The sequence below is a fragment of the Hevea brasiliensis genome, chromosome 17 (genome assembly GCF_030052815.1).
Source record: "Hevea brasiliensis isolate MT/VB/25A 57/8 chromosome 17, ASM3005281v1, whole genome shotgun sequence".
NCBI lineage: Eukaryota > Viridiplantae > Streptophyta > Magnoliopsida > Malpighiales > Euphorbiaceae > Hevea > Hevea brasiliensis.
The window spans coordinates 12,542,355-12,603,667 of record NC_079509.1 but is presented as its reverse complement, the minus strand read 5'-3'; the positions used below and the strand labels follow the sequence as shown (position 1 = coordinate 12,603,667).

Sequence of the window (61,313 nt, the reverse complement as noted above, 5' to 3'; positions counted from 1 at the left end):
AAGTTTTTTTTTGTTATGGCCCTTTCGGAAGTTTCATTATTGTGATGTGTACTATGCACGATGATTCAACCTCCCCGACCATAGGGAGTTAGAATCTGATTCGACCTCCCCGACCATAGGGAGTTAGAATTACCCCGAAGATGGCCCTTTCGGATTAGTCTTGCATAGTTAGTAAGATAAAGAATAGTTTTTAAATAGTAAAGAATTTCAATTTCAAATGGGATTTATGCATAATTGATTTTGTTGGAATTAATCTTTATTTTCATAATTGCTGGAATTATTTAAATGTCCAGTTGTGATTTGATAAATTGAATTTCTTGCTCAAAGTCATTTTAACTAATGATTTATATTATTGGCAACGAAGATTTTGACTTTTGAAATTTTATTGAATTTCGAGACTTTCAAATTAATTGTTATAATTTTGTCAATGTATATTGTACTATGTTTTAAATTATAGTTGTGCACCACTGAGTTCACCACTCAGCGATAGCTTTGTATGCTGTCGCAGGTGAAAAGAGCATAGAGCAGTTGAGTAAGCTTCTTTGAAGACACATTCAGATCAGCTCCAGGTATATCATAGGTATACCTATGTACATAGGTTTTGATGTATGCATGTAATAATATGTATATAAATTATTTGAGCAGTTGTATAAAAACTCTTGTAAAATATTTTGGTATGTAATTAAGTGTAAATTATTATAATGTAAATTTGAGATTTCATTTACCTGTATAGTTTTGTAATATTAATTTTTGAGTATTGTAATCAATGAAATGTTTCTTTTATGATGAGGTTGGTTTGAAAATGAATTAATTTGATTATTGAGAATTGAATTGTGAGATGAAATGGAGTTTATTGGGGTTGTATTTGAGAAATCATATTGGGAGTGTTTTCCTTTTCAGGTTTGAAGAACTGTTTTCTCAAAATACAGTCGGCACTCTGCCGAAATTTTGAAAAATTTTTATAACACCAGATTTTAATCGATGATTTAAATTTCATGAGAATTATTTTAAAATCCCTTATAGCATATTTAATGGGTTATCAGTAGGCGAAGTACTGTAATTCATTAGGTGTACTACGGGATCATGTTACATCTTACGGAGGGGTAGGGTGTGACAATTGGGGCCAGTGCCAAGACAGTGGATGACCGACTACGTACTACCTCATATTGAGGGTTTATCTTGGACTTAGTTTGTGGAACTGTTTATCAACAGGTTTGTGCCAGAAAGCTTTAGAGATCAAAAGCAATGGGCCTTTGAGGCCTTAAGGTAGAATGGCAGGTCTGTAGATGAATATGCTACAGAATTTCTAGAACTGAGCAGGTATGGCCCTGCAGTAGTGGCTACAGAAAGTATAAAGGTAAAAAGGTTCCTAAAGGGGTTGGACAAAAGGTATGCAAACCTGGCCATGATGTTTGATCAGTCTTTTGATATGGCAGTTGATCGAGCCCGACAGATTGAGATTAGCTACACAGGAGATAACAGTGGAAGGGCAAAGAGGAATAGAGCAGAAAGTTCTTCAGGTGTTCCCTACACGGGTACCACGGATAGTGGCAGCCAAGGTCACTACAGAGAATGAGATAGAAGCAACAAGAAGGGTGGTTTTAAACACAAATCTCGAGAATTCAAACCAGGGTACGGATCCAGCAGTGGTCACAGTTTGGGTTATAGCAGTTCTGGGTCTGGTTCAGGATCCTCCTTTGCACCTTGTGCACAGTATGGAAGAGGACATTTAGGACCTTGTATGATGGGTTCAGGAGTATATTTCCAATGTGGCTAGTCAGGTCACTTTGCTAGAAAATGTCCAATGTTCAGTGAGCCACAAATGGGATCATAGGGTTCTATTGTAAATGTTCCTCGTCAGTTGTATCATGGTGCTTCCAGCATAGCAGGTAGTCAATTCAGTGGCCAACAGGGCCAAGGACAAGGAGGACGTGGATTTAGAGGTAGATCAGGAGGTAAAAGTCAATATCAGGGTTCTGCAACGCAGGGTAGGGGTCAAGCTCTGGTTTTCACCTTGACCCACTAGGATGCTTAGGCTTCCAATGCAGTTGTGGCAGGTATTCTTCTAGTCTGTTCCTATGAGGCTCGTGTTTTGATAGATCCGGGTGCTACGCACTCATTGGTCTCCCCAGTGTTTGCCATGAGATTGGGTAGAAACCTTGCAACTTTAGAATGCCCTTTGTCTATAGCTACCCCGCTTAATGACAACATAGACGTAGACATGGTTTTTTCGAGTAGCCCAGTAGTAGTGGATGGAAGAATCCTCCCAGCAGACTTGGTTCCTCTACCAGTAATGGATTTTGACATAATTTTGGGAATGGATTGGTTGACAACTCATTATGCCACTTTAGACTGCAGGAATAAAAAGGTGTATTTCCACATACCTGTTGTGGAAGAGCTTAGCTTTGATGGTGACAGGAGCGTGGCTCCATATAATTTAGTGTCAGCAATTAGTGCTAGAAAAATGTTGAGGCATGGATGTCAAGGGTATTTGACATTGGTGAGAGATACATCTGTAGAAGGTGTCAACATGAAAAATGTTCCTGTTGTTAGAGAATTCATGGATGTCTTCCCTCTTCCAGGGTTGCCACCAGAAAAGGAAATAGAGTTCTGCATTGATGTTGTGTCGGGTACAAACCCCATATCAATGCCACCTTACAGGATGGCACCAGCAGAATTGAAAGAGCTAAAGGAGCAACTACAGGAGCTTTTGGACAAGGGTTTCATACGTCCGAGCACTTCACCCTGGGGCACTCCTGTTCTATTTGTAAGAAAGAAAGATGGGTCATTGAGGTTGTGTGTTGATTATAGACAGCTGAATAAGGTGACTGTGAAGAATAAGTATCCACTTCCTCGAAACGATGATCTATTTGATTAGCTCCAAGGGGCTAGATTCTTTTCCAAGATAGACCTACGATCAGGCTACCATCAGTTGAGGATCAGGAATGAGGATGTGTCCAAGACAGCATTCAGGACAAGATATGGTCATTATGAGTTCTTTATGATGTCTTTTGGACTCACTAATGCACCAGCGGCCTTCATGGACTTGATGAACAGGGTGTTCAGGCTATTCCTGGACCGTTTTGTCATCGTATTCATAGATGACATTTTGGTATACTCTCGGACCAAGGAAGAACACGTGTGGCATTTGAGGATGGTGTTGCAGACTTTGAGAGAGCACCAGCTATATGCCAAATTTTCAAAATATGAATTTTGGCTAGAAAGCATCTCATTCTTGGGACACATGATTTCTAGTGAAGGCATTCAAGTGGATCCCAAGAAAATTAAGGCTATAACTGATTGGCTTAGGCCTACAACAGTCACTGAGGTGCGAAGTTTTCTGAGCCTAGCTGGCTACTACAGGCATTTTGTGCAGGATTTTTCCAGGATAGCATCTCCCCTAACTAAGTTAACTCGGAAGAATGTTCCATTCATTTGGACAGATGATTGTGAGGAGAGTTTCCAGAAGCTTAAGGAGTGTCCAACCACCGCCCCTGTGTTGACATTACCGATGAGTGGTGAAGGATATACCATGTACTGTGATGCCTCCAGAGTTGGCTTAGGGTGTGTTTTGATGCAGAATAGAAAAGTAATGGCTTATGCTTCAAGGCACCTAAAGAGGAAATGGCGACTGTGGTCTTTGTACTACCCCACCCATGATTTGGAAATGGTGACTGTAGTCTTTGTACTAAAGATTTGGAGACACTACCTGCATGGTGAAGTGTGCAAGATCTACACCGATCACAAGAGTTTGAAGTACATCTTCCAACAGAGGTATTTAAATTTGAGACAGAGGAGATGGATGGAGCTTCTGAAGGACTATGATTGTACCATCCAGTACCACCCTGGGAAGGCCAATGTAGTAGCAGATGCTTTGAGCAGAAAATCTTCTGGCAGCTTGGCGCACATATCAGCGGAGAAGAGAACGTTGATTCAGGAAGTACATGAGTTGATGGATCAAGGTCTGATCTTAGATCTTTTAGATGAGGAGGTATTGTTGGCCCATTTTTCAGTGAGACCAGACCTGCGAGATAGAGTCAGAGTTTCCCAGCACAGAGACCAATAATTGATGAAGATCATAGAAAGAGTACAGCAGGGTGAAGGTGGTGAGTTTGGATTTGCCAATGATAGCGCCCTTATGCAAGGTTCCAGGATATGTGTACCCGACGTGGACAATCTCAGAAATGAAATTATGCGAGAGGCACACTGTACACTGTACAATGTCCACCCAGGCTCCACCAAGATGTACCATGATGTGAAAGATAGCTATTGGTGGAATGGCATGAAGAGAGACATAGCAGACTTTGTATCCAAGTGCTTGACTTGTCAGAAGGTGAAGTTTGAACACCAGAGGCCTTCAGGGAAGCTGCAAGAGCTCCCTATCCCAGAATGGAAGTGGGAAATGATTACTATGAATTTTGTGACTGGGTTGCCTCGTACCACGCGGGGATATGATTCGATATGAGTAATTGTAGACCGTTTAACTAAATCAGCTCATTTCTTGCCTGTGAAGACCACATATTCTATTGCATAGTACGCCCGGCTCTATATTTGAGAAATAGTTATATTGCATGGAATTCCTGCTTCCATAATATCTGACAGAGGGCCCTAGTTCACTTCTCGATTTTGGAGGAAGTTACAGGAGGCACTTGGTACTCAGTTGAACTTTAGTACCGCTTTTCACCCTCAGACAGATGGGTAGTCCGAAAGGACAATCCAAACACTGGAAGACATGCTTCGCATATGTGTTTTAGATTTTGGAGGTCAATAGGATGATCAGCTACCCTTGGTGGAGTTTGCCTACAACAACAGTTATCATTCTAGCATAGGGATGGTACCCCATGAGGCATTATATGTTAGAAAGTGTAGGTCTCCTCTGTGTTGGATGGAAATGGGAGAAGCGACGGTGCATGATATAGACCTAGTGCAGTACACTTCAGAGAAGGTTCCTTTAATCAGGGAATGATTGAAAACAGCTTTCAGTAGGCAGAAGAGTTATGCAGATCCCAGACGGAGGGATGTAGAGTTTGCAGTAGGCGATTACGTGTTCCTGAAGGTTTCTCCGATGAAGGGAGTCATGAGATTTAAAAGAAGAGCAAGTTGACACCTCGATATATTGAACCTTTTGAGGTTACTGATAGAGTTGGAGCAGTTGCCTATCGGTTGGAGTTCCCACCCAACCTTTCTCATATTCGTCCTGTATTTCACATCTCCATGCTCAGGAAATACATTTCCGATCCTTCTCATGTGCTACATCCGGATATAGTAAAGCTGAATGAAGACTTGACGTTTGAGGAGCAACCTGTAGCCATAGTGGACTTCCAAGTGAGGCAGCTAAGATCAAAACAAATCCCTATAGTTAAGGTTTTGTGGAGGAGCCGATCTGTGGAAGAGCGCACCTGGGAGTCAGAGCGGGACATGCGTAGCAAGTACCCTTATCTATTCAATGTGTAATTCTGTACTTTATTCTACCTTGTGTAAAATTCGAGGACGAATTTTCTGTAAGGGGGGAAGAATGTAACACCCCTAATTTTTAAATTTATTATTTTATGGATAAATATTAATATTTTATTTTATTTAAATTTTAGAAAATTATTTAAAATTTTTCAGATTTTAGAAATCGGGTTCGATTTTTGAAAAATATAAAACTTTGATGATTTTTAAAAATTAATTTAAAGACCACGTGAAAAAACTAAAAATATATTTGGACTCTTTGAATTTTTCTGAGTTTTCTAAAATTTTTTTTGGAATTTTTGGACCTCATTTTCGATCATAAGGAAGAGTAAAAATTCAAAATTTTGTATCCTAAATCGAACAGGCCGAATCGAACCGGACCAGATCTGACCGATCGATCTGACCGGTCTTTTCTTTTTCTTTTTCCTTCTCTCTTGCGTGCGCTCGACATCTCCTCTCTCTCTCTCTCTCCCGTTTTCTCTCTCCTCTCACCTCCCTTCACCGCGCTGCTGCCACCCCAGCCCTCCCCACTCACCGGCGCGCCACCCCAGTCCCTTCTCGCCGCCGGTCGACACTCTAGGCGGTCGAAAACGACACGCGAAGTTCCCCCTGTGCGCTCGCATCGCTTTGCCTTCGTGGCCAAAATTCGGCCGATCCGGCAGTCGATTGTACCGGGTCTTGTGTCAAACCTCATCTACACCTCGAGAGCTTTCCATAGACACTAAGAACACTAAAATCCATTGAGTGATTTGCCCAATTTTTGTCTGGAAAATTTTAGCCCATTTCGACTTTTGGGCTAGATTTCTCGTAAACCATGAACCCACAAGAAAACCGAGAGTACTAGAGCGCTCCACTCGTCGAGAGCTTCGTGGCAATATAAATTTCAAAATTTTTTGACACCATTTTTCGGTGGGTCCCATGAAACTTCGTAGTATTTTTCCGAGCACTAAATGAGCTTAGAAAATTTCGTAAAAATTACATACTAACCCCCGTATTGTGGGCTTCGTGTAGGTACCTTCAATTCTAGGAAATTCAACGGTTGCCCGGGTTTGTAAATATCGGGTCAGACAGACAGGCTACTGAAAAAGTCTTAGAATTGGGTCGAGATTTTGGCTACCCTACCATTGTCAAACGTCCCGAGCGCGTTCCCGGGGTCGAAATCGGCATAGGTAAACCCGAACCTTACTTTTTCTTAATTATTTAGTGCTTGAATTGGATTAAAAATCCATAAAATATTCGTGGTAGCTTAGAAAATTATAATTCCTTTTGTATTAGTTTAGTAATATTGCTAAGGACCGCGAGGCAAAGTTTTAGAATTTTTAGAGCTTATTTAGATAGTTTTGCAAAAGGATCAATTATAAGGACTAAATTGTAACTTTACCTATTGTGATTGATGACTGTTTGGATGGGCCCAGGAGGGGTTGTGTGGTGTGATTGAGTTGTGGGTGTGTGGTTTATGGATATAGAAGTGTGTTTTAAGCCCTTTTGCAGGTTGGGTAGGTCCCAGGTATAGGGGAGACTCTGCCAGATTTTCGGCACGTCTTAGGACATCTTTGGTCTTTTCTTAGTTTGTATTGAGTAAAATGTATGAAATAATTGTAATAAAATTGTCAGGTGATCCGGGACAGCCTTCCTCCTCCACCCAGCCGCCACAGTGACTTCGGTTAAGTTTGTGAGTAAAATATTAATTTTAATTGTAATTTCGACATTATTATATGTTTAAGCATGTACATGCATCACTTATAAATATGTATCTATGCAGTTAAATCCTAGGCATTATTTATATTGCATTTTTAAATTGATGAAGTATTATGGATGTTGTTTGTGATAATTTGGAGCAGTGTATGTGCATTGGCGTGCGTGATATGATATTGGATATGGACAGAACGGGTAAACACGGCTAGAGAGACACTCGCTGGGACCCGATCTTGCGGGGTAGACACGGCTTGAGAGACACTCGCTAGGACCCCGTATTTGATTTATTAAGCGAAAGTCTGGCTTAAGAGACACTCGCTTGCAGAGGTTGGATTAAGAGGGCTGTATAGGAGATCAGCTCCCATATATGTATTGTTTGACAGTGTTGGGTGTGTGAGTGCTCCAAATTGCCTTTTTAATGTGATTTGTATAAAATTTATGACGATGTTGCATTTCACTCCACAGGGTGCATTAGCTTTAGATAGCTATAGAGATTATGGTTAAAATTGATATTTTACTTTTTGAGTCGAACGCTCACTCCTGTTCACCTTATTTTTCCAGGATACAGGAGATTTCTTGTTGAGTTCTAACCTGTCTCTCTCTCCCTCGCAGGTCGTCTATTAATGTCTGTAATATTTGTATAATTCTGTTAACTCCTAGAATTCCGTATGTGTTAGAAATATTTATTTGATTTGGGTATGTAATATGTTAATATTTATTTGATTTGGGTCTGTAATATGTTTGTCATGTTGGACCTGTAAACTTATTAAATAAATGTATGTTAGACTGGATGAGGGAGCCGAGCTCCCATTTATTTTTATGGCATCATGATTATATGGAGGGTGAGCTGAGCTCCCCAGATGATTATATATTGTGTTTACAGGTCGGGTGAGTAAAAAACTCCCCGTTAAATGGTCCATTTTATGGTTGGACTCTGTCCGGTTGAATTCTTAAAATTGGGTCCAAATGGGCCTTAGAGTTGGGTTGAGGAATATTTAGGCTTACTACGGGCCTCATGGGCTTTAGGCTAGCCCAGGTCCTAGTGCCGGTCCGGCCCATAGGTTGGGTCGTGACAAAGAGAATTGGCCAAACATGAGAATAAAAATCTCATAAAATATTATATTCTAAACAAGGGAATAAGATTGCCAAAGTACAAAAAATAACTTATTATTTTAAAAGAAGAAAGTCATTTTTTCTTAAAAATGACTTAGTTTTCTTTTTAATCAAGAAAATATTTTATATTGACTCGTTTTTGGAGTGTCACAAAAGCTAAAACATAAGAAAAATAGAAAACATTTTTTGCAAAACAAATGGAGCCTAAATCGTAAAAGATAATAATACATATAATATAATTTAAAGTGTAACGAATTAAATGATAAAATGATAAATTGATAAATTACGCTACACTTAACTAGAAAAATGTAACTTATAAAGTAGTAAATTATTTTTTTTACACAAAGAAAGTAGAATGACCCACATCTCAGAAAGTTGATTTGATAATACAAACCAAAGAAGACTCTAATTTGCATTTTCAAAGTTCTATTTTCTTAATCTTTTACTCTTTACCAAACAACGCCTAAGATTTGCTGGCCATGAAATGAGAACAAAAGGGTATTGCATTTGCATCCAAACATCCATTTTTAATTTGTATTTGAAGCTAATGTCTCTTTCAAGACCTGAATTGCAATTGAAGTTAATGCATGTCTCAAATGCTAACCCTTATCTTGATTAACTTTATGTCTGATCATTAAATATAATAATAATAATAATAATAATAATAATAATCTGTACAGATGCTTTGCTTCCGGTTGATGATAATAAGATACTGACATTCAAGAAATTGGTCCAAATAATTTGTATGAGCTTTGAACATGAAGTCAACGGGGCACTGTGGGATCCATTGCACGTGCAGCCATGCACAATAAGGAAGGACTATAATTACTAATTAGTGTGTGCTTACTGCTTGCATTGTGTTACTGTATGTATGGGACCCTAACTTCCATTTTGATTTCCATACTAAAAACAAGCATACTTGTAAGTTTTCTTGCAAGACCATCGCATCTATTGTTTATCAGATGGCAGTAAATGAAGTCAGACACACATCAGGTTTCTGTAGGACAATGACCCACAAGGTAATTTGTAGACACACATGTATGTGATTATCTATAGAGAGAGAGAAAATTCAAAAATATTGTACGGAGAGAGAGAGAGAGAGGGGACTCAGGTCTTAGGGCAGCTTTTGCTTTTTAAAGTTGGCTGCTGTTGGATAGCTTATAGGGACATTTTGTTGACTGTGGAGACATTGTTTGTGTATTAGAATCAGTAAAGCAAAGCAACAAAACCCAACTGAGGTAATAGAGAAATCATAAAGAGAAATTAGGAAAAAAAAAATAAGAGAGAAAAAGCAAATTTGAAACAATTCACGGAACAAAGATCTCATAAGAAGCGATTGCATCACCTATCTCCAAGTTCAGTCCCTCGAGATTCTCACCTTTTCCTCATAGCAAAAATAGAGAAGAATGGAATTTTACTAGAATTTAGACCCAAAAAGAAAAAAACAATTTAAAGAAAATGGCCAACCTCAGGAATGTTGGATTCCCAGAGTCCACAGTAGAAGCTTGGCAACCCAAAGCAAATCCCAAACACTTGTCCTCTCTCTTTCTATGTGTAAATGACAGCAACAAGCTGCCTGACCCACATTGTGATTTTGATTATATATTCTTAATTATATTATATTACAATGGTTAACAGTTAATACTGCACTTGCTTTTCACATTTTATATGACCAGGGAATATAATAGGGGAATTCCCCAACAGTCCTTTTCTCTAAACAAATGCATGATTGAAGGAATTTTCCTTTTCTTGATCATCTTTCGTATTATCAAGATTTGATTAGAGTGGCCTCATATCTTTTATATATTCTTTCCTCATACTTTACTGAACCAGTGGCAGGCATGTTACTTCTCTTTACTCTTATGCTGCCAAACCTTCTGGTTTTCTTGGCTGATAGGTTCCGACACAAGGCGTGAGTAAGTGCAGTTGTTTGAAAGAATGAGGATAAGTGTTATGTGAGGCTTACTTACACATATGAAAACAACACAAAACCCAAACCAAGAAAACGATTTTTTTTTGGGTTTGAATCTTTCTGAACTTTCAGATCATTCCTAACTCCCATTTACCCTTTACTAACCCCTTTCAGATTATAATCAGTAGCTATTTTTGGCAACTGGGCATTTGATTTGTGCCTTGGACAGTTGGATTGGATGGAGGCAAGGGCAAGGATTGCTTTTTTTTGTTCTGTGGTATTGTCTTGCTTATGGACACCTGTTTGCGGATTACTATCTTCCAAAGGTGTCAACTATGAAGGTAAAAGAGTTTTGGCTTATATGATAGGAAAATGGATGTCTTCTATCTTCAAAGTTATTTTTAAGGGAACAAAAAAAAAAAAGAAGTGATTTTTACAATTTCTTCAAACTTTTTTTCAGTGCAAGCTTTGATGAGCATTAAGAATTCACTGAATGATCCTCATAATGTTCTCAACTGGGACGCAAATGCTGTGGATCCATGCAGCTGGACTATGATCACTTGTTCTCCTGATGGTCTGGTTACCGGCCTGTAAGAAGTTAAATAACATATGCAACTGAACAGAAAATATTCCATTTGATAAAATCTCATTTAACGAAGGATATCTTAATTAGTTAAAGTGGTTTTGTTGCAGAGGAGCTCCTAGCCAAAGTTTATCCGGCACTCTTTCACCAAGCATAGGAAACTTGACAAATCTCCAGCTTGTGTGAGTATAACGATTGTTCATGTAGGAAGCCAGGTTTTATGTTATAATCAGCTTATTTAATTAGAAAAAAAAAAAAGGAGTTTTGCAGGCTGCTGCAGAACAACAACATTACAGGGCATATACCCTCTGAGTTTGGGAGGCTTTCAAAGCTCAAAACACTTGATCTTTCTAATAACTTCTTCAGTTGTCAAATTCCCAATTCTCTATCCAATCTGAAAAACATCCAATACTTGTAAGTATTAATAGTATATAATACTATATTTGGCATGTGTTCTTCCCATTCCCTTTCATTCCTTATCCCCTATTTTCCCTACAAATTTTAAATTTATGATGTAGTTTATTTGAATCTTGTATTTTGGAATCAGGAGGCTAAACAATAACAGTCTGTATGGACCAATTCCTTCCTCTTTAGCTAACATGACACAACTTTCCTTTCTGTAATTCTCTTCAAACCTTACCCTTCATTATTATGCATACATTTCCCCTGATAAAAATTATTGAAGATCTAAGTGGGTTTCATTTAATTTTCTAGGGACTTGTCTTACAATAATCTGAGTCCTCCTGTACCTAGTTTTCATGCTAAAACCTCCAAGTAAGTCCTAAAAATTTTCTTCTCTTTTTTTCCTACCTCTCCTTCCAGATCAAAAGAGGAAGTTGAACTTACATATAGTCTTTTGTCCATTATTTGTTTACTTATTTGTGTGTGGATTACACAGCATTGTAGGAAACCCTCTGATATGTGGAACTGCAAAAGGCTGTCCTGGATCAATACCGACTCCACAATCTTTGTTCTTGAATGGCTCACAAAGTAATTAAAGTTCCCGCCTTGCAAGTTCTTTTACTTGGAAGTTTAATTTTTTTTTTTTCTGCTCTAAAAGCTGTTCTATGTCCCTTTCTTTAAGTTGTATTTTCTTTTCAGTTATAATTTTTATTGCTTTTAACTTTAGATTAAAGTTCATGATTTTTTATTCTGTTTATGCTTTTGAGATGGTAAAGCTTTCTTTGGCAATTTCAAATTTCAAAAGTTACTAGTCCATATTATTCTGCTTTAGATTTTTTGGCTTGTATCCTCACATGTTTTCCTTTGCTTCTTAAGACTCTCAACCTTCTGGAAGTGGGAAGGGCCACAAAATTGCCTTGGCCTTTGGTTCAAGCTTGGGTTGTGTCTGCCTGTTGATTCTTGGATTCGGTTTTCTTATATGGTGGAGACAAAGACACCACAAGCAAATATTCTTTGATGTTAATGGTTAGTAACGCATAACTTGACTTCAACAAATAAAACATTAGCAGCTCCAAGTAGTTGTTAGGACAAATAATATCCTCATGAATACATTCTATTTTCAAATATTTCAGAACAACGTCATGAAGAACTCAACCTTGGAAACCTGAAGAGATTTCAATTCAAAGAAATTCAGGCAGCTACAAACAACTTCAGCAGGAAGAACCTGATAGGAGAAGGTGGTTTTGGAAATGTTTACAAAGGGTGTCTCCAAGATGGAACAGTTGTAGCTGTTAAAAGACTCAAGGATGGAAATGCTATTGCTGGTGAGATCCAATTTCAAAGAGAAGTAGAGATGATCAGCCTAGCAGTGCATCGCAATCTCCTCCGCCTTTATGGATTTTGCATGACATCAACTGAAAGGCTGTTGATTTACCCTTACATGTCCAATGGGAGCGTCGCTACTCGTTTCAAGGGTAAGGCTTCCGTCAAAATATAGCTTCTGTGTTCTGCTATATCTCTTTTCCTCTTTGATGTAATAGTTGTATTATTTCTCTTGCAGCCAAACCAACCTTGGACTGGGGCACAAGGAAAAGAATTGCCTTGGGAGCTGCAAGAGGTTTATTGTACTTGCACGAGCAGTGTGACCCCAAGATAATTCACAGGGATGTTAAGGCTGCAAATATATTGCTTGATGACTACTGTGAAGCTGTTGTAGGAGATTTTGGATTGGCAAAGCTATTAGATCACCGAGACTCACATGTGACCACAGCTGTGAGAGGTACTATGGGACACATAGCCCCGGAGTATCTCTCAACAGGTCAATCCTCTGAGAAAACAGATGTTTTTGGGTTTGGAATTCTTTTACTTGAATTAATATCTGGCTTACGAGCTATGGATTTTGGGAAGTCAGCAAACAGGAAAGGAGCTATACTTGACTGGGTAAGCTAAATCTCTATGTTTCGCGTATTAGACATATTTTTCTGGTTCACAAAATCAGATTACCATAATCCAAGCCTGAATTTATGATGGCAATTGCAGGTAAAGAAGATTCATCAGGAAAACAAGCTTGAGTTTTTAGTTGACAAGGATCTGAAAAACAACTACGATCGAATTGAGCTGGAAGAAATGGTTCGGGTGGCTCTGCTATGTATCCAATACCTTCCGAGTCACAGACCTAAAATGTCAGAAGTGGTTCGGATGCTAGAAGGAGATGGACTTGCAGAGAAATGGGAAGCATCTCAGAGAGCCGAATCAACCAGATCAAGAGCCAATGAGTTCTCATCTTCAGAGCGATACTCTGATCTTACTGATGACTCTTCATTGCTCGTCCAAGCAATGGAGCTCTCTGGACCCAGGTGACATGATTCTCAAAAAGATGGAAAATCACTTTAATTAATTTGAAATGGGGAAAAAAAAAATCTATGATAGCATCCGTGTGAAAACAAACTTGTATATTAGCAAACATATTGGAGCTCTAAAGCTTTGTGTCAAATTTTCTGACTGTACAGAATCAGGATTTGAAAATGACAATGACATATAGTTGAGTGATACATGTCTTTCTTTTCCTGTTTGAGTGAAGATTTTTTCTTCTTTTGGGAGATTTTCGGCTGGGGTTTCTTGTAATAATTTTCCTTCAATAAAAATTTTGTTTCTTTTTAAAAATTTTGTTTCTTTCTTCTGAACTCCATTGCCTCTCACGCTTTGAAGAGAAATAATGGACATTACTATAAGCAATCTGATGTTTGTACTCCTGAAACATACTCATCAAGGCTGTGTATGGGCATATAATGCATAGAATAGATACTTTCATGGAGATGAGAATGGATTGTAATACCGTTTCCCAACAGGAACTCATTCATCAGACTAGGAATTAGAGGTTACCAAATTAGTGTCTTTCCCCTGTATACTTAACCTGAAATTTCATAGTAACAAAGAGACGAACTTTAACACGTGGTCTGCCGAAGCTGCATATCATCGATTGATCCCACAGATACACCAGGCTACAGAAAATTCAAATCAAGCTATTTGATTGCAAAGTTTAATCCAGCTATGAAGAATAATAATGCAGGCTACCATGTCAAGCAGATTTCTTGTTTACCATAATTTTAAGGCTGTAGACTAGAGGTAATGTTGCACTAACTTGATGATGTACTCAGGGTTTTGAATATTGTAGTATGCATTAAACATTTTATTAAGCATTTATTAAACATGAAAAGAGGAGAGAGAAAAAAAAGATGAAAAAAGAGGGGGAAATGAATGATCAGTACATTCTGTTGAACTAGATTATTAAAATTTCAAAGAACTAAATGCATTCAGGACAAAGTATGGCTGAAGTCAGAAGATCTGATTTATTTTTTTTGTCCGCAATCTTGTAAGCATTATTGACGTTCTTCTCATTTCACAATCATCTGATGAAAAAAATGCAACTGGAAGCATATATCCACACAAAGAATAAAGGAAAAACAGCAGGGCAGGAGTAACTTTACATGAAATACACAATTCTTAATCTTGGATGAATAGAATTTCTGCTTGAGCAGATGCCCGACGAAACCTCAACAATTCAATCAGCATATTCAGTTTTCCATCCATGACATATACACAAGGTGTAATACTCATCATCTCGAGCACGGGTGAATTCCCAAGCAAAAATTTGATAAATTCCATCTCATGTGGCACACCAGACATTTCTGTCATCTTTACAATTTTAAGTTTTTCAAAAGTACAATCTTTGGGGCACTCTTTGATCCAAAAATCCAAATCAGGTGCTTCTATAGCAGCCAAAGCGTTTGAGGAGCCCTACATGGCAATCAAGGATGAAAAAAGGGTTTGCATCAATCTCTAATAAAAAAACATATGATACAGTGTACAAGAAAGCTATTTGCTTCACCAAAAATCACAAAACAAGATATCACTAACTGACCGAAATTTGAAGTTCCTTCAAGTTAGGAGAGTTTGTGATCAAGCGAAGAACAACAAGTATCTCTTTCATATCTTCAAAGCTAACTTGATATAATTCGATTGTTTTCAGGTAGCTATAAGTAATTGGAAGTCTTCCTGGATAATCACCTATACTCAAATACTACAAACCACAAAGAATTAAATTATGCAAAAAGAAAAAGGTTTAAATGCGATATACATGAGCATGTAATTTGACTATATGCAACTGAGGTCCTTTGTAGTTCGTCAGTTAAAACCTTGGCACAAAGAAAAACTACAACAACTTCATGAGCCAACATGAAAACATGTTGTTACCTTTGTGAAGTAGATATGCCCAATAAGCCTCTCAAGACGAGGAACACCACCAAGAAACTTGATAAAATTGCAACTTGAACTTTGCTCAAAGTGTTCAGCAACGTCATCAGTGATATAAATAGCAACAGACATGGCAACTAAAAGTGGGGTATTTTCAAGGCAAATATCCTTGAATTCACCCTCCAAACACAAGTACTTTAGATTTGGAGCACGGATGTTTAGAACTAAACTGTCAAAATATGACAATGAAAGACTCTCAAGAAGAGGACAACCAGAAATGAGACTCTCAATAGCCTCAGGAGCAACCAAAACTTGATAAAGATTGAGACTCTTCAAACATAAGAATCCTTTAAAACCAGGAGGCGGATCAAATTCACAACGGGTTAACTCCAAACGGGTCAACTTCTTACAATTGAAAAGACATGAAGGCACCCTAAACCACTCTCCTTCTCCTAATTCAAGAACCAATTCTTTAATATCACTCCGCGAAAGGAAAAGTATCCACTGATCAATATCCGGGCAACACTGCAAATACGAAGTGGAAAGCTGGAACTTGTGAATGGGTCCTTGATGAAGAAAGAGTGCCCGAGTGATAAATTTGATGAGGTTGATCTCAAGAAGCCCTTTATCATTACACATTGAAACACATTTGTCATCGAAAACAAGGTGAGTAAGAGTAGCCCATCGGTACCTCCATTTGGTGGACAGGATACTCGTTCTCACAGCATCTCTTAAGGGTAATCGGGTAAGAATGCCTTCAATAATGCTTTGAGGCAGATCACTAATCAAATCCGGATCCTCAACGTCAAACATTACGACTCTCTACTTTTTCTTTCTCTTTCTCGGCTAAGGACAAACTGATGAAATTCTATTCTTCTTCTTTTATTTTTCCCCAATTTTCTACGTAACCAAGCAGAAACGCCCAAAGAGAGCAAAGTAAAGTTGTGAAATTTCACAATTAGACACAAGAAAATTGGGAAATTTGCGTTGAATATTGAAGTTATAAGTTGGAATTGATCCTCTGATAATGAAACAACAACGATTTCAGCGAAACTACAGAAAGAAATTTGAGTAAGTAGCGAAGAGGTAAAAAGCCAAGAAAAAAAAGGACTAGAACTAGAGGAACTATACCTAGATGAAGAGGTAGATTGGGGAAAGAGAAAGTGGAAATCGTAGGAGTTAGATGTGTCTTCGCCTGCTCGTTCGGTGGAGAGTATTTCTGACGTTTCCTCCGCAGATTGCAGTAATACTCGGCTGCCTAAAATGTCGTGCCGTTTGTCTTTCTTCTTATCAAGCAAATATATAGGTACGACTGCGACGTCATCTTGCTTCTGATCAAGGCCAGTGCAACAAGCAAGAATGTCGTTTTGGTATCTCTGGGCAATCAAACTGTTTAGAGGCAAGGACGCACCCAATATTGGACATATTCTTCAACACTCAATAATAATAATAATAATAATAATAATAATAATAATAATTATTATTATTATTATTATTATTATTATTGGTGTGATTCTCATGGATACAACAAAAATTAATTCATTTTTCATCTCCAACTCACTTTTAAAAAATAAAATAAAACCAATGAGTACCTGGAGCCATCTTAGATGCCAAAGTTTTAAATTCAAATATTAATCGAAGCCAATTATTAAAAAAAAAAAAAATCTTTAACTACAAGAATGTAAAACTGAGAATATTTCCCCTTCAAGCACAATACACTTTTATCCATCTTTGCAGTCAGCCAGGCATCAACTTGCATGTCAAAGCAAACCGACATATCATCAAACATTTTTACATGCCAACAAACATAAAAACGTCCAGTTTTCTTGAACTCTAATGTTTCTGTGATCATCCAAAGAGGAACATTCATAATAATCCTTGCATATGATTTCTGCCTTTGGTGATGCACGTTGAAATCGAAGCATCATCTTCAAAATTTTGAGTTGCACCTCTATATAAATGTCAACAGGAAGCTCAATAAGCATTTTCTTGAGTGCAGATGATTTGGCTAATAGAAACTTAGCAATCTCCACTTCAGGCCAAGTACCATTGAAGTTTTCTAGTGTTACTTCCTGCAGTTGATCCAAAGCAAAATCCGGGTGGATTTGAGCCTCCAAGAGTTGAAGGGAAATAAATGTCTCAGCAATTGTGCTTTCATTCAACCATAAAGAAGAATTTATGAAGTTAATCCAAGCCTATCAAGTACAAAGCACAAAAGATTTTTCCCCCAAGCAACTCCCATAAAATAATTGTAGTCCCCACAACTGACCCCAATGTGAAGTTTTTGCAAGTGAGGGGAGCTTCTAATCAAGCCAAGAACAGTTGAGACGTCCTCCAATTTCCAGAAGCATAATCTAATCATTTTAAGAACTCTTAGGCAGCTTAGAAAAGTTGGAAGCCCCTTTAATGCATCAGGAACAGCGAACATCTTGCACAAAGAACCAGAATACGAACGTAACAGACAGTGAGTGCTAAAGGAATACACAACATAGATGGCAAAATACTACATTACCTTTAGAAAGTAATAATCCACACTCAGGTGCTCTCAAGCAGGCAGACTGCTTAAGACCTTAATCAAATCAGAGATCTTCCTCGAGGACAATGGATATGCACCTACGGTCTCATAAATAGATACGCTAGCAAGACAAGGTGTATTTTTGAAACTGATAGATTTGTAAGTGCCATAATAATATAGGAATTTGAGAATAGGAGCATTGATATCTAGGCAAGAAATTTGTGTGCACTCACGCAACACCAGATGTTCAAGTAGTGGGCAATTGGATATGAAACTTTTGAAGTAATATGTAAATTGGACATCCTGTAACTCAAGACTAACAAGCCTACCAAATCCTTTAAATGTAGATGGAGGTTCGAATATACATGCATACAAATTCAGATGTCTAAGTTCCATACATGAAAAGAAGTGTGAAGGCAATTTGTTGTAGTCTCTGATGCGAAGGCCAAAATCTTGGATACCTTTCGTGGACTGGAAAAGAATTAATCTATCAATCTCAGGACAGCTTTTCAATCCACTTAAGGACAAAGTGAATTTATGTATTGGTCCAGTGTGAAGTAATAACACTTCATATATGTTCATCATCAGAAGTTTATAACTCTGCGAATTTTGGCTTTTCTGCGAAGAACAGAGAAAAGTATTGTCAAACACGAGTTGAGGAACATCTGCCCATCTGTGCCTCAATTTTTTTGACAAGATACTGGTCCTTCCTGCTTCTTTCAGTGGCAAATGCCTTAATATATTCTCCAGGACATTGCCCGGTAGATTACTGATTCTATCAAAATTTGAGCAACACAAATTGGTCTGCAAATTGAACCCAACAAGAGCAATAAAATCAAGAGGCAATTAGACTAAGTATCAAGATCATCATCTGATATAACAAACTCAATTAAGCATGAAATGATGAAAGTAATTTCCATACAGAGCAACTAAATTTCCATAAATATATACCTATCAAAGACTAGCAATAATTTAGGGAAAAATGAAAAGCCCAAAAACCCAATGTAAAAAGAAACAAATTGGAAAATGACAACCAAGCCACTGCATGTTTCGCGCAGCCACTTCTCTCAGTTGAATACAGCAGACAAGGGATCAACTTTAAAAACAACAGCAATGGATGCAAGACAAATCGAACCCTAAAGGTTTCAATTTTGGCAATCAAAAGCAGCAGTTTAACATTTAAGCTAGAAAGGGTATTGGACGGCAACACATTACATTGAACGAATAATGGCACAAAATCGAATCTTCCTTCAAGCAACATGATAAACCAAGAAAAAAAGGAAACCCATATGGGAAAATATAGAATTGTTGCTTATTATCGAAATCAGATATTCAAAGGGATCAAAGGGTTTAAAAGAAAAATATATAATTAATAAAATTTAAAAAAAGAAATACAATGAAGTAGAAAAGAGGAAGTCAGGAAGACACCTTCGCCATGCCCAGGCAAGAGAGTAACAGACAGCTAAGACGCGTTCAGTCTTTCTATCTTCTTCTACTATTTCGACGGTTCAGTCACAAATAAAGCACCTTTAAGCCCTTAAGAATTCACTTGAGCCATGATCAAACTACATAGCCCCTCAAGCTTTCAAACTTTTTTAATATAGCCATTAAGTTGTTAAACTTTTGAATTTAACTCCAAAAAAAAATTGAACTTTTATAAATTTTAATTTCTAAATAAAGAAATAAAAATTTTAATTTTTTATGTCTTGTTATTTTTTTTTTCTTTATCACAATAATCAAGAATTAAAAGAATCCAAAGGAAAAAAAGTAAAAAATTTCCATTTAAATGGACTGTTATTTCCTTGTAGGAGATTAATATAAATGAGAAATTTCAAAATTTCCACAAGGCAAATATCGAACAAACCATTTCAGCAACAAAAACATTAGAACGAATGCCAATATCACAACTTTTTTCCTCTTGATTAACTGTCTAAACCAATTATTAATAATGCAAAACTATTAATATAACAGTCCACATTTTATAATGATCAATTATCAATACAATTGAACTAATCTCATCAAACTTAACACCATGCTACATGGCTACATCTAGAGCTGAGCTCTAATGATGCTTGAAAGAAGGAGGGGATGATGCCTAAATTTGATACAAGCAGCAGCTGGAGGTAAAGTGAAATTATGGTATTACAGAGCTCTTTGAAAGCAACTTTCATAATTTTATATGTTAAAGGTGTGAACCCAAGTTCAGAAATGAAGCTCATTCTATGGGTCCTTTAGAAGTTCCACATCGGATGTACAAAGAATTGGCAAGTCAGCAAGTGCCCTATAAAGCTATAAACAAACAGCTCAGAACAGCCACGCAGCCGTGCGTTGAGCACATAGCGAATTATTCTTTCGCCTTTTACTAAAGAATACCGTGTGCTTGTCGCATATAGCGGCATACGTTAATTTTTGGAGGGTTCTCTCATTGTGTAGGAGGGCCCACAAATCTATTAAAGGATTAATTTTGAGCTGCTTCACTACTACCTTTGTCATGTCGTTCAGGCAACGCTTGGATCACTACTACCTTTGTCATGTCGTTCAGGCAACGCTTGGACGCATGCTATGGAGTGAAGCATAGGCTTACATCATGCTTATGTGGTTGGCCAACTTGGCATGTCAGTGTGTTTAGATGAGGTAGGGGCTAGGATAAGATCAATGCCTGTAAAAGCAGATGCTAGTGGACTTCAGAAGAATGCCTAAAGAAGTTCTTAGGATTCATAACCAGGATTCAGCCTCTTATATGCTTCTAGCTAACATAGTAACATTCATGCTACTGCCAAGAGTTGGCAGGTTGTTTAGGAGGTGAGGAAAACTATGAGAGATGGGAATGTGAATGAGGAACCAAGTATAAGCTGGTTGGAAATGAGGAATCAGTTTCATCATTCTTCATGGGTGATAAATCCCATCCAAAATTAGAGCAATTGATTTGTATTTGAAAGAGTTGATAGAAGAGATGAAACTGCTAGGTTATGTGCCTCATTCCGGCTCTGTTTTGCATGATATGGACATTGAGGAGGAAGAATACAGTTTGGTCCATCACAGTGGAAAATTGGCTATTGCTTTTGCTCAAACGAACACTCCCCCAGGTTTGCCAATAAGAATAATGAAGAACTTGCGAGGCTGCAGTGACTGTCATGTAGCCATTAAATATATATCTCAGATAAAAAAGCGAGAAATCATTGTCCGAGATACTAAAATAGTAGATTTCACCATTTCAAAAATGGGAAATGTTCTTGTGGAGATTAAGAGGAGGCTAAACTGCCATTGCAGTTGATGCTATTGCTTTGTATTTCTGACTAAAATGATATTGATTTTTCCGCCTCCAAATTATTCTTAGTTGGAATTACATCATTCATCTATGGAAAGGCCTTAAAATGTTATACACCAACATAGATGATCAAACGCTCACATTATGTTGCTTTAGCAAGTTGAATGCGAGAAATCATACAAGACTGTGGCAGGGTTCTTTTCCTTTTTAATAGAAATGCTTAACAAGCAGAACTTCATAAGTAAGTCAAAAAATAAGTAGAATAAATCAACATAGTAGAATAAAGTCGTTTCCTCTCAGCCTTCAAACCAATATATTAGAATTAATCAAGCTATTTCATCCTACCCCAGAAATAATTTCCGCTATTGTTGATGCAAAAGGAAAGTGAATAAGTCCTTCAACATATTTGATTCACTGTTGAAAGGATCTCTTACATTAGGTTCAACCATCATTGCCTGATGCTAGTGCCACTGTCTGGTAGATGATTTCTGCTGCTGATGAGGCTCGAGGAAAGCAAATCAAGTCCTTCATCACCCTTGATGAACTATAGAAAGGATCACCTTCATTAGGCTCAACCATCATCTTCTTAAGCAATGGTGATTTGGCAAGTATAAACTTCATGAACTCCATTGCAGGCATGGCCCGGTAATAAATCTCAATTTTATAGATATGAGCTTCCACAGACAAAATGAGAGATTTTCTTCTATCCAAAACTTGATTTCAGGTTCGCATCCGCAAATATGAAGTTGCGAACCTGCCAAAGATAAAAAAATAAGTTCAACAAATAGAAAATAAATCAGAGGTCCTCTTCAGTCTAATCCAGTTGATGAAGTATAAGCCTAAGAATTATTCTGTCAGAACTATATATTTAAGTGTTGTAAATTGGGGGAGCTTCTATCAACAAAACAGCACAGGAAACTTCATCCGAATCTTTGAAATGAAAATCACGTAATTCTAAGTAGGTTAGTCTTTCTCATGATTTTCGTATTTTGTTCCCTCATTTGCTTGTCCTTGGTACTCAAGCCCATGCTACGTGGCTTCATCTAGAGTTGAGCTCTAATGATGTCTCAAAGAAACAAGGGATGATGCCTAAATTTGATACATGCAGCAGCTGAAGCCTGAAGGTAAGTGAAATTATGGTATTATAGAGCTCTTTTAGAAAGTAACTTTCATAATTATTCCATTTTAGATGTTAAAGGTGTGAAGCTAAGTTCAGAAATGAAACTCAATTCTTACAGAAAAAACCGTGTTTCTATGGGTCTTTTGGAAGTCCCACATCGGATGTATAAATAATTGGCTGAGTTAGCAAGTGCCCTATAAAACCATAAGCAAAGAGCTGTAAAAAAGCACGCAACCGCGCGGTGAGCACATTGCGAACTATTCTTTCGCCTTTTACTAAAGAATACCGTGTGCTCGCCGCAGATAGCGGTGTACGCCTATTTTTGGAGGGTTCTCTTCCCACGGTGGAGAGCCCACACTAATTCTAGTGTTAAGGATTAATAAAGAGTTGTTACACTCTTAATTTCATGTCGTTCAGGAGTGAAGCTCGAAATGCTTTGGTATGTGAGGGTGTTTGGATGAGGCAGAGGCTAGGATAATAGATCAATCATTTGGAAAACTTTGTTATAAGCTTGCAAACTTAACAAGAATGCCGGACAGGGTTAAAAGGATTTGCTAAAGAAGCTCTTAGATTGCTCCCCAGGATTAATCTCTCATGTGCTTCTTCTAACATGAGCTCCTGCTACTGGAAGTGAAGAATCAGGTTCATCAGGTGGAGTGATAAATCCCATCCGAGATTAGAGGTCAATTGATTTGCATTCGAAAAAGTTGATGGAAGAGAGGTCAAGCCCTCCCCATGAACCAAATGATGATGAAGAAAGTCAAATCAAATTTGTATCGTATCCATATCTCAGATACTAAAAGCTTTGGCTCTTGCCCTCACCGTTTTATCATTGAAAAGTCCCTCAAAGTCGATGTGGGATTTTGTATCATGAACATTTATCATGGACAAATGACAGATTACAGTTGAATTTTATACAGCCAAATGATCAAATTCTCACATTAAGTTGGCTTACAAGTTGAATGTGAGAGATCATACGAGAATGTGGCAGGGTTCTTTCTTTTTATCAGGAATGCTTAACAAGCAGAACTTCATAAAATAGGCCAAAACAAAGGTGAAGTAGAAGATTAAATTGAAGCCAAATATCTTCAAAGCAAGGAGGATTCAAGTGAAAGCTCAAGTTACAAATATAAACGAATGCTTAAACCACGTATTCTTTTATTGATAAATAAATGAATTTAATACTGCAGATTTTCCATCAAGCAGGAAATGCAAAGCAAACTTAAAATGCAGGAATATAACTCGTAGAACTTGCTCTGATAAGGCACATTGTGATGGTAGACGGCATTCAGTCACTTATACGACATAATTCACATATGGTCAACTGCAGACTTTCCACTCACTGCGTTCAAAGTAACATGCTAGAATAAATCAAGTTGTTCCAACTAAAGTTCCAGGCATAAAATTTCTACTATTGTTGAAGCATAAGGAACATGAATCTAGTCCTTTAACATCCTTGATTCACTGAAGAAAGGATCTTCATTAGTTTCAAGTGTCTGTGTCCCAATCTGACTCCACTCCCATTGCCTCATATATGATTTCTGCTGTTGTTGAACAGCGAGGAAAGCGAATCAGGTTCTTCAACACGCTGGATTCATGGTAGAAATGATCTGCTCCATCAGCTTCAACAATAATCGTCTGAAGAAATGGTGATTTGGCAAGTATAAATTTCGTGAACTCCATGTTGGACCTCTGACCACGAATATATGTCAGCTTCACAGATTTGAGCTTTAAGAAACAAAATGAGCAGTTTTCTTCTAACTAAAAGTTGACTATACTTTCCATGTCACTGATGCCTGCAGACAAGTAGTTACTACCCTGTAGAAGATAATATCAAGTTCAGCAAATGGAAAATAAAAGGTCCATCTTCAATCTAACCTAGTTGATAAAGTATAAAACATAAGAATTATTATCTGTCTGAACTCACCGTTATATTTAGATGTTGTAAATTGGGGGAGCTTCTAATCGATAAAAGAGTACAGGATACTGCATCAAATTCATTGAAATCAAAATGAAATAATTCAAAATAGCTAACATTATTCAAAGCAATCGGAAGCTTCTCCGAAACAAAGCCTGCAGCCAAGAACTTGAGAAAGAAAGACATAATAAAAAACTTGGGTAATGAATAATATAAGAACAAGATATGTTAAAAAACAGAGCTAAGTTACCTTCAGGAATTCATATCCAACATATAAACTTTTAACACTTGACAAAAATCCAATATTTTGGTGCAAATTGATTGATTTTTTATGCTGCAAAAGTTTAGCGTTTCCATGCAGTTGAATCAATCTAATCTCCAATTCAGCTAAAAGTAGGGTGTTTTCAAAGCAAATGGATTTTAAATTGCCAAAGATGTATAATTTTTTCAGTTGAGTATTCCGAACGTAAAGACAATCAACAAAGCTACCTCCATACAATTTCAAATTTTGGAGTAGTGGGCAACTGGATATGAAACTCGTGAGCCCATCATTTGCAATCGTTATACCAAGCAACTCTAGGTTACAAAGGCCTTTGAATCCACTAAAATCAACAGGAGGGTTGATTATACAATTTTGCAGTTTCAGGTTGGTAAGATTCTGAAGAGAAAAAGAATCGAGAATGCAATTTATACGGTTCACCAATACAAACCTCAAGTGAGAATTCCATAACACTTCTCCTTGATAAGAGAACTAAACGTTGATCCATATCTGAACAACTTCTCAAGATATAGGTTGAGAAAACAAACTTGAGTAATGGACCATCATGACGAAGAAGAACCCTAGGAATGAATTCTACAAGCTGATTCTCCTTGCGCATGTGTGCTTGTTCAGGTTCCCTTAACACGTTCGTCAAATACAAGATAGGGCATTGTAACCCCCCCTATACCTCCACTTTTTGGACAGAGTAGTGGTTCTTATTGCATCTCGATTTGGCAATTCAGCAAGGATACAATCTATTACATTATCTGGCTAGTTGCTGATAATATCAAAAGTTGATTCATGATTGATCATCTTTATATGATGTTTACCCGTATCTGTTTATGTTGAAACCTACACAAATAAGAGTAGCCAAAAAGTGTGCAGAAATAAACAATCAAGTACTAATCCATTTACATTTCCAGAAGTAAGAACATAGACCAAAATGGGATTATGCCTTAGGACTAATCACAAGCACTTGTTTACATTCCCTATGCTTTAGAACAGCAAAAAAACAAGTACGAAATAGTGAAAGAAAATTAATCACGACTGAATCTGCTTAAACGCTAAACAATATGCAAAAACAGATGAAAATCCAATATGAAAGACACCCACCATGTTTGTTTAACATGCATAATAGGAAAGAAGAAACCCACTAAAGAAGAAGAAAACAAAAGGGGTCACATACCAGATTGAAAATGTGGAGAAAGAAGTTCCAGAATTGGGGGTTTTAAGCGCCCTTTCTTCCTTCTTCAGTCGGAGAGTTCTATCTGTATAAAAGCTTAGATTCCTGAAGCCTGAAACGTACATAGGTGTAGGAAAGAAAGCGTACTAAAGGAAAATGGAGGTGAATACTGCAGACAATAGGACTCCAGGGTGAAAATGCCACTGCTAGAGGACTTGCCGTTTATTTACAAATAATGGCCTCTCTTTTGAACAACAGACTGAACCAAGAGACGCGAATGCCCAAATAATAAATTTTCGCCCAAATTATAAATTAGAACTAGCTAATTAAAGTCAATAAAAAAAAAAGATCATAAATTTAAAAAAAAAAAGCAAATTAAGCATTGATTTTTCAATGAAAATTAATGTTAACTTGATTAAAAATATTAATAAGATATAAAATTTCACAAAAATATTACATGTCCATAATAAAATAATTTATATTTTAAATTTATACAATAAATAACATTTTCATGCTAAAATTTAAAATCTATTTAGTATTTTTTTAAAGAAAATACAATCTGTAATAGTAGAGCAAATTATCTTATAGTGTTTGTTTCATATATTATTATTATGGCAGCTCTAAATAGAGATAATAAATTTAAAACTACCATATAAAGTCTCCACTATATTTATACTTTTTAAATTATTAGTATTTTTTAGAATAATAATAATAGATTAAATAAAGATAATATTCAATATATTTTATATTAAGTGAATATAAAAAAATTTTAATATTTTAAAATGATAAAAATGTCATTAATTTAATTAATCTCAAAATATTTAATATATTTAATCTGTATTTTTATTTTATTGCTATACTTTTTGTTATTTTTATTAATAAGTTTTATAATATAATAAAATTTTATTAAAAAAACTATGAGATAAAGAGTTTAGTCCATATTAAAAGTAATAAATAAATACATAGTAATTAATGATAAATTTTAAATACCTTTTATATATATTAAAATTAAAAAATAAATATATAAACTAAAATTACATGTGCAAAAGCACAAATAATTCCTTAGAATTAAATTCATTGTTTTAATAATAGATATCATTATTATTAAATTTAGAATGACTAATTAGAATGATAAATCAAATTTTAAGATGGTCTAAATTTGTAAATTTATTGGATAAAAAAATAATCCAATATGACTAATTATTTTGATCGATAGGATCAATAAAATTTAAATTATTTTTTGAATAAATTAATTACTTTATATTTTAAATAAAATAATTATAGAAACTATTATTTATTGAAAAATATTATACCATTAATTTATGTATTAAAAATAAATAAGGTAATTTTAATTAATTAAACCAACAATTAATTTAAAATTATCATTAGAGCAGAACAAAATTATTTAAATTAAATAAATTAAGAGAAAATTCTCATTAAAAAATAATTATATATATACAGACTATGCTAAAGACTAAAAATATTAACCAAAAATTTACATATGAATAAATGACACTTGAAATAATTAAAAATAATTATTATATTTAAAAATATAAAATATTTAGAGTTTATAAATTTTAAAATATTTAAAATTTAATTTTTTTTATTTTATTAACGTATAAAATTTACAAATTTTAAAATATTTGTCAAAAATATGCTTTCTTTAATACATCTGATTATTAGCAATTTTTTTTTTTCCAAAACCCATCCATTAAATGAAAAATGGTACAAGCCGAAGTAAAACTACAGTACAAGAAATATAGCATATGAAGTAATTCCACGTACATTTGCTTAATAGTTATATATATATATATATATATTGACAAAGATATTTTTATTTATTTTAGCTATTATTTCGATCATAAAAAGTTTAGTGTTATGAAATAATTTAATAAATTAGTTTAGATATATATTTATTGAGTATATTTTGTATATTTAAAATTTTAAATATTAAACATTACAAAATAGAAAATTAGTAATATATAATAAATTTTTAATATTTAATAATATAACTACATATATACATATTTATATTTTTAATTTATTAAAAAAAACATTTTTCACGCTAAAATTTAAAATCTATATGGTATTTTTTAAAAGAAAACACAATCTCTAATAGTCAAGCAAATTATCTTATAGTGTTTGTTTCATATATTATTATTATGGCAGCTCTGAATAGAGATAATAAATTTAAAAATTCCATATAAAGTCTCCACTAATTATTTATTTTGTTGATTAATTAAAGTCAATTAAAAAAACATAAATTTAAAAAGGGCAAAATAGCACTAATTTAACAATAAAAATTAAAAATGAGAATGTTAACTAATTAGAAAAACAATAAGGTAATAAAATTTTAAGAAAAAATTACATGCCCAATTTAATAAGGTAATAAAATAATTTATATTTTAAATTTATAAAAAAAGTATTTTTCTATAACACCCCTAATTTTTAAATTTATTATTTTATGGGTAAATATTAATATTTTACTTTATTTAAATTTTAAAAAATTATTTGAAATTTTTCGGATTTTAGAAATCGGATTCGATTTTCCGAAAATATAAAATTTTGATGATTTTTAAAAATTAATTTAAAGACCACGTGACAAAACTAAAAAATATATTTGGACTCTACGAATTTTTCTGAGTTTTCTAGAATTTTTTCGAAATTTTTTGGCCTCATTTTTTGTCCCAAGACAGAGTAAAAATTCAAAATTTTATATCCTGAATCGGACTGGCCGAATCGAACCGGACAGATCAGACCGGCCCACTTCCCTTTTCTTCTTATCTTCCATGGGTTCCCGACAGCCCTCCTTCTCTCCTCGTTTTCTCTCTCTTCCCTCCACCCCTCACCGGCCAGCCACCGCCCCAGCCTCCACCACACGCCGGCTCACCTCCAGGCCACCGTCCCGCCACTGGCCGACGCTCCAGGCGGCTGGAAAAGTAGCGTGAAGTCCCCCCTGCGCGCGCGCATCGTTTCGTTTTCCCAGGCTGATTCTAGTCGATCCGGTCACCAATCGGATCGGGTCTTGTGTCAAAACCCATCTACACCTCGAGAGCTTTCCATAGACACCAAAAACACCAAAATCTATCTAGTGGTTTGCCCAGTTTTTATCCGAAAAGTTTTAGCCCATTTCGATTTTTGGGCTAAATTTCTCGCAAACAGTGAACCTCACGAGAAAACCGAAAGTATCAGAGTGCTCCACTCGTCGAGAGCTTCGCGGCAATGCCAATTTCAAAATTTTTTGACATCATTTTTTGGTGGATCCCGCGAAACTTCGTAGTGTTTTTTTAAGCACTAAATGAGTTTAAAAAATTTCATAAAAATTATATACTAACCCCCGTGTTGTGGGTTTCGTGTAGGTACCTTCAATTCACGGAAATTCAACTATTGCCCGGGTCTATAAATTTCGAACCAGACAGACAGACAATCGAAAAAGTCTTTGAATTGGGTTGAAATTTTAGCTACCTCGCCTTTGTCAGATGTCCCGAGCGCGTTCCCGGGGTCGGAATAGGCATAGGTAAACCTGAATCTTACTTTTTCTTAATTATCTAGTGCTTGAATTGGATTAAAAATCCATAGAATATTTGTGGTAGCCTAGAAATTAAAATTCCTTTTGCATTAGCTTAGTAATATTGCTAAGGACCGCGGGGCAAAGTTTTAAAATTTTTAGAGCTCATTTGGGTAGTTTTTGCAAAAGGGTTAATTATAAGGACTAAACTATAATTTTTCATATTCTGATTGTTGACTGTTTTGATGGGCCCAGGAGGGGCTATGTGATGTGATTGAGTTGTGGATGTGTGGTTTGTGGATATAGAAGTGCGTTTTAAGCTCTTTTGCAGGTTGGGTAGGTCATAGGAATATGGGAGACTCTGCTGGATTTTCGGCATGACTTAGGACATCTTTGGTCTTTTCTTAGTTTGAATTGAGTCAAATGTATTAAATAATTGTAGTAAAATTGTCAGGTGAGCTGAGACAGCCTTCCTCCTCCGCTCAGCCGCCACAGTGACTTCGATTAATTCTGTGAGTAAAATATTAATTTTAATTATAATTTCGATATTATTATATGTTCAAGCATGCTCATGCATCACTTATAAATATGTATCTATGTAGTTAAATACTAGGTACATTTTATATTGTATTCATAATTGTTGAAGTGCCATGGATGTTGTTTGTGGTAATTTGGAGCAATGTGTGTGCGTGGCGTGTGTGTGGTATGGTATTTGACATGAACAAGACGGGTAGACACAGCTTGAGAGACACTCGCTGGGACCCTGCATTTGGTTTATTAAGCGAAAGTCCAGCTTAAGAGATACTCGCTAGCATAGGTTGGATTAAGAGGGCTGTATAGAGGACCAGCTCCCATATATGTATTGTTTGACAATATTGGATGTGCGAGTGCTCCAAATTGCCTTTTTGCTGTTATGATATGAATTGTATGAAAATTATGAGAATATTGCATTTCACTCCACAGGGTGTATTAGTTTTAGATAGCTATAGAGATTATAATTAAAATTGGTATTTTACTCTCTGAGTCAAACGTTCACTCCTGTTCATCTATTTTTTCAAGCTACAGGAGGATTATTTATTGTGGCTAACCTGCTCTTTTTCTTCGCAGGTCTATTGATAGTATACAATGTATTTTATACAATTGAGTTAAATTTTAGACTCTGCATGTGTTAGAAGCATTTATTTTTATTTTAGACCTGTATTATAAAAGTTATGTTGGACTTGTTAAATTATTAACTGTATGCATGATGAGATTGGATGAGAAAGCTGAGCTCTCATTTGAGTTATGACATTTTGATTATGTGGAGGGTGAGTTGAGCTTCCTAATTTAATATATATTGTGTTTACAAGTAGGGCGAGTCAAAAACTACCTATTGAATGGTCCATTTTATAGCCGGACTCTGTCTGGTTGAATTCTTGAAATTAGGTCCAAATGGACCTTAGAGTTGGGTTAAGAAATAGTTAGGCTTACTGCGGGCCTCGGGGGCTTTAGGCTGACCCAGGTCCTAGTGCCGGTCCGGCCCATAGGTTGGGTCGTGACATTTTCATGCTAAAATCTATTTAAATTATGTTTGAATATATAATTTAAATTTAAAATTTATAAATTTATAAATTATTTGTTTAGTTAATAAAAAGAATTTTCATAATGTAATTATTTTAAACCTTTAATTTTTCAAAAAAAAAAAATTGAGATTTGGACTAAATTTAAATCCATTTTTATTTAGAATATCCAAATAAATAATGTATTTAGTCCAAATCCAAATCCATTTTCATAATTTCCAAATCTAAATATATGAGATTTGAATTAAATCTAATTCCATTTTCATTTAGAATATTCAAAAAAATTCAAATCCAAATCTATTTAAATTTCGTTTGAATTATAGGATTTGGATTTGAAATTTGAATTTCAAATATTTGATTTGAAATTTAGATTTTAAAATTTATAGATTTAAAAATTAATTGTTTAATTAATCAAAAGAATATTCATAATTTAATTATTTTATACCTTTAATTTTTCATAAATATATGAGATTTGAACCAAATCTAAATCCATTTTTATTTAGATTATGTATTTAGTCTAAAACCAAATCTATAAGATCAAATCTCTCAAGTCAATCAGGGGTAACTTGGTTAGTCTTCCTTTATCCTTAAAGGGCAGGAAGTGAAGAGGTCTCAAATTCAAGTTTTTTGACTATCTATTCTAAAATAATACACCTTTATTTTTTTTTTTAAAAAAAAAATAAGATCTCCAATAGTAAAGCAATTTATCTTATAGAGTTTGTTTCAAATATTATTATTAAAATTATCTTAAAGCACACAAAAAATATTTTTAAATATATTAATTAAAGTGATAAAAAGAAATTTTTAAATTTAATATTTAATATTTAAATTATAAATTTTAAAATAGTTTTAATATTATTAAATTAAAGTTATTAATTTCAAACCGTTACAGATATATATCAATCAAATTATTAATAATATTATTAATACATATTAACTTATATTTATTTCATGTAATCATAATTTTATATACTACAAACACACACATATATATTTGCACTATATTTATACTTTTTAAATTATTAGTATTTTTTAGAATAATAATAATAGATTAAATAAAGATAATATTCAATATATTTTATATTAAGTGAATATAAAAAAATTTTAATATTTTAAAATGATAAAAATGTCATTAATTTAATTAATCTCAAAATATTTAATATATTTAATCTGTATTTTTATTTTATTGCTATACTTTTTTTTATTTTTATTAATAAATTTTATAAAATAATAAAATTTTATTAAAAAAACTATATATGAGATAAAGAGTTTAGTCCATATAAAAAGTAATAAATAAATACATAGTAATTAATGATAAATTTTACATACCTTTTATATATATTAAAATTAAAAAATAAATATATAAACTAAAATTACATGTGCAAAAGCACAAATAATTCCTTAGAATTAAATTCATTGTTTTAATAATAGATATCATTATTATTAAATTTAGAATGACTAATTAGAATGATAAATCAAATTTTAAGATGGTCTAAATTTGTAAATTTGTTGGATAAAAAAATAATCCAATATGACTAATTATTTTGATCGATAGGATCAATAAAATTTAAATTATTTTTTGAATAAATTAATTACTTTATATTTTAAATAAAATAATTATAGAAACTATTATTTATTGAGAAATATATTATACCATTAATTTATGTATTAAAAATAAATAAGGTAATTTTAATTAATCAAACCAACAATTAATTTAAAATTATCATTAGAGCAGAACAAAATTATTTAAATTAAATAAATTAAGAGAAAATTCTCATTAAAAAATAATTATATATATACAGACTATGCTAAAGACTAAAAATATTAACAAAAAATTTACATATGAATAAATGACACTTGAAATAATTAAAAATAATTATTATATTTAAAAATATAAAATATTTAGAGTTTATAAATTTTAAAATATTTAAAATTTAATTTTTTTTATTTTATTAACGTATAAAATTTACAAATTTTAAAATATTTGTCAAAAATATGCTTTCTTTAATACATCTGATTATTAGCAATTTTTTTTTTTCCAAAACCCATCCATTAAATGAAAAATGGTACAAGCCGAAGTAAAACTACAGTACAAGAAATATAGCATATGAAGTAATTCCACGTACATTTGCTTAATAGTTATATATATATATATATATATTGACAAAGATATTTTTATTTATTTTAGCTATTATTTCGATCATAAAAAAGTTTAGTGTTATGAAATAATTTAATAAATTAGTTTAGATATATATATTTATTGAGTATATTTTATATATTTAAAATTTTAAATATTAAACATTAGAAAATAGAAAATTAGTAATATATAATAAATTTTTAATATTTAATAATATAACTATTATCATCAGATTTTCAAAGTCATAATTAATTATAAATAAATATTAATTTTTAAATTTGAAAGAAATATATTAATAGATCTGTTAGAACATAAAAAAAATAAAAAAAAAACTTAAAATTAGAAAAATATGTTTAAATTTATAGATTCATAAGCAGGAAAAACTTAGACCTCAATAAAAAATAACTTTTTCCAATAATTAAAGTGATAAACAATATTAAAATTCTGACATGAATAATAATGCAACATTGTTCACCACAGTAATTCTTATATGAATAATAATGCAACATTGTTCATCACAATTTTAATAACAAAACAAAAAGTTGTTGCATAGTATTTCTTTACCATTAAAGTGTTTAATTGATTTTAAATATATGAAAATAGTGATGAATTATTCCATTATGAATATTGAAAAATTTTATGCTGTAATTTATTAAGCTAAATCCTATGCTATAAACTTTCATTCACTATTAGACAAATTTAATTTTGTCTCCATTTAAAATATCCACTACTTAGATACAACCACTTCAAACTTCATTTTTCGTAAACTGGGACTCTAGAGTCTAGAATTGTTAGTCAAATATCAATTTTATATTTAGAATCACATTATTTATGAGAAATTCTAAATAACATTAGAAAATATAAGAAAAAAAAAATGAGATGTCATAATGTAAAAATTCAAATAAGAGTTGACATACTTGTTAGCAGGAGAGCTATTTGAAAATCTGCTGATAATCATCTTTAGTAAGTTCATATAAAAATAAATAATCCAAACACCCTATGATTTCTCATATTTAAACGCAACCCTTGTAGCTCTTTTAAAGTCATTGAAATGATCTTTATTTCTTATCAAGAAATACAACCTTTTTGTTAGTTTAATCACCGTATATACAAATAAAACAGCATGTACCTCAACATTCAAAAAACCCCAAATGACAATGTAAACTGCCTATTGTGGTTTTTACTACTTTCAGAACTGGAAATATATGTTAATTAATCCAATCAAAGCATAGAAAAATATAAAAAAAGAACTTAAAAAAAGAAAAACAAAAGAATGAAAAAGAGGTAAGATATAAAAAGAAAAAGAAATTAAAATCAAATTGATTAATTAAGTATCATTTCCTATTTCATATTAAATTAAGCTATTATTGTAACTTACTTGTCTATCTTTTTAACTTATCAATATAATATCCATATTTTTTATTATGTATTTTTCTATTTTTTAAAATATATTTTTTATCTAATGATTCACATTATATATAAAGTAATTTATAATATAATTTAGAGAAAAATAATCTGACAAAGAAAAAAAATTCCATAAACATAATTTGAAGAAAAAAGTGTAAAATAAACATAATTTAAAGAAAAAAATAATGTAAAGTCCAAATAAAATAAAGAAAATTAATTAAGAAATAGGAGTTATCAAATAATAAATAAATCAATTTAAATTAAAAATTCATTTATTTTCCTTAATTAAAGTTGCCAAATACAAGTAAGAAAATTACTTTTTTTTTGACTTTTTTTTTTGTAAAAATTAAAAAATATATTTAAAACTCGTAGAACTGCCAAGTAGGGAAGAGAAAAATACTCATGTCCTTTACTTTTATATAGTTATGTAGATAGAAAATATATAGAGAGAGTTGCTGGCTTGGCCGCTTTTAGAACAAGATATCAATGTATCAATTATATTATGACAAAAATATCCCTAGTCCTCCTTCTATATTAATAAATGATCAAGGGTGATTGTGTGAATTTAAATGGACAAAAGTCAATTTGAGCATTGATATTTGTTCATTTTTTTGTCAATTTTAAGGTATAATTGACTTAATTTTTTTTTGTGTTGAATTGATCTTGACTGCCAAGATCAAAAGTTAAATTGACCCTCTATCTGAATTTAAATATTTATCTTTAATTCACTTACGCTTCATTTGAGTAAGTTTTTGAAGACAGGGTAAAATTTTTTAATGTAATTAAAGTATATAGAATTGTTTGAGAGAAAGGTTTTATTTGAAAGGTAAGATTTTTGAGAGTATTTGAATATTTTTAAAATCTCAAAAAATCTCAATTTCTCTGTAATACCCATATTTGTATAGCCTGGTATATTTTACTGTTCCGTTGATCGGTGTTGGTCCGGACAATTAAGGAGATTAGAACTACGTTTAAGACAACTAGAGAAGCCATAAACACAAATAATTAGTAATGTTCAATTAGTTAAGTATAAATAAGAAAAACAGAACATAAGAAGTTAAACAAGCCGAAAGTCACAGCGATAGATAACCTTCTCGGGAACGACTGCGAAGTCATTTTAAACTCAAATTTCGAACTGTAAAATGTGATGCCGCGGTCCTTAGGACCCTTATAAACATAGTGGAAAAGAGAAAATCACGAAAAAGAACTGTTAAGCCAGTCAAATAATTAGGTCAGGGAGCCAGAAGAAATATAGAATTAATTACAAACCGGGATGAATCGGCAAGGGGCAATTTGGTCAATTAACCCCGAGAGCTGACTCCTGATCTAACTGTCAAATAAAATCAGAAAAAAGAAAATTCTGGAATCGAGAATTAAATTAAAGAACGAATAGAAAAATAAAAAAAAGAAAGAAAATGAAAAAGGTGTAGGAAGATGATATCATGCATGACATCATGCATGATGCCATAAATCCTATAATTAATAAATTAAATTAAATAGATTTTTGGGGTCTTCCATAAGACAAAATAAATAAAAGAAAGGGAAAAAAAATTCATTGTCTTCTTCTTCCCTTCCAAGACGTTTTCTCTCTCCCTTAGCTCTCTCTCTCAAATTCCATTAGAGCTCTTAAGTCAAGCTTCATAAACCTTCAATTCCACCATAAAAACCCTACTCTCCAACATTAAATCTTGTAGTTAGACCTAGATAAGGAGCTTGACAACAAAAAGAAAAAGAAACGAAGGAGTTTTGAAGAAAAGGAAATTCTGCATAAAAAGGTTAGTAATCAAATTTGATAAATTGAGTTTGATTCTTACATTTCTAACTTATTTAGCTTGTAAATATGCTTATAATGAAAAGAAAAAAATTGTGAGGGACCATTACTGAATTTCGGCCAGCATAAGGGGGAGGGTGATTTGCATGATTTGAATAGTTTGAATGGGTAGATAAACCTTAGTTAGTTGAATGACTATGGTTAAAGGCATGGAATCAAGTAAATGCAAAAATTAGTGTGAATTAGGGTTTGGACATTAGGGTTTAGGGACCAAAAATGTGAAGAAGTGCTAAATGATATCTTTGACATAGTTTAAGGAAAGAAATGGTCATTTGTGACCTAATTAAGTGTGTTAGAAGTGTTTGAATCAAAGCCAAATTCGGATTGAGTATGCACCATGACCAAAAGTCAACTTTGAGGGACCAAAAATGGAATTTTACAAGTCCAATTGGTATGGGACCAATTGGGACTGAAAATAAGCACTAAATGACATAATTTTCATTTAGGAAGCATGCCCAAAAAGTGACCAAAACCTAGTGAACAAACTGACCAAACTTGAAAATCTACAGTATGAACAGTACACATGAACAGTAATCGTGTTTGGATCATAACTTGAGCTAGGAAGGTCTAAATGACCTGAAATTTTACCAGTGGTTAGATGAGATATAGACCTAAAACTTTCATGAAGAACACAAACTCAAATTATGCCATTAACCAAGTCATTTGGCCACCCCAAGTTGGTGACTCAAATCTGCCAGCACCAGAAAATTACCCAGAATTCTGGGTTGTGTCCAATTCGGCAGCCATGGTTCAAATGGCCATAACTTGAGCTACAAAACTCCAATTGGGGTGATTCAAAAAGGAGAATAAACTTAAGACATTAGGGAACACTTTCTATAAAGAAATTTTTATCAAATTCCAACAGTAAACTGACCAATGAAACAATACAATTAGGGACACCAAAACTGAAAATTTGGCAATTTTGTCTAAAAGACCTAAGTTTTGAGAAAATGACCAAAACCAACAAGTTTAGTGACCAAAATGTGGTATGTGAGTGAAGTTGGAATTCCCATACCTATTAAGCCTTAGAAAGTTAACAATTTGACTTAAATAGTGTAGTGAATAGTCACCCGAAATACAAAATTTCAAGAACGTCGAGTTTAGCACGTTAGAGCTAGATAAAAGTGAAGTTGAATTTATTTTTGGATTTATGCTAAGTGTCGACACCATATTTTGGCCGATCCCTAGCACTAAATTTTCCTTTGCCAGCCAACTACATTTCCGACCTCTCTTTGCCATATTACCGATCTCTCTTCACAGAAAGTTGAGTCAATGCTAAGTCCTCATATCAGTCAAAGCCTTACTGGTCTCTCAAATCATTCACCGATCTCTCAAGCCCATTGTCAAATATCCTGACCAGTTAGCTACATTCCCGATCTCTCTTGTCAGACGAAATTGAACTAACACTAGAACCTTGCTGCCAGTATTTATGGTCGACCTCTCTTTTAAAAGTTTAGGAATAATCAAGCTAAGGTTCTAATCCGGTTTAATAAAGATCCCGATCTTAGATGTTCAAGACAAAATTTTCAATTAAGTTCCGTTTAGCAATCTCATGCATGTTGTATTTTCCGATCTCTCACACTTAGGATAATAATAGTTTTCAGTTATTTCAATATACTCAGACAATCAAGTGTTTAGAAATTTTCTGATCACAACCATTCATCGAACAAAAAGGCATTCTATTTCATTTCATTGCAAAATTTGTACAAGTTATTCGGCTGGGGGATCACCCCCAGCCTGATCTACATTTCGCTCATCCTCTCCCTCCTCTTCACTATCCTCACCCTCGTCCCCGGGAGCCAGGTCGGCCATCCAAGAGAAGTCCTCTTACGGTAACGCCAGGTTCGGCCAAGAGGTCTTTGTGAGCATTCACATAGGCACCAGCTATCCTGTCACCATTTCTTCGTCTTTTCGCCTTAAGCTCCTCGATAAGTTGAGCGACACGAGAAGCCGTTGGCGGGCGCTGGACTTCCCCGAGAGCACGATCCCTTTCAGCCAGAACATGATTCTGTTCGGCCAGCTTGTCTTCATAGAACTTCGCCCGCCCCTCAACTTGAGATATGTAATCCTGAGCGGATGCAAGTTGGGATCGGAGGGAAGTCACTTCCTGATTCTTCTTCTCGACCTCCTTGCCCAGGCGATGAGCCTTTTCCCGAACTATGGTCTGGTTCACCAGACACTCCACGTTCAGGCTCATGGATCGAGTTAAGATATCGTCAAGGCTGTCCGGATAGCTGTCCGATCCTCTCGGCGGATGGAAGACCCCAAGACTTTGGCAAAACCGGTTCTCCCGACATCGGTTATTCTTCAGGGACTCGATCAACGTTTGAGCGCCACGAGAAGAGGCTCTCACAGAAGATTGAGAAGGACCCCTTTCTGTGCTTGGAGCAACTGGAGGAGGTGGAGGTGGCTCTTCCTGTTGAGGAGGAGATCGGACAGCTTCAGTGATCGGCGGCCCCGAAGGTCGGGGCGGGTCCCCTTGTACCTCCCTAGGTTCATGACCGGGTGTTCGAAGCATTTCCGAACGCTTCATCTCCTTTATTTTCCGGGAGATCTCTCTTTCTTTCTTCCGCTTCCTAGAACCCTCATCACCCGCCATACCTGCACAAAGAAGAGGTCAGTGAGATCGCTAAGGTCCTGAGATCTGAGATGTAGAAAATACCAGTGCCGAGGTCAAAGAGCGGAAGTTCGCGATCTTGGCCGATGAGCAGCTGTATGGTCCAATGGTGCAGCTCGGCAGTCACCGCATCTAAACAGGAATACTTTTGAGTGGTAGCCTGATTCTTCAGATCCATCACTATTAAGCTTTCCTCCTGGTTCAGGGTAATGCGCTTCGGAAGCAAGGGCCCCTGGTGCCACCAGCTACGGAGGAAGTCCTCAAAGCAGGTCGGATTTTTGCTCCTCAGAATAAAGAAGCGGTTCTTCCAATTTTTAAGGGAGGAGGGCAGATCGGTGAAGAGCCCACAATGAGGCTTCCCCTGAAAGAACCAGTGCTCGTCGTCCTTTCGGCGAGTCAGCCTGTGCAGTTCGGCGAACACCTTAGCCGTAGGTCTGATTCCCTTAGCTCGGCATAGGCCTCGGAAGGCTACTAAGATCCACCACGAGTTAGGGTGAACTTGAGCAATGCACACTCGGTGAAGTTTTAGGACCTCCTTGAAGAAGTCATCCAGAGGGAACCAAGACCTTTAACTGTTCCTCGTATACCATAACCATGTCATTCTCTTCAAAGAAGTGATCGGCTCGGTGATCGCCGTGACACCGGATAAGTTCGTACGAATCAGGACGAATATTGTACTCCTGGCGAAACGATTACAGATCGGATTCTTGCGAGATCGATGGCAGCTCGTCCATAGGGAGATTCTCCCTCCTTGAAGAAGGTGCATGCCTTGATGGTCCGATCCGCCCCCGAGCTGGAACGGAGACCCTAGGAGGTTCTTGTTGAACGCTTGGCCCGACCACCTCTTCTTCATCAGACGACCATGAGAACTAAATGGAAGGAGGGCTCGCCGCTCTCTGACCCTCAGCACCGCTCATTTTCAAAGGAAATAAAGAACTTAAACTAAAAAGAAGATCAAAGCCCTTACCGGAGTCTGATCGGCGTCGGAAGAACTTGAGTAAACGAGAGAACTTTGAGGTTGTGAGCGAGAGATTGAAAATGACATACAGGAGCAAATGGCTAACCCCTCACCCCTATTTATACTCGTCCGAGCATTTAATGCTCACGAGGTTCCATCGATTAGCGGGACTCGCTGCTACGACACGTCTCACGAATATTCCCAAGATTCCATAAAAAGATCGGTTAATTATATAGCGGTAGATCCAGGTGTTTCGAATTACAGATCGGATAAGTTTCATTCAGGTAAAGAATCAGATCGGATAATCATATTAGAGCTCGAAAAATAACTAATAAGATAATAATTGACAAAATAAAATCTTTATTTTCAAAAGATCAGATTACATCATTTGGGCGATCTCAAGAGATCGGAATACATTTCCAAAAGTCGGATTACATCATTTGGGCGATCTCAAGATCGGATTACATCTGATTACATCTGATTACATCAAAAGGCCGACCTCTAAAGATCAGCGGAACATCCTATCTAAAGAGGCCTATGTCAATAGCCAACATTGTGACTGATCCACAGGGTGTCGTCGATCGGAGCTTAACCCGCTGTCGGAACACCCAATGTAGAGGGAAACCGCTGTCGGAACACCCAATGTGGTGAGAAGCCGAATAAGCTAGGAAGAGCGATCGCTAGGGATCGGCCGAACATTAGCAATCTGCTCAGCCGAAATCGGTTCGCTGATTATTGCAGTTGAGCGACTCGAGATCGGCACGATCGAAGTCCGCAACCCAGATCGGTCAATCGATTCAGTTCTCTCACCATCATCAGTTAAGGTTTTCACGATTATTCGATCACCGGGATCGTAAATTTTCAGTCGGTGGGTAAAGAAGTCCATCGGAAAAGGATCAAAAGCCACAGTCATAGCCAGAATTACTGCCGGAACAGTTAAAACAAGAAAGAAAAAGCAAGAAAGGAAAATCGAATGAACGAGGTTCCTTCTGTCAGGGGTATATATAGGGGAAAATCGGGCATTTATTGCTAGCGAAAGCGGGCGGCCGGGAATCGAAAGGAATTAATGCTTCGACCGGACTAGGGCCGATTAAGGGATCTGAATAAAAGAGATCGGGAGATGGGAGATCAGCATGAGAGATCGGAATAGGAACATGTCAAGAAGATCGAGCGTGGGAGGGATCGGAAGGCAAAAAGAATAAGACAAATCCCAAATAACCGTCGTCAGAATCAGAGCCGAGGTAGTTAAAGCGTGGCAGACGAGATCTCCACCGCACGCCTAAGAATCGCCCGCAATCTTGTGGTGCCGGTATGTCATGACAGTCTGTACATCCCAATCTCCACCGTTGATATCACTTGTAAGGGCGAACCGGAGCCCTTGGATCAAGAGAGAGGCGACAAGACCGGCGCCTTTCGCTCTTAGCCTCGGACGCTCGGGACAAGTGGATTTGAGACCGTCAGATTGAAAGAAGAAAAGGACAAATATTCTGAAGAATAATCTCAGCCGTTCATTTTGGTTCTCTTTAATTCTCAAGCATCCGATCATGTCCTTCAAAATCTTGACCCTCCATCTCCCTCAAAATAAATCTTGACCCTTCACGGGGAGCACCCGATTCCTATAAATACATGCATGAAAAACTGTTCAAAAAAGGGGGCAAAAAAAAGAGAGGTAGTTATTATAGCGGAAGAACTCTGAAACTTCATTCAGTTTGTTACTCTGCTACTTAGAAGTGTTGATTAGAAAGACTTTTGAAACTAGTTTTCTAAAGTGTTTTCTTGAAAAGGATTCTGAATACTGGAACTCTACATTTTCAGTTTGTTCATTATCTGGTCACACTCTCACTTTTAGCCCTTATCATCTCTGTTTTCATTCCTATTGTCCAAGCTAAACTTCATTCCACTCGGTTTTTATCTTAATCTGATTGCATTTTAGCTAAGCACCCTTTAAGTTCACGACGGACATCAACCCTCAGGCTAATCAATCCGCCGCCTTATCACTATTTGTCACCCCGTAGTTATTTCAATAGATTTGGCTCCTTACAGGTAAGAGCTCATACTGCTGTTTTGTTAAGTGTTTACGTTTACTTTTCGCACTTTCTTTGTTCTTCTTACATATGCGATTTTCTTCAAGTTCATTTTGTGCAAAAGAACCCTAAAGAATGTTACTCTCGAGTTATCTCTTTAGTGATCAGTCCATCATTTTATTAATCTTCGTCATTTCTGAATGCAAGTTTTCTAGCTCCTAGTAGCGCGTAAGTGGTTGGGTAAAACGTAGGTAACTGCAACTTAAGGGTCTCTTTTGAGAGAAAGAGCCTGAATAACACGTCAGGAAAATAGCCCAACTATTAGGCTGACGTAAACGGCAATTCGGCAAGATGCCATAAAGTGGAATAAAACCAAAGTAAACGAAACAGAATAGATCGGACATTAATAGGTACTGGTAAAGTGACCTTAGGGGAGGTCAGCAAAATTTAGTCCAGCTTCTCTTATTTAGTCACAAAATATCAATTAGTTAAAAGAAGCCTTATCCCCAGCACCTTAGAACGCCAGAATCCTTAGCTTTAGGACCTTATGACATGTAGCTGAAATTAAAATTCCGGAGATCAGAAAGATCCCATTCAGGTTCCTGTTAATTTAAAAGAGATCGAAAGAGAGTTCTTATTCGATTCTCAACTCAAAACTTTAATTAAATAGAGATCGGAGGAGAGTTCTTATCCGATCTCAAATCAAAATTTAAATAAATACTTAATAGAGATCGGAGGAGAGTTCTTATCCGATCTCAAATCAAAATTTAAATAAATACTTAATAGAGATCGGAAGAGAGTTCTTATCCAATTCTCAACTCAAATTTAAAATAAATACTTAATAGAGATCGGAGGAGAGTTCTTATCCGATCTCAAATCAAAATTTAAATAAATACTTAATAGAGATCGGAAGAGAGTTCTTATCCGATTCTCAACTCAAATTTAAAATAAATACTTAATAGAAATCGGAGGAGAGTTCTTATCCGGTCTCAACTCAAAATTTTAATAAATATTAAATAGAGATCGGAGGAGAGTTCTTATCCGGTCTCAACTCAAAATTTTAATAAACATTAAATAGAAATTGGGGGAAAATTCTTATCCGATCCCTGAGCTAAAATTTTAATGAATACTTAAAAGAGATTGGAGGAGAGTTCTTATCCGATTCTCAATCCTAAATTTTAAATACCCTAAGAGAGATCGGAGGAGAGTTCTTATCCGATTCTCACACCAAATCTTAACCTGTACGCAAGATAATCCCAAAACCAAAAATGATTCGTGACGTCAATTCACTAAGGTCGTCTCATTTACTTATGTATCTGGGTAATCCGAATTTAGTGAAAGATCAAATATTCCTTTTGTCAAAAGGATTAACATTTCCGTTCAAGCCCTCTTAACTAATTTATGAAGAACGTGAAATTAAGTCTACTTACCCTTATTAAGGGACGAGGTGGGGTGCCTAACACCTTCCCCACCCGTTTATGGACCCCGAACCTAGAATCTCTGTCTTGAAGTGGTTTCATATTTAATTTATCTTCCCAAAAGGTTTTCTTTAGTTTCCCTCAAAACTAAGGTGGCGACTCCTCACTCATTCCTACTTCGGTGAGGGTTCGTTCAGGCGACCGCAAATCCCTTGCAACACTAAGTTATGGTACTGAAACACTATGAAATTTTGTGTTTCAGTGGAAAAGAATACCGGGACAACCTAAGCAGTCGAGTCAAGGCCAACAGGCGACTCGTTTGAGGTTTGTGCACAACGTATACTTTTTATAATCATCTTTTGCATACTGTTTTGAATAATGTGAAATATTGGATTATGGCATTCTTATGATGTTTGATCTAAATTGTTGAAAGGTATTATGTATATTTGAAATAACAATGTTTAGCAAATTTTTAAGATAAGTTTTGAAATCACAATGTCATGACCATATATTTGAACACCTCACTAGCATGACTAGTGAGGGTAATTAGTTTCGAATTTTGATTCATTCTCTGGAGAAGTGTTGAGGTGTGCCAGTAGAAGAGGATGTGAATGGATATCCATATATTTGAGCTAGCTAGCCTTGTGATGTGATTTCTCTTTAGCCTCTGGCTATTGAGATTCTATTTGTTTCGAATGGCATGATCTAACTGTGGGTTTTATGAAATGTATTTTGATACTTTGAAATGAACTTGGTTTGCATTAAAATCTCATAATTCATGTTTTGTGTTTAATACTCATGTTTAGTCAAATTTTTGAATAAATGTGATTTATATTTTGCATAAAGATTATTTTAGTATGTTGTGCACCGCTTAGTCCTAGTACTCAGCGATAGTTTCTATTACTGTCGCAGATACAGTGACTAGAGGAGCAGCAGACTGAGCTGCTAAGGGTTAAAGATCATTCAGCTTAAAGTTATCGGGTATAATTTATAACCTAATTGTGAATATTTCTTTTGATGTATGTATTGCATATAAAAGTATGGACATGTAAATGGGTCTCGAGCAGCTTGTATAAAATTTGTATGAAGTTTATAATAAAGTTTAGTCTGTATTTCTTTTGATGTAAATTTTGTAAGGATGTATATAAATTGTTTTGTCTCTAATGAAATATGAGTGGAACTATTTTATTTAATTTGAATGAAATGTATTGCTAGTATTTTGAGGATTATTGAATTTTAAACTTGAGAAATTGATTGAAATGATTGTGGAGTTGTTGAAATGGATTGAGTTTGATTGTGAAATTGAAGTAGTTGTTGAGAAAACATTTTTAGAAGTGCTTTTTTACAGGTATTTGAAGAACTGTTTTCTCAAAATATAAATGAAACTCTGTCAAAATTTTTATAAAATTTGCGAAAAAATAAAATGGGCCAAAAATATTAACTAGTTTTTAATTTTAACTAAATGTTTTAAAATCCCTTATAGGGTACTTAATTAGTTATCAGTAGGTGAATTGCGGTAGTTCATTAGGTATTCTATGGGATCATGTTATGCCTTACAGAGGGGTAAGGTGTGACATTCTCAACCCACTAAATTGAGGTGTTGAAAAAATTTTTATAAATAAAAAATTAATTATTACTAATATTTAACTTTCCATACTTTTGATCCAAACAACACATACATTTATCCAAACTTAGCTTCCTATACTTATAATCCAAACAACTCACACCTTTAATCAAAACAACATAAGATTAGTAAACCATCATTTACCTTAGATTCCTCCTAAATAATATAATATTAAAAAAAATACAATCTTATATTTTATTACTTTACCTTACTTTATTTTAAAAAAATCTTAACTTACCTGGCTTTTTATGCCAGAGTGTATAAAAAGAAAATGGTAATTCATTTTGTAATAAAAATAATCATGTTAGAAAAGTCAAGTAGGATAGCGACAGTATTACTTGCTCTTAGGGATGGCAACGAATTAGATTTTTATGGATACCCGACTCGAACGAACCCTAATAGAATAATTTGGGTAATATATAATCAAATTTAGAATAGATTTGATTTATTAAATAATACCCATGATGGGTTCAGCTCGAATTCAGGTTTTAAATGTTGATATGTTGGCTAAACCCATTTATATAAATACATAATTAAATATAAATATATACTTTTTATAATAATATTTATAAATTTTTATATATTTTATTTTAAATAAACAAAATTTAAATATTTTATAGAATTATTAAAATTTTAAATATAAATTATTAATAAAAATATTTTTTATATAAATTATTAATTAAAATATATAAAATTAAATGAGTTCGTATAATAATAGTCAGATTTGAGACGAATAATTGAGAATATATTTTAATTGAATTCTAATAAAGTGAATTTTTTGATTCGCAAAATATAATAAATTACTTCGATTCAAAATGTTTTACTAAAATTGGAGTAAAAATTATCTAAACCCTTAATCGTTTCTATACCTAGATGATGTGGGATTGCCTGCCAAGCGGCAAGTGGTGGCACTGTCTGGGTTGTTGCACATTCATTCCCCCCTCATATTAAGATCAACATTAATCCAAAGTACGTCAATAATAAATATGATGCTACCGGTAGTCTTTTTGATTTTGACCCAGATGACACATAGACCTTTAGTGAGGAAAAAAGGGTAAGGTGGATGACCTTCTGGATGGCCATTCCAACGTTCAAGTCAGTGATCTTAATTCTTTTGAGAGAGATTAAAAAATTTTTTTTGTAACAAAGAATAATAGAGATAGTATACGTAACCGAATATCCTATTTTAGCTGGTATTCATAGGCTTTTGAAGAAAACAGTCATTGCTTTGTTTACGACAGTAATCTTGGCTAAATATTAATGGATTTCCGTGATATTTGCTTTTATTATATTATATGCGGGATTATCATTCAGTCCGTAAAATCCGAGTTACATCCGATAGAGTGTTTGCTCGGTAAGGGTTTTGTTCACCGTTTTGGGTGAACAAAACTATTGTTCGGTCATTTCTTGCTCAGCTTTATGTTTAAGCTTGTCACATTGGATATGTCTTTTAACTTTTTGACTTTATTATGGGAGGGTGGTATCAAGATAGTCATGCACCTCCAGCAACAAGAACAAGGAAGCCATCTCCTCTCATTGGCAGTATTTCTATTATGGCAAATATGGAAAAGTAGGAATCTGCTTACGTTCATCAATCAAGATCAAGGTATTCAAGAGGTTATATCTCTAGCCTTAAGGTTCCATGAAGAATTCCTTGCGTCCAAAGTGCACATTCCTTCAGGCCATCGCCAGGAGCAGCAAACACCGCAGACCTGGATTTCCCCACCGCAAGATGTAATTAAAGTATATCTTGACGCTGCCATAAATAAGCATAGGGACAGAGGTGCTATTGTAGTGATTGTTAGTAACCATGAAGGCAAACCTGTAGGCTGGTGTCGCAAGCAACAGGCCGGCAATTTGAGACCCATCACCCACGGGTGATGGAAGTTATTGCTTGTAGAGAAGCCATTTTACTAGCTAAGACCAAAGGGAAGGGTGATTATTGAAAGAGATTTAGTGCTGGTCATTCAAGCCGCACAAGAACAGACACCTCCTCTAGAGATCCAAGGCTTGATCAATGACTCCTTATAGCTAGCGTCTGGTCTTTTTTCTGCAGAGTTTCATTTTGTTAAAAGATCTTGTAACAGTGCAGCTTGTGCTCTTGCATCCAAAGCACTTCATGATCATGATTTGTCCTTCATATGTAATCCTATGATGCAAGTGTAGTATTTGTATCCACAGCTGTGCCTGTTTAATTATTTGACTGAATGGCTATCTTTCCTAAAAGAAAAAAAAAAAAGAAAAAGAAAAATCAGCGTACAAAGATGAGGAATGGACTGCAGGAAAAGAGACGTAGCGAAGAAGATATAAATGAAAGGTAAGGAACGGGGCATCCGGAAACGAGCCCACATCGCTTCCACAAGACTCGACCTTGGAAAATTGCTAGTATAAAATGTAGCTGAAGTGTTTGAGCAACGCATACCTTTCTCGGCCTTTTGGCTAAGATCAAGTGTAGTATCTGTTCTTATCAGTTTAATATCTGATACGTGGACCAATGGTCCACATGATATTAAATTAATTTTTTCAAGGGAAGGGCCTGTTATGGTAGCTTGCTACTGGGGCTCTTGAGCGTCGCTCTTGTCTTGCACTACCGCAAGGGCCTGGCGCACCCTCCAATACCGTCCAAAATTTGTGAGCCATCAGTACAAAATATTCTCATAGCTTAATAATTAATGCATAAAACAAATTTTTGTTTAAATACAAGATTTTATTCTTTGTTTTCAAGTTTCGTAAAACAAGGTCTTCTTCTCTAATGAATAATTAAGTTTTACATAATTAATGTTGCACCAATGCATTGTATCAAACTTTGCTTCCTTGAGCGTAGTATACATAATCCTTGCATTGTTCTTTGATGATTGCAGCATCCGATCACTGGTGAAATAATCGTCACCTCCGCTTAAATTTAAAAAAAAAAAGGATTTGTATTTAAATAGTCAGCTCGACTTGAAAAAATGTTAATCGAGTTATATATTAAAATAATCATATATTTATGATTTCATATGATTTTTAAGTTGAATGCTTCAATTAAATATAAATCAAACGGTTTCATCTGAAGTTCCAGGCGTATAATTTCAATTATTATTTGTCAGAACTCATTATTATTTTTAGATGTAAATTGGGGGAGCTTCTAATCAACAAAAGAGTACAGGATACTGCATCCAATTCATTGAAATCAAAATTAAATAATTCAAAGTAGCGAAGATTGTTCAAAGGAATCGGAAGCTTCTCTGGTACACTTCCTGCAGCAAGGAACTTGAGAAAGAAACACATAATGAAAGACTGGGTAATGAAAAATATAAGAACAAGATATCTTAAAAAAAACAAAGCTAAGTTACCTTAAGGAATGCACATCCAACACACAACCTTTTAACATTTGACAAAAATCCAATATTTTGGTGCAAATTGATTGATTTTTCATGCCGTGAAAGTCTAGTGATTCCAGGCAGTTGAATCAATCTAATCTCCAATTCAGCTAAAAGTGGGGTATTTTCAAAGCAAATGGATTTGAAATTGCCAAAAGATGTATAATTTTTTCAGTTGAGTATTCCGAACGTAAAGACAATCAACAAAGCTACCTCCATACAATTTCAAATTTCTGAGTAGTGGGCAACTGCATATGAAACTCGCCAGCGCATCATTTGCAATAGTTATACCAAGCAACTCCAGGTTACAAAGGCTTTTGAATCCACTAAAATCAGCAGGAGGGTTGATTATACAAATTTGCAGTTTCAGGTTGATAAGATTCTGAAGAGAAAAGAATCGAGAATGCAATTTATACGGCTCACCAACACAAATACCAAGTGTGAATTCCATTTCCATAACACTTTTCCTTGATAAGAAAACCACCCATTGATCCATATCTGAACAACTTGTCATTCTCTCATAGGTTGAGAGAGCAAATTTGAGTATTGGACCATCATGATGAATGAATTTGACAACTTTATTCTCCTCAAGCATGTGCGTTTGTTCATGTTTCTTTCATAATTAACACGTTCGTCAAATACAAGATATAGCATTGTAACCCAGCTATACCTCCACCTTTTGGACAGAGCACTGGTTCTTATTGCATCTCGAATTGGCAATTTAGCAAGGATGCAATCTGGCAAGTTGCTGATAATATCAAAAGTTGATTCATGAACCTTAAAACTGCAACTCTCAACAGTGCCGCACTCACAATTCTGCCTCTTATTAATTTGCGGCTCTCCCATCAACTGGAGAAAATATCTAATATTTATAATGGCCACACAGCACATGCTTTCGTCCAATCACTCATTACCTTGGCCACAGATTCTGCTTCTCTATATAACCACCACGAAGCAAGTCCCATTTTGGAATTTGGAATTCTAAAGCAATCAACCTTTTTTTTAATTTTTTTTCCTTCCTAGTACAAGTTTTAACTTCCAATTATTTTAATTCAAATCTTAATTCAATTTTAACTTGGATTTCCAACAAATTAAGTACTAATTCATGAATATTTCCAGAAGTAGATCCGGATCATGCTTTAGGACTAATCACAAGCATTTAGTTACGTTGCTTATGCTTTGCAATAGCAAACAGACAAGTACGAAACAGTGGAAGAATATTAATCATGATTAAATCTGGTTAAACACTAAAACAATATGCAAAAACAGATGAAAAGTGCAATATCAAAAGAAACCCACTATGTTTATTAAACATGCATAAAGGGACTGAAGAAACCCTTTGAAGAAGAACAAAACAGAAGGGGTCACATACCCTATTGAAAATGTGGAGAAAGAACTTCCAGAATTGGGGGGATTAAGCGCTCTTTCTTCCTTCTTCAACCGAAGTGCTCTGTCTGTGTAGATGCTTGGATTCGAGAAACCTGAAACGTACGTGTAGGGAAGAAAGTGGACGGAAGGAAAATGAAGATAGGAGACTAGGGAGAAAATGGGACTACTGGGCTATTTGCCCTTTGTTTGCAGATAGGGGTTAGGAGTGAGTATTGATTGTTTTTACAGAAAAATCAAATCAAAACCGGCTTAACTAGATTTTTCAATTCAAAATTCCGATTAACCGATTTAGTTTTGATTATCATTTTAAGAAAATTTCAGTTAATTTTCTTGCCTCTCTTTTGTTTGGCTTGCATGATTTATTGAGTTTGAATGAAAATTTTTGAAAGTAAGGAGGGGTGCATAGGGAAAGAAACCCACATCGCTTCCATAAGACTCAAACTTGGAAAATTGTTAGTATAAAATATAGCTGAAGTGGGTGAACAAAGCATACCTTTCTCGGCCTTTTGGCTAAGATCAAGTGTAGTATCTGTTCTTATCAGTTTAATATCTGATACGTGGGCTATTGGCCCACATGATATTAAATTAATTTTTTTAAGGGGGGGGTCCGTTACAGTAGCTCGCTGCTGGGGCTCTTGAGCGTCGCCTTTGCGTTGCACTACAGCAAAGGCCTGGCGCGCCTTCCAGTGTTTAGTTCAGAATTCTGCTAGTCTTACTAAATTTACACAATTGCACATGTGATCAAATATATAATTAATCGAAAATAATTTTTTTGTTCTATACAAGAAGATACCAGTCTTTATTTACGAGTTTTCCTAAAATGATAATTGACTTATTCGTTAAAATGAAAGATATTTTCATGATTTTCAATTAATATATGGAATTATAATATCTTCCGAGTAATTTTGCATGTGTCATCTATAGAGATTTTGTAATCTCCTATTTAGAACTTGACATGACTATGATAACGTCCACTGAATGCCCTTTTGATACGAGTTCTTGAGTATCAGAATTCGTAAAAACAAATACCATAAAAACTTAATGGATATATATATATATATTTCTTACTTAAAATGTCTGAACTGTAATGTATAAAAGCAAGAAGGATTTAAAAAAAAAAAAAAACCAAACCCTTCCCACAAAATGTTTTCAAACATGAAGGCACTTAGTTGCCTCCAACACCTCCAAACAAAATTTTCTCAATGATTAATTCATTTGACTTAGCCGAGCAGAAGGGCAGTATCACAGAACGCTTACAGGGACCCTAAAGAAAAAAAATATGAAAAAAATTCTGCAGGTAGGAACAAAAATTTGAATCTATTCGAACCCATTTTGAGCTTAGAAAATCCTTCTCAACATACTGAATCCTAAAACACCAACTGACAAAATGACGGCAATTTTTGTGAATTCAAGATCAGTAATCATGCTTCTCCTGTTCGTTACTTGCCGTGATCTCTGTCCTAAACTCTCACGTAGTAGGTTGCTTAAAGTATCTAACTGATGCATGACTTGCCGTTGACCCCGCACAATGCCAGATATCTGCTTCACATGGAAAGATAAAATAACTGATAGGCAAGTCAACAAGAATGAAAGATCCTCCAAAAACCAAGCACATGTTAGAAGTGTGCAAACATGCAACTTAACCGTTGAAATTATCTTCTTATCTGATGATAGAACAAGTGAAAATTATCTGTGTCAACTTCCCTCAAGTTTATTGACGAGTGAAAACTCTCTCTCTCTCTCTCTCTCTCTCCCTATATATATATATATATATAATTTCAATTATTTCTTCGAACTGCAAGTTATGCAAAAACTTTGTTAGACACTCAACATCCTATATCAATATGGAAACTACAGCGTGGCAAGTCAACACCAAGCAGTCTACCATCTCAGTCTCATCTGCAAATTTGGGAACTTCACTCTCACATCTTAACATAGAAATATGCAACTTAGAAAATAATACATCTGAATAAAAAATAAAAAATAAAAAATAAAAAAGAAAAGGGGGTTTGAGTAGTACCTCTTCCATTAATGGTGACTCCTTAGCCAACTGAGAGGAAGATGAGGAATTAGGCATTTTGGATCCAGTCAAGGAACCATTGCTTAAACCAGAGATGAAGTAAGACGTAGGAGCAGAGCCATTACATACTTCAGTTTGGAGACCCAAGTTTTGCTGGCTGGAAGAACTTTTGTTGATGTTTAATTTGGAATTTAGCTCTTCAATACGGGTTGTGAACTCATCCATTCTATCATTTAGTGAGGAAATCTGTTCTGAAAGTTGAGTGAGGATTCCCTAAAGGGAACAAGGGAAGAAGAAAACAGTTGAGATTGACAGAAGAAGGCATTTGAGTTCTACAGCTTCATTACAGCGAAAAATGATCAATCAGTTGAAAAATAAAATGATCCCTGCAATACCTGGTTTGCTAGCACTGCAGTTGACTCTGGGTTTCTCTCAATATACCTTCGGTTATTTGCAGCAAGTCCAGTAAACTTGGATAAGTTCTTGTCCCTTTGACTTGAATATGAATGTGACATACCACTGCTTGATGCAAATAATTACCACTCTATTAGTCTCATGGCAGCTAGCTTTTGAAGGATGTTTCAACAACATAAATAAATATGATAAAGAATAAGCAATAGAACAAAAGGGTTTTTTGGAGCTCCAAAGAAATATTGTGGTATTGGTGATTGCACCTTTTGAGATTCTTGTTTCTTATTGCAACCCTATCAGCAGAGGCTCGGAGAAGTGCTTCTTTGGGGCTGAAGACCAAATCCTTATCTAGGCTGAGTTTTGTCTTCAAATCATCTGGTAAAGCCTGCATAATGATCAGATCAGAACTTACCACGTGGGAGAAGTCATCATAAGTATTAGACATTTCCATACCATAACTTCATCTACAAGCTTTTCTAGTTGAATCTGTTCTATATAGGTACGTGGTACATATGAGCCTTCCAAACCTAGCTGCTCTGCAACACATCTCACAACTAAGCGATCTCTTCCTTGAACCTTTTTGAAAAAACAACCAAGAATGTGAGGTTTACACAGTTTATATGCAAACTACTAATGAGGCTTTTGGTAGCAATAAAGATGAGCAATTAAAAATTGTCTACATCATTATAATTAAAGAGTGAAAAATTCCCTATGCTTTCAGATGATTGATAACATGAGCCATTATAACAACTAATCCTTGCTGTCATTGGCAATGCAAAACAGATAGATTTAACATCACCTTTAATAAGTAACTGCTACGTAATAGTAGCTTATGACATAAGCTCTGAGACAGAATTTGGAATAAAAAACAAGTGGACTATGGATAATATAAATTATAAATAGTGAGAACATCCTAGCCTATTTCTTTATTTCAATATTACAAAAAAAAAAAAAAAGGAAAGAAGAGTACAATAAACTGTGACTAAGCATTAGAAATATGGAAAAATTGTCAATGTACTAGTGTTTTCCACCCTGAAAGAACTTACATTTACGTAGAAATACTTCATAAATATGCATTCCTAAATCCTAAGTAGATGAATCCATAGAAATTATTTACTTGTACCTGAACATACTGACGATTTAGTTGTTCTAGCCAATCAATTTTCACACACACTCTATCACTAATGAATACATGGCTGCTTCTTTTAAGGATGGTTGCTATTGTGTATCCCAAGGCCATAAGCCCACCAAGAAGCCGCACGCTGACTTCAAAAGTAATCCTTGGTGATATAACAAACGGAGTATCTGTTACCCATTCCTGAAATTGAGAATTATAACAAATTATATAAGATATGGAAATAAGTTTTTTCCCATTAAAACGAGAAGCTGCCCAAAATCCAAATTGCCACAAAAGAACTATGAATTTGTACTAAAGAAGTTTATACTATTTTTAGTAGTCATATTAATAACACACATACGCGGGACCTTTAAGATTTTCTTAGTTTATCCTAGGCACAATTTTATCCATGGTCATTAGTCTTATCAGTAATTTCAATACAGTCAATATACTTTAATTTGTACCAGAAAAAATTTTAATTTATGTCTCAATAACTTTTGGCCAATTTCATTCAAATGAATTTCAGTCAGACTTTTTATGTGATAGTCAAATGAGATTTTCTTAGTATAAATATACAATTAAAATTGGGCCATAGGACTTCTTGTAGAATTTCTCAATAGTGACCTCATCGAAACACAATTTAAAGTCAAGTGATTCTACATCAAAAATTGAATGTAAGTGATTTCAATTAGTTATAAATCCATGATGATAGGTGAAACTAACGGATATCCTATATGCCAGCATACATTAACATCTGAACCACTATGTTTGGAACCAAATAAATTAGCAACATAGCTTGATATATTAATCATATGCTGTCTGCTGAGTTCACATTCATCAAATGCTGAACTCAAGGATAAAAAGGTATGATGTACATATCCTTATAGAATACAAACATCATCATTACAATGTGGGCTGAGGCTGGCTAAGAGACTGTCCTCGTTTTGTGCCATTCAGAAACATATAGAGGCAATTTCTTTCTAACAGTGTGCAACAATTAAATTTATGTTTCTTAATACGTATTTCTAAAATTTATCAAAGTATACAAGGTATTCAAGTTTACCAGAACCAATAATTGTAACAGAAAGGAAACTGAAATTCTGAAGGGCAAACCTCAAACATAAGATTGTATTTTCCATCTTTATTCCTCATTCTCAGATATGATTGGCAAGATTCAGGATCTTCACCAGGTGGTAGAAGATATATATCATAAGTCTGCTCTGTTGTCTCTGTATGGTCTTCAGAGAGGACAGCCTTGATCTGATCCACCATCACCTTCTTTGCCGACTAAAATGAAAATAAGTACTCAAGACATCAGTATAAACAAAAATAAGGCAACAAATAGCTATTGATTGGCCCAGTGGGAAAATTGTGAGCAAAATTAAAATAAAATAGCTCAACAGCAATCAAAGCGGAAAACAACCTTCAATATGTAAGTAGGACTCTGGAATCCAGAGAAAGGGTTGAATTTGTTTATGATTTTTATATGTGCCGTGTGGAGATCTGGCTCAATAAAAGCTTTGTACATTGGATACACCTGCAATAAAATTTAAGCTGAGTACTTGAAAAGCAGTATTATACAGAAGAGGTTTTAAAACATATTTAACAAAAGCAAACCGTTTCAGATATCTGCTGGATAATTTCCTCTGGTGCTTGGCCAGCACGTTGGATGTCTCGTAGAACCCGTTTTACAAGGTCAAAATGAACTCCCCCAGTCACTGATACTCGAAGGTCTAGCATAGGTCGCAGCTTTTCACTCAAGGCATAGATTCCCTCAATAATCACTATACGAGAAGTTGGGACCTCAACCGTCCTATCACAATTGCACGCCTTAATTAGGTTTACATAAAAGCCATATATGGAAAAGTACATATGATTGTAAACTTGATCGCTTTTAGAAGGATAATAACATGACCTTCTGAAAGGTACAACTATCTGTGCCTAACTACATATCAAAGGAAGCAGTGGTTAACCTGTATCCAATGCGGGAGCTAGACTTGAAATCATAGATTGGAATCTCAGCTGATTTTCCTGCCTTTAAATCATGGACATTCTTGAGCAGTGTGTCATAATCTGTCAGGCGTGGATCTGTTCAAAAACAGCATTAGAACCAATAGCTCAACAATGCATGCTCTGTCTCAATTTCAAACAATTGGTTACTCTAACTATGGCTCATAACAGTCTAATTCCAAACTTTAACCGTGATAAGGTGGGTCATAATCAAATTATCTCCTGATGCAGAGTGAAGACTACATACTCCAAACTTTTTGCAGAAACTTTCACTTCATTTTAACCACAAGATGAAAATATGAGACAAAATTTGAAGGGACAAAAACAAGTTGAAGATTCTTTCTCATGGTTAGAAGTACCTATCATATGCTCAAACACATGTCATAATTGAAAGCATGTTTGAAACAACAAATCAAAAGAAAAAGTTTCCCCAGTCTCAACACACCTCATATTTCTGTAGGTCAACTCTTCCTAATTCCTTCCCAAAGCCCTATGCTCCAGCAACATCAACAACCAGCAAGCCAAACCTTGTTTCACTCTCATAACACCAAGACTAGAGAACCACTCTATTTAACGGTTAATTCTCTCCGTTTCCCAGAGTACTGCTTTCCCAAGCAACCATTATCTCCACAAACGCTGCTCAAATCCCACACAGTGCCCTCTCACATCCATATATTCACATATTTAAAAAAGATTTCTAGAGAGTGAAATGGCACTGAGGAATATGATATATTATGGCAGTTGAGAATAAATTTGAGAAAACAATTTAAGCTTTATTGACTAGCAAAGCATTTAAGGCACTGATTATTACCACTAAAGAACAAAAATATCTAAAATTCCATAATAACATGTTCATATATAAACCAAAATATCCATAGATCCAATCTCTATTCTATAGTGCAGATGTTACCTAATATATTATGCCCAAAACTTACATTCTCAAACTAAAACCAGTTATCAACTAATTCAAATCAGGATTTGTGGACAAAGAAATCAAAGACAACTGTAAGTTCATGCTATCAGATAGCAAACCAGCAAAAGCAGAGGTAAGAAAAGGTAGATTTCTGAATTCCAAACCCCCTTAATCTCCATTAAATTGGTCATTTTTACAATAATAAAAAAAAGATACCAAAAACTTACCTGTTAAATAGTTAAAGCACAACGGAAATTTATACTCTAAGCTATTGAATATGATAGAAGAAAGAACAGAGTTGATGCAAACACTAAGACTTGGACACATTCTAGACAGGATATCTGGAGTCAATAGAATAGATTCTACATGGTTACAGACAGTCTTACATCATTGACTGGTATAAATTCATGCCAGGGAAAAATAGCACTTTAGCGCATGAATTATTTTATCCTCTAAGCTATATAATTTCTATAATAACAAGAATATTATCATAGTATGGTAAAAAATGTGACAAAATAGATCTTTCCAGCGAATTTATCAAAAGATAATAAATAAATATCTTGCAAAAGCTGTCTAAAAAAATGACGAGGCGACATCTTTGACATTATATTTAATTAAAACTGTTCAAAAGAATACAAGGTTTCAAAAGGAAAGCTTAAATGAGTTGAAAGATAAATCACCATCAAAATTGCCGTCAACAATTCGGCTAGAATCATTGTAGTTGTCCATTGAAATGACAGCAACACTGGGCATGAAGTTGAGTACCTTCTCTGTGAAAACAGTCTTCCCAGCCCCTGAAGGACCTGCTAATCCTACCAGTATTATTCCATCATTGTTTTGGGCCAACAACTGGCATGCACGGATAAATAAAAAAAATCCTTTCTCAAATGTATAAGTCTGTTGAATTGGAAAAATCTCATAGCGATCACAGTCCTTTCTCTTAACCAATTGGACCTGGTCTTTCAAGAGCCCATGCCTTTTCTGGTGTAATTCAGCACTAGAATTATCTTGATCCATCATCATAAGAATATGCTAACCCCCTCTGATTGAAAGAAAAATGAAAATGCAGCAAAATAAATAGTATCAGTGAGAGAGAAATAAAGAGAGAGAGAGAGAGAGAGCACAACATGCAAGAAAAAGTGGGGAGATAATGATTGAATGACACGATGAAATTTAACACAGAAAATAAAAAAATTTAACATAAAAAAGCAACAACATAACTAAAGAATGTAAAAGAACAGTAAGAATTAAAAAATGGTAACTATACAATAAAAAAGATCATCCATATAAAAACAATGTGCTTAATAGCCAAAGTCTAAAGCCAATGAGACCTTGGTCTAAAACTAGACTGGGTTGAGGCCTTAGGACGAAGAGGTCCAAAGTTCAACTCTCACCATTGTTGGTTTGGACTCTTATATTTCATTGTTTACTTTGTATCAGCAAATGTACTTTGGCTTTGGCCAGCTTCAATTTTAATTAACATAATTAAGATGCATCTTATAATCATATCTCTGGTTAAAAAAAAAAAGTGAATAAGAAGACCATAAGATGCATAGAAATAAAATAAGAAACACTAATTGGAGTACAGGAATATCCAGTTGAAATGATTAATTTCTTTATGCATAGCATCTCCGTATCCAAGCTGGTCATTCAAATGGAAACTATTGCAATCACAATAAGACAATAATTGGAAAGAATTAATAATCATACAAATCATGAACCATAATGACCCCATCTCTATTCTATCAATAATGAAACAGAATGACCCAATATTTTGAAAGAAATCAAAAGACCTCCAAAGTAGTAAAGATAAGTACAAGTTACAATAATAGATTCTCAAATCATCCTTTGGAGCAAATCTTGTTAGTTATTTCAGCATTCATCTGCAGTACAAATATGGAACTAGGCCTAGCTGATGCTAGAGCCTTACAGTTCAAAGACCATTTAAAATGTGGCTGGCTTCATTCTAAGCTTCTTTTCTACGACAGCATTCACAAATCACATAAGTAGCAATGCCATAATGAAAAAAAAAAATTGCAAAATGTCTAGCTCATATAAAACAAAGTTACTGATGAATCTGCCAGCATAACGCGAACAAAGTGAAATTAATTCTTCGGGTTGTCTGCAACAAGAACATGGAAATTTATAGGGACTTTCTAATTATTGCTAGAACTAAAACAAGTCACTATCAACACCCTAATGCCAAATTACAAGATTAGATCACATTAATGCCACATTTAGCAATATTTACTTTAAAAAGATGCCCCAAGGATGAAAAATAAAGGCCACTTCAACTTTGTGACCTCATGTAAATCAAAAAACCAAAAACGGTGATTTAAAAGGTCCCAGAAAAAAACTTAACCGTATGCCTTAGTACAAAAATAAGATAAATTTTGATCCAAATTACCCATCATTGTGTAAAAGCTAAAAACAGAATCATTACGAAAAACAGAGGGCAAAGTGAAATCGCAATATACACCAAAGACCTGATTAGAAAATCATTGAAACCCCAGGAAACAAGGATAAACCTCAGTTCCAACAACTTCTACGGACACAATATGACATCATATCGAAGCAACCGTCTGATCAAACACACAAATCAAGTGATCAAAACAACGATTGCAAATATCACAAATGGCAAAACCAACAATACCCATAAGGCAAATGGATCAAAATCAGAGAAGGTAAGCTAAGAGATTGAACAGTAAGAGCACTAACCAAATCACAGTGAGTTCAGTTTATTTTATTGGCAATGAGTCACAGGAAGGTCTAGCAAATTACCAATAAACAAGAAAGACCTATGCGGCTACTCGAATAAAGGCCGGTTTCTCGATATAATGAAGATATTTTCTTTCCTGGAACAGAAAAGTATCTGATTTTTTTATGACTTCTTTTTTCTCAAGAAAATTTGTCTTCCAGAAAATCTGCAATAAAACTCGATAAAGGCACAGAGGCCAGATGAGAGAGAGACAGAACGAGAGAGAAACGAATGTGTTTATATAGGGCACTTTAATTTAATTTTAATTTATAATTATAATTATAGATTTTCGTGTTCCACCATAAACACCAGTCAGTGTCGAAGTAGAACTCTTCTACTCGTACCACAACCCCAACCCATGATATTTTGCACTTGTTTCAGCCGCAGAGGGTCGCTTAGCTAGGCCTCTAAGATCTGCGAAGTTTCAGGAAGATGGCACGGGTCTTGGATTTTAGATTTTGCTAAGGGTCGGTCATCAAATGGCAATTATCCGATTTTCTTTTTTTATTCATATTTTAACCAGATACTGTGTATTTTCTTTGGGGAAAAAAAAAAAAAAATATATATATATATATATATATGTACTGTGTATTTCGGTTTAGGTGTGATTTGTCATATTTTAACTAAGTTCTCAGGTGGATTGTCAATACTTAATTTTTCATTATAATTTTTTTTATTTAGCCTAAATTTGGTAGGACATAATTTTGATTATTTTGTATGTTTGTTAATTTATTTAATTATTTAAAATTAATAATATAATGAAAATTTTATAATGTAATAATTATAATATAATTATTATTTTATATAAAAATACATATAATTATGATTATATATATATTTTTAAATTATTATATCTACCATCTAAATTCTTGTTTGATACTATTTATGATTCTAATAGTTGTTAGTTATTTTAATAAATATTAATTCTTTTAGTAATTATTGATTGTTAGTGATTAGCTATTTATACAGTGATTTAAAGTAAAAATATTTGATAAAAATAGTTATTATAATAGTAATTAAATATAAAAATAATAGTATTAACTTTCGTTAAAACACTTTTTCAACTTCTAAAAGTTATGAACCACTTTATCAACCTCTAAACACTAATATAAATATTATACCACTAAATAATATAAATATAAAAAGTAGTATTAAACATTAACTTATAAGCTATTAACAAATAGTGTCTATCCACTATTAACATCATTAATCTCGTATATTGGTCAATTTTAAATTGTAGAAAGATCGAATTTGAACTAGATCATAAGGTCAATTCGATCCATATTGAACTAACCCAATTCCCTTTTTTTTTTTTTTAGGAGAAGAGAGAAATAATTTGGTTCAATTTGAATCCATAAAACTTTGGGTTTATCTAATTTTGTGTTAGACTAGACAAGTTTCTACCCATTTTTTAGGTTTGAATTGAATCATAATATTGCCACCATCGTCACCATCATTTGACCAGCTATAAATATAATTATGGTCTCTTTTTTATTATTATCACTATAAATAAATTAAATATTAAAATAAAAATTATTAACATGGTACATACTTTTATTTTTATTTTACAATTAAATATAAAAATAATAATTAAATTACATTATCTATGTCTTTATTACATGATTAATTAGTTATACTAAAAATAACTTTAGTTTAAATTAAGTATTTATATTAAAAATAATATATTTATTATTTTAATTATGTATTTGTCTCAATTAATTTTGTATAAATTTAAATATAAATGTTTCAGTAAAAAAGAATTATGATACAAATATTTAATTTTAAATTTATTAAATCTAATTTTATAAAAATATGGAAGCTGCACAATTAAGCATTGGAAGCTGCACTTTCAAGAACAGAACATTGTTGGTTCCTAAATTAAATCGGATCGAATGTTGCTTTCTTGTAGCTTCGATGGTTCAGTTTCATGTGCCATTAGAGGAGATGTCCAAAACTACAAGGAACCTCTGCCCTTCACTCGTTATCTTGGGGAATATGGCTTTGCTCAATGCCTCATTTGAGTAACCATACTGGTTGACATGGCAAGTGGCAATACTAATAATCAAAACTATACATATGAATATATCTTTTTGTCTTTATTTTTTTAATAGAATATATATGAATTTTTCCTCCGAAATATATATATATAAAAAGTAGAACTAATAAATGGATAAAATAAATACAGATATTGAATCTATCACTCTTAATTTTATAATTATTTTATGAAAAATAATGTATATATAAAAAATATTTTTTATAATATAATGTTAAATTAATAATATATATTTATTTTATATATATATAAATATTTTTATATTTTAATAAGATTATTAAAATTTAAAAAATATAAAATAAATTTTTAAACATAATTAATTTTTATTTTAATTCAAAAATATTTTTTATTAATTAATTTTTTTATATTTAAATATTAAAAAATATAAAAAAATATTTTTAAATAATATTTATCGTAAAAACAAACAAAATCTTAGTTAAAATATAAATTGGTAGGCTTAAATCCACCATGCCTTGAGTGTTGGTTTTGGGGCCAATAAATAAAGAAGAGAATAAAGCGTG

The 61,313-nt window shown here is 34.4% G+C and overlaps 5 protein-coding genes and 4 non-coding genes across 16 annotated transcripts; 5 read left to right on the top strand and 4 right to left on the bottom strand.

Annotated features, from left to right (window-relative positions):
* Positions 1 to 9,943: 9,943 nt before the first annotated feature.
* Positions 9,944 to 13,823, top strand: LOC110657827 (protein NSP-INTERACTING KINASE 2). Its single transcript, XM_021815198.2, has 11 exons — positions 9,944 to 10,515; positions 10,635 to 10,764; positions 10,868 to 10,939; positions 11,028 to 11,171; positions 11,305 to 11,376; positions 11,472 to 11,531; positions 11,656 to 11,747; positions 12,036 to 12,185; positions 12,293 to 12,634; positions 12,721 to 13,100; positions 13,200 to 13,823. The coding sequence occupies exons 1-11, from the start codon at positions 10,413 to 10,415 to the stop codon at positions 13,518 to 13,520; spliced, it is 1,866 nt and encodes a 621-aa protein (XP_021670890.2). The 5' UTR covers positions 9,944 to 10,412; the 3' UTR covers positions 13,521 to 13,823.
* A 747-nt stretch (positions 13,824 to 14,570) lies between these two features.
* On the bottom strand, positions 14,571 to 16,848 carry LOC110657828 (F-box/FBD/LRR-repeat protein At1g13570). Of its 3 annotated transcripts, none has more exons than XM_021815200.2 (4): positions 16,545 to 16,848; positions 15,414 to 16,466; positions 15,082 to 15,240; positions 14,571 to 14,957 (listed from the first exon to the last, which is right to left on the bottom strand). In XM_021815200.2, the coding sequence occupies exons 2-4, from the start codon at positions 16,224 to 16,226 to the stop codon at positions 14,664 to 14,666; spliced, it is 1,266 nt and encodes a 421-aa protein (XP_021670892.1). In that variant the 5' UTR covers positions 16,227 to 16,466; positions 16,545 to 16,848; the 3' UTR covers positions 14,571 to 14,663. The 3 variants fall into 3 exon arrangements, with proteins under 3 accessions (XP_021670892.1, XP_021670894.1, XP_057996243.1); XM_021815202.2 differs by having other exon boundaries at positions 15,414 to 16,434; XM_058140260.1 differs by having other exon boundaries at positions 15,414 to 16,848.
* A 196-nt stretch (positions 16,849 to 17,044) lies between these two features.
* Positions 17,045 to 19,534, bottom strand: LOC110657829 (F-box/FBD/LRR-repeat protein At1g13570). 2 transcript variants are annotated; one of them, XM_021815204.2, is made up of 3 exons: positions 19,357 to 19,534; positions 17,926 to 18,732; positions 17,045 to 17,841 (listed from the first exon to the last, which is right to left on the bottom strand). In XM_021815204.2, the coding sequence occupies exons 1-2, from the start codon at positions 19,363 to 19,365 to the stop codon at positions 17,959 to 17,961; spliced, it is 783 nt and encodes a 260-aa protein (XP_021670896.2). In that variant the 5' UTR covers positions 19,366 to 19,534; the 3' UTR covers positions 17,045 to 17,841; positions 17,926 to 17,958. The 2 variants fall into 2 exon arrangements, with proteins under 2 accessions (XP_021670896.2, XP_021670895.2); XM_021815203.2 differs by having other exon boundaries at positions 17,045 to 18,732.
* Positions 19,535 to 20,247: 713 nt separating this feature from the next.
* LOC131175790 (U5 spliceosomal RNA) lies at positions 20,248 to 20,364 on the top strand. Its single transcript, XR_009145980.1, has one exon. It is a non-coding gene; the product is annotated as a U5 spliceosomal RNA (small nuclear RNA).
* A 2,184-nt stretch (positions 20,365 to 22,548) lies between these two features.
* Positions 22,549 to 22,667, top strand: LOC131175779 (U5 spliceosomal RNA). The gene has a single exon (XR_009145969.1). It is a non-coding gene; the product is annotated as a U5 spliceosomal RNA (small nuclear RNA).
* A 785-nt stretch (positions 22,668 to 23,452) lies between these two features.
* On the bottom strand, positions 23,453 to 25,128 carry LOC110657830 (uncharacterized). The gene is made up of 3 exons (XM_058140201.1): positions 24,945 to 25,128; positions 24,244 to 24,402; positions 23,453 to 24,134 (listed from the first exon to the last, which is right to left on the bottom strand). The coding sequence occupies exons 1-3, from the start codon at positions 25,110 to 25,112 to the stop codon at positions 24,078 to 24,080; spliced, it is 384 nt and encodes a 127-aa protein (XP_057996184.1). The 5' UTR covers positions 25,113 to 25,128; the 3' UTR covers positions 23,453 to 24,077.
* Positions 25,129 to 47,177: 22,049 nt separating this feature from the next.
* LOC131175721 (U2 spliceosomal RNA) lies at positions 47,178 to 47,373 on the top strand. The gene has a single exon (XR_009145910.1). It is a non-coding gene; the product is annotated as a U2 spliceosomal RNA (small nuclear RNA).
* A 2,626-nt stretch (positions 47,374 to 49,999) lies between these two features.
* LOC131175768 (U2 spliceosomal RNA) lies at positions 50,000 to 50,195 on the top strand. The gene has a single exon (XR_009145958.1). It is a non-coding gene; the product is annotated as a U2 spliceosomal RNA (small nuclear RNA).
* A 446-nt stretch (positions 50,196 to 50,641) lies between these two features.
* On the bottom strand, positions 50,642 to 59,166 carry LOC110657831 (inorganic pyrophosphatase TTM2). Of its 5 annotated transcripts, none has more exons than XM_058139774.1 (13): positions 58,763 to 59,166; positions 56,662 to 57,023; positions 55,032 to 55,146; positions 54,676 to 54,871; positions 54,482 to 54,595; positions 54,172 to 54,345; positions 53,065 to 53,259; positions 52,395 to 52,517; positions 52,205 to 52,326; positions 51,926 to 52,049; positions 51,660 to 51,803; positions 51,531 to 51,560; positions 50,642 to 51,049 (listed from the first exon to the last, which is right to left on the bottom strand). In XM_058139774.1, the coding sequence occupies exons 2-13, from the start codon at positions 57,002 to 57,004 to the stop codon at positions 50,849 to 50,851; spliced, it is 1,881 nt and encodes a 626-aa protein (XP_057995757.1). In that variant the 5' UTR covers positions 57,005 to 57,023; positions 58,763 to 59,166; the 3' UTR covers positions 50,642 to 50,848. The 5 variants fall into 5 exon arrangements, with proteins under 5 accessions (XP_057995757.1, XP_057995756.1, XP_057995755.1 ...); XM_021815211.2 differs by having other exon boundaries at positions 50,930 to 51,075; XM_058139773.1 differs by having other exon boundaries at positions 51,531 to 51,803.
* Between the last annotated feature and the right edge of the window lie 2,147 nt (positions 59,167 to 61,313).

What these genes read in the sequence shown, in the direction of transcription:
- LOC110657831 (XM_058139773.1), bottom strand. Translation starts at nt 57,004, where the DNA reads ATGATGATGGATCAAGATAATTCTAGTGCTGAATTACACCAGAAAAGG. An exon ending in TCCAGCAGATATCTGAAACG is followed by an intron (nt 54,596 to 54,675) that starts GTTTGCTTTTGT and finishes ATTTTATTGCAG; the next exon opens with GTGTATCCAATGTACAAAGC. An exon ending in AGAAACAAGAATCTCAAAAG is followed by an intron (nt 52,050 to 52,204) that starts GTGCAATCACCA and finishes TGCATCAAGCAG; the next exon opens with TGGTATGTCACATTCATATT.
- LOC110657830 (XM_058140201.1), bottom strand. Translation starts at nt 25,112, where the DNA reads ATGCGCAAGGAGAATCAGCTTGTAGAATTCATTCCTAGGGTTCTTCTT. An exon ending in TTATGGAATTCTCACTTGAG is followed by an intron (nt 24,403 to 24,944) that starts GTTTGTATTGGT and finishes TTCTTTCTCAAG; the next exon opens with TTCTTGGCTGCAGGCTTTGT. An exon ending in TACAACATCTAAATATAACG is followed by an intron (nt 24,135 to 24,243) that starts GTGAGTTCAGAC and finishes TATCTTCTACAG; the next exon opens with GGTAGTAACTACTTGTCTGC.
- LOC110657828 (XM_058140260.1), bottom strand. Translation starts at nt 16,226, where the DNA reads ATGTTTGACGTTGAGGATCCGGATTTGATTAGTGATCTGCCTCAAAGC. An exon ending in GGCATATCTACTTCACAAAG is followed by an intron (nt 15,241 to 15,413) that starts GTAACAACATGT and finishes TGTGGTTTGTAG; the next exon opens with TATTTGAGTATAGGTGATTA. An exon ending in TGAAGGAACTTCAAATTTCG is followed by an intron (nt 14,958 to 15,081) that starts GTCAGTTAGTGA and finishes ATTGCCATGTAG; the next exon opens with GGCTCCTCAAACGCTTTGGC.
- LOC110657827 (XM_021815198.2), top strand. Translation starts at nt 10,413, where the DNA reads ATGGAGGCAAGGGCAAGGATTGCTTTTTTTTGTTCTGTGGTATTGTCT. An exon ending in CTGAAAAACATCCAATACTT is followed by an intron (nt 11,172 to 11,304) that starts GTAAGTATTAAT and finishes TTTTGGAATCAG; the next exon opens with GAGGCTAAACAATAACAGTC. An exon ending in TTTCATGCTAAAACCTCCAA is followed by an intron (nt 11,532 to 11,655) that starts GTAAGTCCTAAA and finishes TGGATTACACAG; the next exon opens with CATTGTAGGAAACCCTCTGA.